At 42.8% G+C, this 71410-nt stretch overlaps 4 protein-coding genes across 7 annotated transcripts; 2 read left to right on the top strand and 2 right to left on the bottom strand.

The window, feature by feature from the left end:
• Window positions 1-27295: 27295 nt before the first annotated feature.
• ARHGDIA (Rho GDP dissociation inhibitor alpha) lies at window positions 27296-47537 on the bottom strand. The gene is made up of 6 exons (XM_063293294.1): window positions 47407-47537; window positions 32712-32922; window positions 30831-30914; window positions 29856-29932; window positions 29660-29723; window positions 27296-28859 (listed from the first exon to the last, which is right to left on the bottom strand). The coding sequence occupies exons 2-6, from the start codon at window positions 32899-32901 to the stop codon at window positions 28660-28662; spliced, it is 615 nt and encodes a 204-aa protein (XP_063149364.1). The 5' UTR covers window positions 32902-32922; window positions 47407-47537; the 3' UTR covers window positions 27296-28659.
• Window positions 47538-50917: 3380 nt separating this feature from the next.
• ALYREF (Aly/REF export factor) lies at window positions 50918-56804 on the bottom strand. Its single transcript, XM_063293288.1, has 6 exons — window positions 56457-56804; window positions 56010-56141; window positions 54745-54892; window positions 54263-54326; window positions 53013-53184; window positions 50918-51696 (listed from the first exon to the last, which is right to left on the bottom strand). The coding sequence occupies exons 1-6, from the start codon at window positions 56685-56687 to the stop codon at window positions 51682-51684; spliced, it is 762 nt and encodes a 253-aa protein (XP_063149358.1). The 5' UTR covers window positions 56688-56804; the 3' UTR covers window positions 50918-51681.
• Window positions 56805-56815: 11 nt separating this feature from the next.
• On the top strand, window positions 56816-59225 carry ANAPC11 (anaphase promoting complex subunit 11). 4 transcript variants are annotated; one of them, XM_063293290.1, is made up of 3 exons: window positions 56816-56923; window positions 58337-58476; window positions 58563-59225. In XM_063293290.1, the coding sequence occupies exons 2-3, from the start codon at window positions 58368-58370 to the stop codon at window positions 58706-58708; spliced, it is 255 nt and encodes an 84-aa protein (XP_063149360.1). In that variant the 5' UTR covers window positions 56816-56923; window positions 58337-58367; the 3' UTR covers window positions 58709-59225. The 4 variants fall into 4 exon arrangements, with proteins under 4 accessions (XP_063149360.1, XP_063149359.1, XP_063149362.1 ...); XM_063293289.1 differs by having other exon boundaries at window positions 56821-56942; XM_063293292.1 differs by having other exon boundaries at window positions 56871-56910.
• A 9048-nt stretch (window positions 59226-68273) lies between these two features.
• NPB (neuropeptide B) lies at window positions 68274-69600 on the top strand. The gene is made up of 2 exons (XM_063296529.1): window positions 68274-68653; window positions 69304-69600. Exons 1-2 carry the CDS (start codon window positions 68390-68392, stop codon window positions 69430-69432), a joined length of 393 nt encoding a protein of 130 aa, XP_063152599.1. The 5' UTR covers window positions 68274-68389; the 3' UTR covers window positions 69433-69600.
• Window positions 69601-71410: the final 1810 nt, after the last annotated feature.

Raw genomic sequence — 71410 nt, 5'->3', positions numbered from 1 at the left:
ACTGACGGATCTACTGAGATCCTCAATGCCACCCTTGAACAATTCCTCCGCTCCTACATCAACTACCACCAGGACGACTGGGTGGATTTGCTTCCTTTCGCGGAGGTTGCATACAATAACGCTGTGCATCAAAGCACGGGACAAACCCCCTTCAGGGTGGTATCAGGTCGGGACTTCGTCCCCATTCTCGAGCTCCCACAGCCCCCGTCTCCAGTAGTGGCGGCCTGTGATTGGGGTTCTAAACTCGCAGACTCCTGGCCCGTCATTAAAGACGCCCTCAATGAGGCACAGACCTCATACAAACTTCAGGCTGACAAGCACAGGCGCCAACAGCCACCTTTTCGAGTAGGGGACCTGGTTTATCTCTCCACTAAATTTATCAAGTCACCTCAGCCTTCCAAGAAACTGGCACAAATTGTGAACACAAATTGTGAACCTGGTCATGGTGTGTTTGGATCTACCTCATAATTTGAAGCGGCTGCACCCTGTGTTCCACTGCAGCTTACTCAAGCCGGCCAGTGACCCCTCCCGGTGGCATCTACGCACTCCCCCCCCTCCACCCATCATGATCAACGGACAGCAGCACTTCGAAGTCAAGGAGGTTCTCGACTCCCGCAAGCTTTGTGGCTCTCTCCAATACTTAGTGCGCTGGAAACACTTTCCCCACCCCGAGTGGGTCACTCCCCGCGACATTCAGGCCCCCGAGCTAGTCCACAACTTCCACGTTGCATATCCCTCCAAGCCCTCGGCTTGATTTTCTTCAGGGGGGCAGTATGTCATGATCACCGTTGCGATGTTTGCGACATCGTAACGGCTCGCATGACAAAGCGCGGATGCGTGTCAATGGCTGGAGAGGTGCAGGCGATAAACCGGACAAAGAAGGTAATGGGGTTGGGAGATCTACTGAACAAACAAGGTCCCATCGCACGGTAATCGGCCATTGACACCCCTGATAAAGAAAGGATCAGGGCGAGGTTCGGAAAGGCGTGTCTGGGCTTTCGAGGAATATCGAGGTCTAATCGCCCGGTAATGGACCATTACCTCGCAGGAAGATAAACAGGGCGATGCCTGGGGCGAATGGGGCTGGACGACCTCTCACCTATCAAGTCTTGATGGCCTGTCACTCTGTGGAACTCGTGGGGCACACCCGGGGAGTGTGGGGGTGGAGCTCTGTTTGGCGCGAGACTATTTATTTCAACTTTTGGCGCGCTTCCCTCATTCTCAGCTTTTTACTGGTGTGCGTTCTATTCTAAATAAAAGCCAGAGCTTAAACTTGATTTAGAGTCTGAATCTTTTATTTGGTCTTAGGCATTCCTTAGATAACCACATCCAATTTGCCCTGGCTCATAGATCTTACATTCCAGGTTCCAATGGTGTGTTGATCCTTAGAACATCGGATTCGCCGTTCACCACCAGCATCGTCGGCCGCTAGCCGTCCTTTCGGCTTTGAGCTAGCTGCGTCATCACGTCTGGGGCTAGTTGAACTCATCCTCTGTTCCTCCCCAATAGCATTTTGACCATCTTCCGACCTGGTGGTCTCACCTTCCGATGGTATACCAACATATCTCTGGTTGTACTGATCCATTTAGTTTTCATGGCAAGAATACTGGGGTGGGTTGCCATTACCTTCCCCAGGGATCACATTTAGTTTGACCTCTCTGTCATGCTCCGCAAAGGATCGTTACCTTGTCGTGGTGCTGGAGCTTGAGCACCTCAATGATGCCATGAGCTAAACCGTGAAGGGCCACCCAAGACGGGAAGGTCATGACAGAGAGGTCAGACTAAATGCGATCCCTGGGGAAGGTAATGGCAACCCACCCCAGTATTCTTGCCGTGAAAACTAAATGGATCAGTACAACCAGAGATATGTCGGTATACCATCGGAAGATGAGACCCCCAGGTCGGAAGATGGTCAAAATGCTACTGGGGAGGAACAGAGGATGAGCTCAACTAGCCCCAGTCGTGATGACGCAGCTAGCTCAAAGCCGAAAGGACGGTTAGCGGCCGACGGTGCTGGTGGTGAACGGCGAATCCGATGTTCTAAGGATCAACACACCATTGGAACCTGGAATGTAAGATCTATGAGCCAGGGCAAATTGGATGTAGTTATTGGTGAGATGTCAAGATTAAAGATAGACATTCTGGGCGTCAGTGAACTGAAATGGACTGGAATGGGCCACTTCACATCAAATGACCACCAGATCTACTACTGTGGACAAGAGGACCACAGAAGAAATGGAGTAGCCTTCATAATTAATAGTAAAGTGGCTAAAGCAGTGCTTGGATACAACCCCCAAAACGACAGAATGATCTCAATTCGAATTCAGGGCAAGCCATCTAACATCACAGTGATCCAAATATACGCCCCAACCACAAATGCTGAAGAAGCTGAAGTAGAGCAGTTCTATGAGGATCTGCAGCACCTACTGGACAACACGCCTAAAAGAGATGTTATTTTCATCACAGGAGACTGGAATGCTAAGGTGGGCAGTCAAATGACACCTCGAATTACAGGTAAGTATGGCCTGGGAGAACAAAACGAAGCAGGACATAGGCTGATAGAATTTTGCCAAGACAATTCACTCTGCATAACAAACACTCTCTTCCAACAACCTAAGAGACGGCTTTACACATGGACTTCACCAGATGGACAACACCGAAATCAGATTGATTACATCCTTTGCAGCCAAAGGTGGCGGACATCTGTACAGTCGGTAAAAACTAGGCCTGGAGCTGACTGTAGTTCAGACCATGAACTTCTTCTTGCACAATTTAGGATCAGACTAAAGAGATTAGGGAAGACCCACAGATCAGCTAGATATGAGCTCACGAATATTCCTCAGGAATATGCAGTGGAGGTGAAGAATAGATTTAAGGAACTGGACTTAGTAGATAGGGTCCCGGAAGAACTCTGGACAGAAGTTGGCAGCATTGTTCAGGAGGCGGCAACAAAATACATCCCAAAGAAAGAGAAAACCAAGAAGGCAAAATGGCTGTCTGCTGAGACACTAGAAGTAGCCCAAGAAAGAAGGAAAGCAAAAGGCAACAGCGATAGGGGGAGATATGCCCAATTAAATGCAAAATTCCAGAGGTTAGCCAGAAGAGATAAGGAATTATTTTTAAACAAGCAATGCGCGGAAGTGGAAGAAGACAATAGAATAGGAAGGACAAGAGACCTCTTCCAGAAAATTAGAAACATTGGAGGTAAATTCCAGGCAAAAATGGGTATGATCAAAAACAAAGATGGCAAGGACCTAACAGAAGAGGAAGAGATCAAGAAAAGGTGGCAAGAATATACAGAAGACCTGTATAGGAAGGATAACAATATCGGGGATAGCTTTGACGGTGTGGTCAGTGAGCTAGAGCCAGACATCCTGAAGAGTGAGGTTGAGTGGGCCTTAAGAAGCATTGCTAATAACAAGGCAGCAGGAGAAGACGGCATCCCAGCTGAACTGTTCAAAATCTTGCAAGATGATGCTGTCAAGGTAATGCATGCTATATGCCAGCAAATTTGGAAAACACAAGAATGGCCATCAGATTGGAAAAAATCAACTTATATCCCCATACCAAAAAAGGGAAACACTAAAGAATGTTCAAACTATCGAACAGTGGCACTCATTTCACATGCCAGTAAGGTAATGCTCAAGATCCTGCAAGGTAGACTTCAGCAGTTCATGGAGCGAGAATTGCCAGATGTACAGGCTGGGTTTAGAAAAGGCAGAGGAACTAGAGACCAAATTGCCAATATCCGCTGGATAATGGAAAAAGCCAGGGAGTTTCAGAAAAACATCTATTTCTGTTTTATTGACTATTCTAAAGCCTTTGACTGTGTGGACCATAACAAATTGTGGCAAGTTCTTAGTGGTATGGGGATACCAAGTCATCTTGTATGCCTCCTGAAGAATCTGTATAACGACCAAGTAGCAACAGTAAGAACAGACCACGGAACAACGGACTGGTTTAAGATTGGGAAAGGAGTACGGCAGGGCTGTATACTCTCACCCTACCTATTCAACTTGTATGCAGAACACATCATGCGACAAGCTGGTCTTGAGGAATCCAAGGCTGGAGTTAAAATCTCTGGAAGAAACATTAACAATCTCAGATATGCAGATGATACCACTTTGATGGCTGAAAGTGAAGAGGAACTGAGGAGCCTTATGATGAAGGTGAAAGAAGAAAGTGCAAAAGCTGGCTTGCAGCTAAACCTCAAAAAAACCAAGATTATGGCAACCAGCTTGATTGATAACTGGCAAATAGAGGGAGAAAATGTAGAAGCAGTGAAAGACTTTGTATTCCTAGGTGCAAAGATTACTGCAGATGCTGACTGCAGTCAGGAAATCAGAAGACGCTTAATCCTTGGGAGAAGAGCAATGACAAATCTCGATAAAATAGTTAAGAGCAGAGACATCACACTGACAACAAAGGCCCGCATAGTTAAAGCAATGGTGTTCCCTGTAGTAACATATGGCTGCGAGAGCTGGACCATAAGGAAGGCTGAGCGAAGGAAGATCGATGCTTTTGAACTGTGGTGTTGGAGGAAAATTCTGAGAGTGCCTTGGACTGCAAGAAGATCAAACCAGTCCATCCTCCAGGAAATAAAGCCAGACTGCTCACTTGAGGGAATGATATTAAAGGCAAAACTGAAATATTTTGGCCACATAATGAGAAGACAGGACACCCTGGAGAAGATGCTGATGCTAGGGAGAGTGGAAGGCAAAAGGAAGAGGGGCCGACCAAGGGCAAGATGGATGGATGATATTCTAGAGGTGACGGACTCGTCCCTGGGGGAGCTGGGGATGTTGACGACCGACAGGAAGCTCTGGCGTGGGCTGGTCCATGAAGTCACGAAGAGTCGGAAGCGACTAAACGAATAAACAACAACAACAACTCTGTCATGACCTTCCTGTCTTGGGTGGCCCTTCACGGTTTAGCTCATGGCATCGTTGAGGTGCTCAAGCTCCAGCACCATGGCAAGGTAACGATCCTTTGCTGAAGCTGATTGGCTGATTGCAAAGTCCAATAAAAGTGCTACAAGTTATGATTGCTGTATAATGTAACTTCTCTGAGTATATTTTATGAAAAATAAAATAATTATTTCCTACTGTTCCAAACATACTGATGAAACATAAAATGGGAATGGCCAAGGTGCCCTAAAAAGGGCCATTTTGTTTGAAAAATAATTTAACTTTATTTTAGCTAAGAGCTCTTGGTTCTGGAAAGAGATCTTTTGCCTAGTCATATGGTCATTTAAGTGTATCAATAAATTAAATCCTAAGGTACGTTCACACAAGCTAGACTAAGTGAAAGGTAAAAGCTCTGTGGTGAATGGTATAGCAAGTCTTGGTATAGAGTGAATTGGAATTAAACTTGCTTGCTTTGAATTGCACAATGTTAAATTCCTCCAGTGTTCTAATGCATTTCTAATATGATCCACAGGTACAGATGTACTCCATGGAACTGAGCTATTCGATTTGATTCCATTCCATTCCTTACGTATGGAACAATGGTGGTGCAAGTGGAAAGAAAACCTGCTAGACTTGGTACCATTAGAACACATCACCACAAACAGTAAAGTTACCAGATGCCCTTTCTGTAGATAACAGCCAAAGGCAATTCAGCTCAAAGTCCTACTTCTCTGTCTAGGGCACCGTGGATCAGCCTAACAAACATGGTGCTTAAGCAACTATCCTTCTGGCTTTGCTTTATACTGAAGTAAAGCTAAAATGTGGGCAAGCCCTGGCTTATGAGTTACTAATTAACGAGAAAAGTGTTGTCTGAGCCTCAAAAAGCCAGCGCAACAATATGAATGAGATTAGGGTCTAATTAAGAATATCATCACAGCTGACATTTAGAAGAGATAGACGCACAACCTGTGACCTGCTAAGCAGCTGCTGGTGCCCTAACCCATTCGACCTTGGCCTCAAGATTCCATGTTTGATTAGGAGCTTGGTTAGAGTGCTGCTCTTGATAAGATAAACGTGCAGATTGTTTTCCTGTACTGTACTTTAATATGGTTCCCCTAATGATGAAGAGTAACCCCAGAGTTAGGAAAATAATTCAGCTTCAACAAATTAATCAGTATTCTTCTTCTCTGGGGCAGACAAATCTACTGATCACCAGGTATTTGCAACAAAAATACATCCTCCTTCCAAGAGGGCCGTCATCACGGCCTCCATTCCTAGCACTTGTTTCCTGATGGTGAAAATCTAAACCAGTTATTCCTCATGCTGCTACTTCCTCCTTTCTGGGTGGGCGTGCTCAAACTTGTCAGGTTAGAGCTTGGAGTCAGCGAAAAAAATCACATGTCAGAAAGTCTGAGCTGGCTCCCTGCAATTGGTTGAAGTGTCCTTGCCTTTTCTCAGGTCTGAGCTGTGGCACAAAAGGAGCAGGAGGGAAAATGTTTTTTCCTGGCTGGATTGCTCCTGGGAGCAAAGCAGATCCCATAAAAGGAAGCTGAGAATAGATAAGATTGGCTCATCAACTTAGCTGGAGGGACATATTTTGCTTAAACAGACAAAACAGTAGCCTTTGCTTGGGTAGGTTCTTCCTCACCACACTGCTATCTGCAAAAAATCTTGTACTCATCCCTTTGGGGTTAATCCCCACCAGCCTAGGTTGTTTTACAAGCTTCCACTGCAGACTCTCTGTGCGCTGCTGTTTCTGCTTCATTCTGAAAAAGGTATCGTACACGCGCGCGTGTACACACGCACACACACAGAGGAAGTGGAAACCAGCTGGCCATCACAAAGCTGTTTAAATACTGTCAGATATGCCTGCAGCCTAGCAAACTGAGGTTTTCTCAATTTTCTCATCCTAGATGTTGGGTAGATAAGTAGAGCATCCATGGTTCATGCCAGACATGGATGAATATGCTGTGTAGGCCTCCTATATCTGGGCTGCAGAAATGTGGGTGACCACAAGTTAGAAAAGAAGGAAGAGTCTTCTGTATCTCTTTGCTGCCATTTAGTTGTCATGCAGATTGTTCCTGTCAAGATATGACAAGCTGAGTGCTGATACACGTAGTTGTGAATCTTAAGACAGAGAACATAGACTATGCTCATATGACATCCATGGTTAGCTGAATCATTGTTTAATAAATTTTCCCCAATTGCCTCAGTTCAAAAAATACATCATACAGATAGTCCTTGCTTAACAACAGTAATTGGGACTGGAATTTCAATCACTAAGTGACGTGGTTGTAAAGCGCAATGTCACATGACTGCATCGCTTAGCAGTGGCAGTCCTGGCAGTCCCTGATGCTGTCATTAAGCGAGAACTTCACATGACTGGGACTTGCAACTTCCTGCTGGGTTCCAACAAGCAAGGTCAGTGGGGAATCCGGCAGGAAGTTGCAAGTCCCAGTCATGACAAGCCATTCCTTAGGCAGCTTGCAAGCAGGCCAGCAGGCAGGTCAGTGCTATGGCATATGACCGGGTGGGGGAAGGGGGTGCTGCAGCAAGGCCAAGGGATGTGTGGCATGAGTGTGGCAAGGATGGGGGGTGGGCAGTGTGGCATGAGTGTGACTGGACAGGCAGCCACCTGCCTGCCCAGGGCCCACACTGGTCCTGCTGCCCAGGGGCTCCTCGGGAGAAAAAGCAGCAGGAGCGACTTACCAGAGCGACTTGTGACCTTCCCTGCTGGCTTCCCCATTGACTTTGCTCGTGGGAAGCCAGCAGGGAAGATTGGAAATGGCAATCATGTGACTGCAGGACGCTGCAACCCTTGTAAGTGCAAGCCGGTTGCCAAGTACCCAAATTGTGATCATGTGATTGCGGAGACACTGCGACGGCTGCAACTTCGAGGACTGGACATAAGGCCCCCTCATTTAGCACCGTCATAATTTTGAATATTGGGTCCTACAGTATGCTAAGTCAAAAACTAGCCAAATACATTAAAGTAACGTTGTATGAAACCAGCCAGTTCCTGACCTAGAAACTTATCTATTTTTCTTAGGCTTGATATATAAAAAGTAACAGGTGAAGTTTTTCCCATCAGTTCAGCTCCAGCCAGGAAAAACATATATGCTATTTCTAAATGCACAGAAGCAACATCATCTGAGATTTGCTTGTGAAAATGCAAATAAATTAACATTTAATTAAAAAATGTGGATAATTGATGACGAAAATAAAACTTTAGCTGATCTGGAAAAGCTATACAGGGTCAGACCTGGTTCGTACTTGGATGGCAGACCATCAAGAAATGGAAAAAAAATATTCTGGAAGAAAGCAAATGCTGTTTCTGTCCTATTGCCACGACAGCCACATTGATGTGTTCCTGAAGTCGTAAGAAATCAAGGCTGACTTAGAAGTGATCTTATTTTCTCATTTAAATTTTTATGCTGTGTTTGTAGAACACACCCATAATTAACTGAACTCTAGGTTACTGAATTAACCTAGTTTCTGTGTTCACGCAACTCACTGAAAATAAACTACAGTAACCACAGGGGCTGGATTTGTATAGTGTAGTAATCTATCATGCAGTTGGTTAGTTCGTGGTTCAGTCTGTCAGGCAAACCCAGCTACACTGTGTTTTTCTGAGCTGTAATGGTGCACTCCTCACTTGTACATACTCCAAAGTCAGCACTCTGAAGTTTAATGGAACTTATTCTCAGCTAATTGTGAACAACTGCTTGATGTAGCTTGATGCAGCTTTCTGCTTTAATCCAAAAAACACCAAGCACAGGCAGTCTTACTGCTTTGGTAAACCTTCTCTGCCATCTCTTGGTTAGACCAGGAAATTGTACCAACTCGATCATTGCAGGGAAGCACAAAGAAACCATAGCCACAGCAGCTGAATCAAATCTGAGGTGTCAGCTGCAGAGCAGCTTGTTTCTTATTTTCTACACTACCAACCATATTTACTTTGCAGTATTCTCTGAACTCCGGGGGCCACATGCCGTACATCAGTGCACCTTTCAAAAATAAATAATAAAAATAAATAAATGAAATATAATAAAAAGTAGCCTCACCTGGTTTTAGAGGATGAAACCACAGCAACCCAATGTAGCTGTTGAGCCAAAACAAACTTCACACTAGGAAGTGCACTTTGACCTGCGCAGCTCGTTCACCGCCGTACCAGTACATTTCTTTTGTATTATCACCACCCTGAGATACCCAGTACCAATATTTCCCCCTCTGTATATGCGAGTATTAGACTAGGCATAGCAATAGGGCTGCAGCTGGGCAAGATTCATGCCTGACTCCATTTTAGAGCCACGGGGGTTATTTTATTTTCATAACGGTTGCAGTACTAGCTATATATCCAATGCTTTTAAAACTGCATATAGCAAGTCAGAAGAGAAGAGAAAAACAGATGGGGCAAGCAATAACGAAAAGAAACAGTTGCCTCAGCCACAATAACACATTGTACTAGCCAATTTGCAGGGTTTTATTGCTACCTAAAGTGAAAGTAGAGAATTTTGCCTCTTTGGATTAGTAAGGTATCATCCCTGCCAATCCCACATTACTGAGGGTTCTAGTATCCATAATATTGGTCAGAGCGGCACTAAAGATACTGCAAAGTGGCACTTAAAACAATTTATACCAGCTACCCAAAGTAGTTTAGTGTAACCTCAAATCACACTGTTCTTTTTGCTTCCATGGCAAAATTCAACATACTACCACTATCCTTATTTTCCCAGATTCTCTTTCTTGGCTTTTCCTGGTGAACTGTTTCCAGTAGTTTGTATTCCAGGGCTAAAATGAATGTTGCCTTCATTAGTGTCGCTGTTCTTCACACGTCAGCTCCCTGGATTTCTTCAAAGCTATACGAACCGTAATCGCATCAGCACCCTTACAGATGCACATAAAAGCCATCACCCGTGGACTCAGAATGTGCTGTACTGGATCAGCCATTTCTTTTTCTCTGACGTGACTTGTCTAAATAGTAAATGCTGCTGAACATTCTTAAATGACACCATGGTACTTCTATGAAATGCACAACCCATGCTAAGCATTCATAAGGGGGGGGGGAGGAATCACGGGGTTGGAAGGGACCTTAAAAGTCTTCTAGCTGGACTTTCTGCCCAGGGCAGGAATCCTCAGACCATCCTAGACAAATGGCTGTCCAACTTTTGTTTGAAAACCTGAAGTGATTGAGCATCCACAACTCCAGGAGGCAGGCTGTTTCCACTGCTCTCATGGTCAGGAAATTCCTCATTTTGAGTTTAAATCTCTCTCTGTGAAGCTTCCACCTATTAGTTCTTGTCCTACCCTTGGGCACTGTGGAGAATATATCCACATCCTCTTCCCTGTGGAACAGCCCTTCAAGGATCAGAAGACCACTGCCATGTCTCCCCTTAGCCTTCTCTTCTTTAGGTTAAGCCTACCCAATTCTTGCAACCATTCCTCATAGGATTTAGCCTCTAAGCTTCTCACTACCTTTGTTGCTGTCCCCTGCATTTTCTCCAGTTCCTTGGTATTTCCTCGTATGGTGGTAACCAGTACTGGACAGAGTATTCCAGATGCAAACTGACCAGTGCAGCTAGAGCAGAACTGTCTCTTCTTATGTGCCTGTATTGTGCATCGTGTCTTTATTAATGCAACCCAAGAATGCACTGACTCTTTCGGAGCTGCAGCACATTGTTAGCTGATGCTCTTTTTATGATCTACCAGGACACCCAGATCCTTCTCACAAGTACTGCTGCCGAGCCAGGTATGACCTATTTTGTACCAGTGTATCTGTTTTTTCCTAACTAAGTGCAGAACCTTACTTACCTTGCCCCTGAACAGCATTTTGTGGGATGGGGCCCAGTTGTCAAGTCTAACAAGATCATTTTGAAGCTTGACCCTGTCTTCTGAGGGGTTAGCAATTTCCCCCTCCCCCCCCGAAACAATCACCTTTTTATTTTCTTTAGTGCTTGCAAATTATATTTTCTAGGATTTTCCCAGGTATGGATGTCCCGCTGATTAGTCTGTAGTTTCCTGGATCCACTTTTCCCTCTTACTTAAAGATTGGAACAACAATAACTCTTCCCCAATCTTCTGGTACTCAGAGCTCTCAAAGATTACAGTCAGTGGTTCTGAGATCGCATCCGCCAGTTCTTTTGACAGACCCAGCAACTTGAATTCATTCAAAGCAGGTAAGTGTCTCTCACCGCCTCCTTGCCTATTTTGATCTATGTTTCTCTTCTGCGACCCACACTCCCAGCACACCTTCTAGCAGGGTCGACCACTTTTTCCTTTGGTAAAAAGAAAGATGCAAAATGGGAATTAAGCAGTTCAGCCTTTTCCCTATTGTCCAGCCCCATCTTGCCATCTTCTCCAACCCATGGATTGATCATTTGCTTGACTTTTCTCTTCTTCTGCACATACCCAAATAATTTTTTTTGTTATTTTTGGTGTTCACTGCAAGTCTCAGCTCATTCAGTCCAGCCTTCCTGTCCCCATCCTTGCAAATTCAGGCTTTTTCCTGATATTCTGCTTTTGTTACTATTTTCCATCTTTTAAATGTGTCCCTTTTGTTATCAGTTTATCAGAGAGCTCTTTATGCAACCACACTGGTCTCGTCAGTTGTCTTCCATTTCTTTCTGTTTGGTTTGGTATTGTTAGCATTTGGGCCTTAATGTTATCATTTTTCAGAATTTTCAAACTCTTCTGAACTGTTTTTCCCTTCAGGATTTCCATCCATGGAATCCTTCCTACTTTGTTCCTTAGGTAATTGCACTTGCCTCTCTTGAAATTCAGAACACTAATCTGACTTCCTTCCCTTCTGTATATGGTGAATTCTGGAATCACCACTTCCACTTCCTCAACCATTCCTTCCTTGTCAGTAACTCCAGTGCAACTGGTTGCTAGTTCCTTCCTCCACCTTTTAGATGATTAAGTTTTCTGCAAGGCATGCCAAGAGTTGGATCTCCCACTTGCCCCAGGGCTTGATTCCCAGTTGATGTCAGGACAGTTGAAATCCTCAGTATCACAGAGATGTTTTTCCTGGTTTGTTTCTGATTTGTGAAGATTTTGTTTATAGATTTCATCTATTTCTATATCTAATGCAAGGCTGGGTGGCCTGTAGTACAGACCCACAGTAGTGTCATTATAGTTTCTTTTTTACTTAATATTCACCCAGAGGCTTTCAGCAGGGTTTTCACCCATGGTGTCATGAATCACCATTGAAGAGTAGTCATTTTTAATGTAAAATGCAATCCCCCCTCCCCTTCTGTTGAGTCTATTTCTTTTGAACAAATTATATCCTTCCAGTGCTATATTCCAATAATGAGTTCCATCCCATCAGATTACAATAATAGCAATAAGATCAAATTTGCCCTCCCCCCATACTAGGACTTCAAGTGCTCCCTGCTTGTTCCCCATACTCTGTGCATGGGGGTACAAGAATCTGAGCCCTTTAGTGGTGGTGTTCTTAAGTTTCCCTGCTACATCTCCTAGAGTACTCCTGATCATCCCTTCCTTTTTACCACTTCCTTTCTTGTTGTAATGTTTATTGCCTTCAGGCTTATGCCTGAAATGTGGTTCTGGGTATTGGTCTCCCTCCGCCTCCAGATGACCTGAGTAAGATGTCTTCTAAAGACATTCTTCATGGGCTTTATGAAATGCAGCCTATCTCTTGCCAGAAGCCCTTCCTGTAGATGGTGCAGACCATTGTTCAGGAATCCAAAATTTCTTGATAACACCAACCTTTGAGCCAGCAGTTCACCTCCAGAATCCTCAGTTCCTTTGGGCCACAAGTTTCAGTTTGAAGCATGGAGAAAAATACCACCTGTACTTCAAATCTTTTGCCTTCCTGCCTAGCCCCTCATGATAGAATATTATCTCAATATTCTTTCCAGGGTCTCTCTGGCAGTGAAACAAAAGAAAGGGACAATGGTCAGTAGGTTTGATTAGTCAGGTTGGCCTCTCTGTCACATCCTGGATCTTTGCATCTGGAAGACAGCACACTTCCTTTAAAGTAGCGGGAGGAAGGGAATTTGTTATTAACATTCCATAGTGCATAATCTAGCACAAGACCAGCTGTTGTTACACTCTTTATCTTTTTGTAGTGAGAACAGGAACAGTAGTAATACAGGAAAATGGGTTAGAAAGTTCAGAAGCTACAGCAGGAATGCAAACTAGACAGGTGCACTCCTGCAGCAGTGGGAGAAGCAACCTACTGCTTCCTCAACAGGCCTAAGACTAAAAAGGTTAGCTTATATATCTTTCTACTGGTTGTTTCCTTGGAGATCATGTTTATAGTTTGGAGATGCGAGAAACTGTCCACACAGGTGTCTCTATGTCCTGTAGGAAACATAAGGCTGCTTATTACCCTGAAAAACTTTGCCTGTGCTACTGATTGGGGTGGAATGAAGGGTTAGGCAGACAAGTCATGAGGGTATCTTGTATACACAATTTCTCTACAGATTAGCAACAAGGAGGGGCAGCTGGCACACCTTGTGGCTTTTCTTAACCCTTTTAAGTCTATGTCTTTGAGCCAAGCAATGAAGGCAACTTCAGTTAGAAGTTATTTGTATTTGACCTAGTGTAATACTCCTGATGGTCCTCCAACTCTCTTGAGTAAATTTAGAAGGTGTATGGGAATCTGGAAAAAAAAACCCTCCCACTTTTACAATATTAAATTTTTACCCTTTAGAACCAGAACCAAACACACAGAGAGGAATGGACAAATGTTATCGATGTACCCAAGTTGTAGCGAAATGAAACTGGAAAAGATTATGCTGCGACCTGACTATCCATAATTTAATATATCTTATTTCTTCTTAAGAGCCAGTTTGGTGTAGTGGTTAAAGCACCAGGCTAGATACTGGGAGTGAGTTCTAGTCCTGCCTTAGGCACAAAGCCACCTGGATGACCTTGGGCCAGCCCCTCTTTCTCAACCCTAGGAAGCAGGCAATAGCAAACCACTTCCAAAATCTTGCCAAGAAAACTGTAGGGACTTGTCCAGGCAGTCGCCAGGAGTCAAGACTGACTTTTGAAGGTGTGCGCGCACACACACACACACACACACACAAATCTTAAATTTGGGTTTCAACCGAAAAAGCCATACTCCTTGAGTTCTCACCTGCAAAGGAAGTTGCTCTAACTCAATGCACTTTTTTCTTCTTTCTGTCCATGATCTGTCCTTAACCCCAGTCAATCACATCAAACTTCTATATAGGCTGCAGTGCATAGTTCTTGAGAAGGTATCTGTGAGTGCGGGGAGGCTGGGGAGTAGTAGAAGGAATGGTCAGCATAAACAACCAAGAGATGGGAGGGAAGTCCACGGGTAGCTTCTCTCATAAACTGCCAGTTAGTCTAGAGTGGCAAGAAACTTGGGGAGAAAATGATTCAAAGGCCATGTCATAATGAATTTGCTAATAAATGCGGGTTGGAAATTCCTAGTTTCCAATATGCTGTGTTTGCCCCTAATGCATTAAATACTCCTTACTGAAATCTGTGTAATCCTTGCTTCCTTGGTCTTGCCCAGGTATGGGGCTTGACGTTTTCTTAGGTACTTTAGGATAGTTCAGGTTACGCTTCCAAGGCTGAAAATGGAGCTCAAAACTTATAGGGATAAATCTGTTACCCAAAAACTCTTCTTTCCTCCATTGACAGCTTCCAAAGCTGTTTACCTTTGGGAAACTTCAAAGTCAGAAAAATAGTTTGGAAACATAAAAATAGAAAACAAGAAATAAAAGAAAAAGCTAAGATACAACAATAATTACAGATATATAGAAGTTAATACAACTCAGTTTTTAACAACAGTTTCAACCTTGATCAGACGGATTCAGGAAGCCTTGAAGACCACTTGGAAATTACAACTGCTCCAGAATGCAGTGACATGTGCAATTCAGGGCATCCTGCAGTTTGCCCATTTTACACTGCTGTTGTGCAAGTTGTACTAGCTCCCTGTCTCTTTCTGGTGCAATTCAAGATGCTGGTTTTCGCCTTTGAAGCCCTGAATGGCATGGGCCCAGGTTATCTGCAGTATCGCCTCTCCCTGAGGGTATCTGCCTGTCCCACCAATCTGAATCGAGTGGGTGTACTCCAGGTCCCTTTCCCTTTCCTTAAACAGAGTCATCTGGTGGGACTTGGAGTTATGCCTTCTGTATAACTGCCCTGGCCCTTTGGAACAGCCTCCCACCTGAGACCTGGAGAACTGTTACTTAGCCTTCCGGAAGGCTGAGATGACCTGACTCTTCCCCCAAGCATTGTGCTAGGACAGAGATGAGCCCTTGTATGTAGAGTTGATAGGATGTTATGGGGCTATGATGGGAAGTATGACACTCCTTTGTAAGAGTGGTATGATAGTTTATGGGTTTTGTTGTGACCCACCTAGGATTATTGTGTATGGAACAGGTCGCTATATAAGACAATAAAGAGAGAGAGAGAGAAGGAGAGAGAGATGTCTGGTCTTTCCTCTTTGGGGATGCAGCTTCCTGAAATGGTCCATTGTTAGAGACTGTAACTACATAACAAACTCTGTCTGAGCTGTAGAGCTACTGTTTCAAAAGTCTCCCAACTTACTTAAAGATGGAGTTCACACAATATACTAAGGAGAGCCTAGGAGGATAGAGTCCCATGCAGGGAGAACCAAGCACCAGTATTCAGGCAGCTGATATTGAGCTTGCTTTTGCTCTACTGTTGCTTGACTACCCAACAAGTGTAGAGGTGAAGGTCCATTCCAGAGAGTACATACAGACAGGGCCGCAACTGTGGGGGGGCAAGCGGGGCATGTGCCCTGGGCGCCGCACTGGGGGGGGCAAAATGAGCACTGGGGGGTGCAAAAATGGGTGCAGAATCCATGTTTGTCCCGGGTGACACAGACCCTAGTTGCGGCCCTGCATACAGAGCAGGCAGACAGGAAGGTTGCAGATTGTGCAAAAACCTGTGGCATACAGGGCATGCCTGAACACTGGGCCTTAGCACTCAGGAAACTGAAATAGCAGCCACCCATATTTGACCCTGATTATTAAGGAACTGCATGGGTTGATATCAGGCCCAGCCCAAGAACAACAAAGAATCAGTCCAGCCAAACTTCAGTTCTTTATTTGCTCACACCGTATAGACAGAATCTTGCCAAACTAAAGCAACTCTACCTAATCTAAGGGGAAATAACCTGGGAAAGCACTAGGGCAGGGCTACTCTGAGCCTCTTAGTCTTCCCGCAATTGCCTCCCGGATTATGTTTCCTCTTATCCTGTCCCTCGTCTTAGAATGTGTTCCCTCCTTCCTGAGAACCAGCAGCATTACTGAAATCCACCACAGTGGCCATGAGTGAGTTGGCAATGTGAGCGTTGTCCTTACCCATTCTGTGGCTGTTCTCACACCACACAGAATTACCCTCACTAACTCATCTTATGATTTATTCCATTAACTCAATTCTCTGGCTTCACACAATCCACTGAATTATAAATTGAACACAGTGACTTGGTTCACACAATACTAACTAAAATGTAGTTATCCAGGTCATAGTTCAGTTTATTACACAAACACAGGCTGTGTGGCTTAGCATGTGATGTGACTGCAAAAATCTATCTGGGTCTGCGTCTCTTTCCTGTCTTCTAGCAATTGCCCAGGTTTCTGCAGTCCTTCACTGGTAGCCCTCCTGCTGAGACAGTAATAGATGACTTGCCCACAGGATGCAGAAGGGTAGGTAGCATCTACACGAGGTCTCAGAATGAGTCTGAGCTGCTCAAATACAACTCAAAGGTTCTTCCTCACAACTTACTAACTGCAGGCTGGTGATGCTTCAGTAAATGGATTCTCGGGACCTAAACAGACAATGTGGTCTTCAGCTCACCCCTGGCCCACAAAGAAGGCAGGCTGAAGTTATATTTCACTGTTCTAGTTTTAAAGTGGCTTCCCATTTCTTCTGCCATCCAGTCTGCCCGAAGCCCATCACCCTGAGGTAAAGCCGGCTCCACACCTCTTGGCTGCAAGTATGCCTCCCCCCAGTTAGTTCCTGGCCACTGATTTTCAGGCCGTTTCACCCCTCCCAATGCCATCTCTTCCACTCCTCTTGCCAACTCACAGGTGACAGAAGAAATGGGGAGAGAAAGAGAAGATGCAGGTCCTTCCATAGAAAACATGGGGAGAAGATCTATCGCTTTTCTCCCTCGGTGGGGTCACAGAACTGGCAGCACAGGATTCGTCCCCAGCTTGTCCCCATCCCTCTTCTCCTGCCACCCACCAGTGGCAGAAAAGGAGAAACAGGGGAAGCAGTTTTCGTGGTGCCAGTTCTACCAGCCCCACCAGGTGGCTGAAGAGCTGCTCCCCTCGGCTCTCCCCCCCCCTGCTTTTGGGAAGCTGTCATTCCTGTAGAAATTGGCTTACTTTTGAATAATGGATTTCTCCTGCACAATGTGGCTGCAATTTGAAGACCTCCATGTCACTGACAGCAGGGTGTCTGTAAATGAACAAAGGGAGGCAGCTATGTGATATACGAAAAAATGGTTGTTGTCAGCTAAAGAATAAAGCTCTACATATTATTCCTCAGATCTGCTTTTTTAAATATTTGCTAAGAACCAGCTTAATAGTTCCCATGCTGACCCATTCTTTGGCAAAAGGCAACGTGTTCTGGCACAAATTCCAGTGCTGCTCTTCAGCAGCCTCTGCTGGTCGTCTTGAATGCCAAGGCTCTTCTTGGTCCCAGAGAAGCCTTTATAGAAGGAAAAAAGACACAAGTTGCTTCTTTTTAAAAATATTAAAATATAATGATGAACGATCTTAACGCTTGACTGCTGCCTACAACCCCTCGTTACAAACAGCCGTGTTTGAGTGTAATTCAAAATCTCCCTGGCAGATCCTCCTTCCAAGGATCCCCCAATGAAGGGTCCTCACCACAGGCTGCCAGCAGCCAGGCTGGATCTCCAGACACCCTTCCGTCTTTCAGCTGAAGAGGCCTTAGCTCTTCTATCCAAGGCTCCTCTCTCCAGCCCAGGCCTAGGCAAATACAAAGGAAGGGGCTTTGGATCTTCCTGCCCAAAGCCCAGAGATACAGAACTTAACCACATGCCAATCCTAAAACACAAGGAATGGCTATGTGACTGTGTATAGCTTCTGTACAGAAAGTTTTAAGGAGAAGTTCCCATATGAAACCAATGAAGCCCAATCTCTAAATATAAAAAATGAATTTATTGTGAAAGGGAAAACATGGTAAAGCAAAAATTAAACATGCAGAATTCTAAATTAAATCAGTACAGCTAGCCTAGCTATATTAGATACTTACCTCATTTGAATAAACTGGAATTCAGTGCATAAGTCAATGGCAGAGAGAATAGTTAGTGAGAGATCATCTGGCCCTCATGCTTGGATTTTTGATAGGCAGTCTGTTACAGCTACTGCTACCTCCTTTTTGGAGCACGACGCCTAATTTTATAGAATACGGAAGACAATTGAAAACCGGCCTCTTGGGGGAGGCTGATCGTTGCATTGCAACACTGAAGACAATGTTCCATTGCTGTTGTCCTATGTCTTGCTGAAAAATTAGAAATTATCTAAGACCTAAATCCACCTTCCTCATAACCGTTGGTGGGAGGCAATCCAGCATTCATCAGTTGAATTGCACTTACGTCTCTCAGCATTGTCAGCTGATCAGATGCTGCACAGGGCACTGTCATGTCATACCAAAACTAGAGAGTTGTCACAGCCAACTGTCAATTGTTTATTACATTGAAAATCACTATAAATGATTGCGTGACCCTGAATCACAAAGTAGTTGACCACATTTTAGCTTAATTCGACCATATTGGGCAAATTAAGCCTGTGTGGTTAGTTTAGGATTCCGTATATTATGCAAATCTAGGAAACTAGGTTGACAAGTTAACTGTGATAGGCACATCATGTGAACACATCCCCAGGATGGCTAGTGAGAACGTATGCATTACTAATTTACTTGCAGCGCTATGATGGCTCCTTAACCAGAAACATTCATGGAATTACTGACATTATCTGAATCCAGAATGGCAAGCACAGCCTTTGTCACTACTCAGTTAATTTTATATTTTAATGTTTTTCACTTTATTTTTATGCTGAATGGGACTAGACACTTTTCTTCTGTCCCTAATCCTGGTATCTCTTATTGTTAACAGCAGGTATTATTCCCCCCACCGGCACAAACCACAAATCCCAAAGCATCAGCTTTGCTTCTGCCACAACAAATTGAGAAGCTTGGTCAATGAGATCTAAGGACATTCCAGTGGTATCTGGTTGTCTGAAGTGGAATAGTGAATGGTGATGGTCCATGCATTAAGCCTATGGCCACGGTCTGCCCAAGTTATTTGGGCAGCTAAGACAGAAAATTAGAAAATTCCTCTTCCTGAAAAAGAGCAGTAGCAGCAGCAGTAGTAGTGATACTACATAATAATAATTTGCTGCCCTTTCATGATAAGCAAAATCAGTATCTTCACCACTGGCTGGCTTGCCTGGGAAGGTTATATATGCAGCTCAGGGTACCCTTTCAGTCTCCTGACTGAACAGCACACCTGGTTTCCAGTGCCATCTTTGTTGTTTTATGTGAACAAGGATGTCAATTGGATAATGCAGCTCAAAACCCACTTTGACCTTAACGTGATTGTTTTTGGCCAAGTGACTGGTGAAATAATTCATTTATCTTCTGTGAAATGGGGATTAGTGCAAAAATATATACCTTCAAGAACTATTAATTTTGCAGCTCTGATGTCACCTATGCCTAGGACTTACTGATTTTTTTAATTAATTCCCTTTTAACGTCCATTTTATGCCCTTCTAAGCACAGTTCTAGGGACGCGGTGGCGCTGCGGGTTAAACCGCTGAGCTGTCGATCGGAAGGTCGGCGGTTCGAAACCGCGCGGCGGGGTGAGCTCCCGTTGCTCGTCCCAGCTTCTGCACACCAAGCAGTTCGAAAACATGCAAATGTGAGTAGATTAATTGGTACCGCTTCGGCGGGAAGGTAACGGCGTTCCGTGAGTCATGCTGGCCACATGACCCGGAAGTGTCCTATGGACAACGCCGGCTCCAAGGCTTTGAAACGGAGATGAGCACCGCCCCCTAGAGTCGGACACGACTGGACTTTACGTCAAGGGAAACCCTTACCCTTACCTTAAGCACAGTTCTAGAATTTGCATTCTATTATTTTTAAATCAAACAGCCTTAACATAATGTTCACAAAGGCCTGAACTGAAAAATCTACTGAAATCTTTCCCATACTGCCTGAAATCTTTTTTTTTTGCACTAAAGGTGACTTTTCCTTCTCCCTCAAACAAAAATTTAAGCCTCTTTCTTCTGTTATTCTACTCTTCACCTTTTCCTGCAAATCCTTTCTTCAACTTTTTCTTGAGCTTAACACTGCCTCAGAAGGCTGGGAGACCAAATAACCTTAGAAAGTTCTAGAACCAAAACCTGCAGTTTGGCAACATCGTATACCTGCTCCTGCCACCTGGATGCTTCACTGAGAGCTTCTTGAACCTTTCTTGCCAGCAAAGTAGTGCATGTGGCTTTACCTATGTGCAGTTCAGAACAGGAATAGACTTTGCACCGTGGGTTTGCAAACTGAAGACTGCTTTGCATAACTGTCTCCAAAGAATAAATCATTACCAAGGCTTTATTACAAAACATTATGGGCCAATTCAGCATCTAGCCAGGATTCTGTTCTCAGAAATAACACATGAAAGGAATTATCCTCTCCCAGGCTATTTCCTTAGCATCCTGGTACTCATAGATGACACCACTATCAATGGACCTTCAATATTAATGCTAATGGGAATAATCAGATGCTGCATTACACTTCCTAGAGAGGAGGCTCTGGCAAATAGCAGGCCAAGCCCAATGCCTCTTAAGGTCATAGGCCAAGCGTCGGGATAGGCAAATGTCTCACTTTCCACAAAATGAGAATAAGGCTGTTAGGAACTGTGGAGTCAACGAAGTTCAGAGAGCACCAAGGACTCCACAGTTCAACCCTGAGCTACAGATATTCTCTTCTATTGGAGTCATTTAAAAAACTCAGAGGCAATGTGGTGTGTTGGCACACGCTAAAATTGCTGAGCCTCCCATCCTCTCATCAAGAATTTAATGTTGTTTCCATGCAATAACCAAAGATATGGTTTCTACTGAATGGAAAAAATTCTACTTTAACAGCATTCCTGGGAACAAATGGTGATGATTTCGAAGCTTGCCACACCAGTCTCTGTATGCTAATTATAAACACCACAACTGGCTAACCTCTGCCTCATGCACTGTACTAAGCTACAGCCTTCATCAGGCCCAGTCACCAAATAGCAAATTGCTCATTATGGATTGGAGTCTAAAAATCTGGAGGTATCTAGGTTTCCCAACCCCACAAATGGCTAAGCAAGCCTTTCTTCCTCCATTAACCCCGCTGTTCCCTTTGCCAACAATACCACATTGGAAAACTAAACGTGGGGAATATGCAGCAATTGCAAAATTCACAGTATAAATTCAGAACAGAAGTTTGACTAAATTTAAGCAAGAATGGCTTCCGTATATATTTTATGTCACACAACAAGGCAAACTCAAATACTTTAAAGTACAGTTTTTATCTTGACATAAAGATAGTAACTAAAAGCAATTCTAATATTTATAAATAGATATAATCACCAGTTGGGTACAATGAAAGGGAAACTAGAACTTTTTTTTTTATTGATTGCTTTTAGCACTTATTTCTTGTTTAAATAAGATCATGTGTATTTGTTTTATATAATGACAAATAGTGGTGATATCAATATAAATAATGTTTACAGTTTTGCAGTGATTTACAACTGTTTCTCAATATATGTTTATTTTTTATTTTTTATTTTTATTTATCATATTTTTATCACCGCCCATCTCCCTCATACAGGGGACTCTGGGCGGTTCACAATAAAACAGTTTAAAATTTAATAAAATCATAATAATATCATTAATCTATCAATATCAATATCAATAAATAAATATAAAATGTAATGAGATCCAAGTAATGGCAGATCTAATTCCACCCAGCGGGGAGCAAGACCAGCCTCGGCAGGACTAGGGAGCCGACCAACCCCAAGCATGGCTCTTCCTCTCCCCACTCCAGGCATGGTGACAAAGCCAGGTCTTCAATCGTTTCCTGAAGTCCAAAAGAGAGGAGGCTAGCCTCACTTCCGGGGGAAGGGTGTTCCAAAGGATGGGAGCTGTTGCAGAGAAGGACTGCCTCCTGGACCCTGCCAGATGGAATTCTTGTGCAGACGGGGTCTGCAGCATGCCCTCTGCATGAGCAGGTGAGACAGGTTGATGTGACAGGGATGAGACAGTCCCTTAGGTAACCTGGACCCATGCCATGTAGGGCTTTAAAGGTGATAACCAACACCTTGAATTGGACCCGGAAGCAAACTGGCACCCAGTGCAGCTCGCGCAGCAACGGGGTAGTATGTGCTGATCTTGGAGCACCCAAGATCGCCCCTGCAGCTGCATTTTGGACCTGCTGTAGCTTTTGGATACTCTTCAAAGGTGGCCCCATGTAGAGTGCATTACAGTAGTCTATATGGGAGATGACCGGGGCTTGAGTGATGGTTCAAAGGGCCTCTCGCTCCAGGAAGGGGTGTAACTGGCGCACAACACAAAGTTGCACAAAGGCCCTTCTGGCCACGACTCCACATGCTCTTCGAGCAGGAGTTGTGAGTACAAGAAGACCCCCAAGTTACGCACCGGGTCTGTCTGGGGCAGTGCAACCCCATCCAAGACTAAAGATGGCAAGTTCCTTGGAGCAGAGGGGCTGTTAACCCACAGCCACTCTGTCTTACCAGGGTTCAGCTGAAGCCTGTTCCCCATCCAGGCCCCCACAGCCCCCAGGCACCTGGAGAGGGCAGTCACAGCATCACTTACTTCCCCCAGGATGAAGATGTATAACTGAGTATCATCAGCATATTGATGATACCTCATCCCATGGAGATGGATGATCTCCCCCATGTAGATGGGGTTTCATGTAGATGTTAAAAAGGAGAGGAGAGAGTACCTACCCCTGCAGCACCCTACAAAGGAGGGGCCGTGAGCCTGATCTCTCCTCCCCTATTAACACCGACTGGGACTGGCCCTGGAGGAAGGAGGTGAAACAGCGTAAGTCTACACCATCCACCCCCAACTCCCTGAGCCGACCCAAAAGGATACCATGGTCGATGGTATCGAAAGCCGCTGAGAGGTCAAGGAGAGCCAGGTTGGATGCACTGCCTCCATCCCGTTCCCGCCAGAGATCATTCATAAGTGCAACCAATACTGTTTCTGTCCCATATCCAGGCCTGAAACATGACTGAAAGGGGTCTAGATAATCCGCTTCCTCCGGGATCCTCTGGAGCTGCAGTGCTACCACCTTCTCAACCACCTTCCCCATAAAGGGGAGGTGGGAGACTGGACGAAAATTATCCAGCACAGTAGGGTCCAGCGATGGTTTCTTGAGGAGGGGGCATACCAACGCCTCCTTAAAGGCCATCGGAAACACCCCCTCCTGAACGGATGTATTTACCATTGACTGGGCCCAACCACACGTCACCTCCCAAGCTGCCTTCACCAGCCAGGAGGGACACGGGTCTGACTGACAGGTGGTGGCATTTACAGAGGATCTTGTCCACTTCCTCAGGTCCAGCAGGATCAAACTTTTCCCAGATAACTGGGTAAGTATGCTCCCCAGGCATCTCCCCAGACTCCATCCCACGCTTGGAGTCCAACTTAGAGCGAATCCGAGCGATTTTATCCTGCAGATGCCCCGAAAATTCCTCATCACGGCCCTGTAGATGATTTTCCGGATCCCCGTTCCCCAACAGGGATCAGGTGACCCTAAACAGGGCCGCTGGGTGGCATTCTGCAGATGCAATAAGAGCGGAGAAATACTGGCATTTCACCACTCTTACCGCCACAAGGTAGGCCTTAATCGCAGCTCTAGTTTGTGTCTGGTCAGGTTCAGTCTTTGTCTTTCTCCAGCAGCACTTTAGGCGTGTCTTAATCCTCTTCAGAACCCTCAGCTCCTCCATGAACCATGGGAAGTGTCGGGTTCGATAGGATAAGAGAGGCCGCACAGGCATGATCCTATCCAAGGCCCCGGCTGTCTCCCTGTTCCAGGCATCAGCCAGGGCCTCTGCTGGACCGTGCAACAGATCCTTGGGTATAACCCCCAACTCCCTCTGAAACCACATTGGGTCCATCAGTCACTGGGGACGGACCGATCGAGTAGGTCCTACCTCCCTGCCGAGGGGGGTGGCATATGAGAATCCCAAGGTCACCAGGGCGTGATCTGACCACGACAACGGGGAAAGATGTAACTCTCCCCTCAGATCACATTGCCACTGCTCTGACAAGAAAACTAAGTCTGGTGTGAGGCCACTGTCTCAAGTCGGGTCCCAAATAATCTGAGTCAGGCCCATGGCTGCCATGGTGGCCATGAACTCCCGAGCTGCCTCTGAGGCCCGCCCCAGGGAAGGCAAATTTATTTTTTATTTATTTATAATTTATTCACTGCCCATCTCCCCCTCATGGGGGACTCTGGGCAGTTTACAAGAAAATGCAGTTAAAATTTAAAACCATTTCAGTACAACAATACAATAAAATAAGAATATAGTAAAATCTAAGTGGCAAGAGATTTTAATCAGAGTGTAGCAAGCCCCTCAAAATCACTTCGGGCGCTAGCCATCCCCAGGTATAACTATTCCCCCTCCCATTCCAAGCCTGCTGACAAAACCAGGTCTTTAGTCTTTTTCAGAAGTCCAGGAGCGAAGGGGCCTGTCGGACCTCTGGGGGAAGGGCAGGAGCTACAGCAGAGAAGGCACACTTCTGAGACCCCGTTAGATGAAATTCTTTTATAGATAGGGTCCGTAACATGCCCTCCCTGCATGACCAGGTGGGGCGGGTCGATGTAATAGGGTTGAGACGGTCCCTCGGATATCCTGGTCCCATGCCATGTAGGGCTTTAAAGGTGATAACCAACACCTTGCATTGGATCCAGAAGCAAACTGGGACCCAGTGCAGCTCACGCAACAAAGGTGTTACGTGTGCAAATCTTGGAACACCCAAGATTGTCTGTGCGGCTGCATTCTGAATCAGCTGAAGCTTCTGAATACTCTTCAAGGGTAGCCCCATGTAGAGTGCATTACAGTAGTCTATCTGGGAGATGCCCAGGGCATGAGTGACTGTTCGAAGGGCCTCTAGGTCCAGGAAAGGGCATAACTGGCACACAACACAGAGTTGAGCAAAGGCCCTCCTGGCCACGACTGCCATCTGCTCTTCGAACAGGAGTCGTGAGTCCAAGAGGACCCCCAAGTTATGCACCGGGTCTGTCTGTGGCAGTGCAACCCCATCCAGCACTAAAGATGACAAATTCCTGGCACGTGAGGTGCCATTAATCCACAGCCACTCCATCTTACTTGGGTTCAGTCGAAGCCTGTTGCTCCCCATCCAGGCCCCCACAGCCCCCAGGCACTCAGAAAGGGTGGTCACAGCATCACTTACTTCACCAGGGATGGAGATATACAATTGAGTATCATCAGCATACTGATGATACCTCATCCCATGGTGACGGATGATCTCACCCAGCTGTTTCATGTAGATGTTAAAAAGGAGAGGGGAGAGTACTGATCCCTGCGGCACCCCACAGAGAAGGGGCCGTGGGGCCGATCTCTCCTCCCCTATTACCACCAACTGGGACCAGCCCTGGAGGAAGGGGTAAACCAGTGCAGAACTATGCCGCCCACCCCCAACTCCCTGAGCCGACCCAAAAGGATACCATGGTCGATGGTATCGAAAGCCACTGAGAGGTCAAGAAGAGCCAGGATGGATGCACTGCCTCCATCCCGCTCCTGCCAGAGATCATCCATAAGTGCGACCAATGCCGTTTCCATCCCATAACCGGGCCTGAAACCTGACTGGAAGGGGTCTAGATAATCCATTTCATCCAGGATCCTCTGGAGCTGCAGCGCCACCACTTTCTCAACCACTTTCCCCAAAAAGGGGAGGTGGGAGACGGGGAGAAAGTTGTCCAATACGCTAGGGTCCAGCGATGGTTTCTTGAGGAGGGGACACACCAGTGCCTCTTTGAAGGCTGCCGGGAATACCCCCTTTCTCAAGGAAGTATTTACCACCGCTTGGACCCAACTACACATCCCCTCCCGAGCTGCCTTCACCAGCCAGGAGGGGCATGGGTCTAGTTGACAAGTGGTGGAGTTTACTGTCTGGAGGATCCTGTCCACTTCCTCGGGCTCAACAGGCTCAAACTGTTCCCAGATGACAGAGTAGGAAAGTCCCCCGGGCATCTCCCCAGACACTGCCTTGAGCTCAGAGTCCAACTTGGAATGGATCTGAGCAATTTTACCCTGCAGATGCTCAACTCCTCAGCTCGGCCCTGTAGATGGATCTCTGGATTCCCTTTCCCCAGAAGGGAACGGGTAATCTTAAACAGGGCCGCTGGGTGGCATTCTGCGGATGCAATAAGGGCAGAGAAATACTGACATTTCGCCGCTCTTACCGCCACAGGGTAGGCCTTAATAGCGGCTCTAGCTTATTAGGTTCGGTCTTTGTCTTCCTCCAGCAGCGCTCTAGGCGTCTCTTAATCCTCTTCAGAACACTGAGCTCCTCCGTAAACCAAAACCCACAGGCCTGGGGAACTCCACTGCCAACCCTGAGATCACCTCCAGCAGCTCAGGCAGAGAGGTTGCTACACAACAGGAAGGCTGGTACAGGAGCAACACTCCCAACTGCTCTCAGGCACCCAACTTGAAAAACAGGGTCTCACAACCAGCTACTTGTGGAGCAGTGCCCCTGAAGGCCACTAGGGACTCTCCGATAACTGCCACCCCTCCTCCCCTGCCCTGGCATCTCAGCTGGTGCCACACTCGAAACCCGACCAGGCACATCTCTGACAAAGCCACTCCCCCTTCCAGGCCCAGCCAGGTTTCAGTAATACATGCCAGGCCTGCCCCCTCCTCTGTGATCAAGTCACATACGAGGGGGGCCTTGTTGTTCACTGACCTGGCGTTAAGCAGAAGCAGCAGATTTACAACTGTTTCTCAAGGTATGTTTAGTTTTATATATTCAATTAATTCTTAGTGTTTTTCCTGCACTATGGTAGGGTCCGCTTATCGGCATATCCATCTCCATTTGGCTCAATCCAAGGCATCTTCGGGGTGACATTCACACATTCCGTGTCCTCCTTCAATTAATCAATCAATGAAATAATAAATTTTAAATTTTCTGTCAATTGTAAATGTTTATTTGCTGTTTTTATTTCCCATCCACTATGTCTTTTCTTATTTTCTTCTTTTGTGCAATTATTTATCTTATTCTCTAAATGTTTTGAAATAAATTTATAAACCCACTTTTCCATAGCAGGACTTCAAGAAATCGAAAAAGGAGACAGCAAAACACCAATCAGTTTCATGATTTTATTTGATGGTCAGAAAAGGGGAAGCCAATGATTTCGAATCTGTTAATCCAGATATAAGATTTATAGACAAATCAATTTAACAAAAATCTTCTCTAAGGAAGGACTAGGGGAGAAGAGAGAGCAGTGAAGGGGAGAGACAGAGCAGTGAAGGAACCACACAAACGCTTGGTCCCAGTTCTAGCACAACTCTGGGACTCACAATAGCCTGCTGAGCAAGGTTGTTGACCTGGAACACACCCAACTGACAAGCAGAGGAGGAGCTCTGCAGACTTTCTGACTGCCAGATTAATGGGATTTTGCTGGGGACAGTTGGATTGCTTGGGCACCATGAAGGAAAAGAATCTAATCAAGGCAATAATAAATACTGACAGGCCAGGGACATGATTTCAAAGGCAGACCAGACACATAAGGCATTCTGTGTTCTTGAATGTCTGTCCATAACAAGCTCTTCGTTCAGATCAGGTGAGAAGCAGCTCAGCTAGCAAAATGCCCTAAAAACCAGATGCTACCCTGGGACTTCAGTGCTCTGCACCCAGTTGGGGAGTGACAGAACAGAGAAATGGCAATGGCACCAGTAGCTTCTATACCTATTAACAGGCCACTGTTCCTTAATCAGAAGCAAGGGCTTCTCTGGTTACAGGGAGCCCACAAGGGTGGTAGTCTGAGCCATGCTTAAGCTCTTGGGAGACCTCAGCTCAGCAGGATTATCTGCCCAGAAGATGCAAACTGGAAGAAGACAGGAGGGGTATGCATGAATGGGACTGGGAAGCATATCAAAAAAAGGGAAAGGAGGTTGGGCCACCCTGGAGGATGTATGTTATGTTACAAACATTAAGGCATCATGGTTACAGGAAACGTATCACAAATGGAAAGGCAACCCACATCCCCCAAAGAGAACGTGTAGGCCATGAACATGACTAAGCCTGGCAAGGGCCTGCCGTCCCAACTGTTTCCAGCCTGCACGGAATGATGACTTCTCAGCACCTCACCCCTTGCTCAGAGATGGCAAGGTCTCCAAATCCTCTCCCCTACAGACAGAAATGTTGCTTGCTTCCCCTTTACCACCCGCCTGAAATGTACTGAAATGGGACAGAAGCAGCAGACCTCTTACTCAAGGCCAGAGAGGGACAAGAAACACTTCTGCCTCTGCACTTGGGAGACACAGGGCAGGTTTGGTCACTGTTACTGATTCTTGGGAGGAAATACATACAGGGCATTGAGCCAAAAGGTCTTCCTGGTGAGCTAAAAATGAGAAGGGAAGGTTGTCCAATGCCAGCACTTTGGTACAGGGAGGGGTTTCTACTGTAGCCACTGTCTGAACAACTCTTGGGGCTGGGCTATGAAAGGGCTAATCTTTCCATTCCTTCTTGATAGTCAGGTTCCACTCCCAGGAAAGGTGGTCCGTCTTATCATCATCTGTAAATTTAGATCGGATGTTGTAAGTGCCCCGGGCCAGCATGCCCTTAGGGGCTTCCTCCAGGGGGGTCAGGAACTCATATTCCTCAGCACGTGGCCCGTAGCTTCCAACCATATAGTCAGTCTTGTCAACTGGAAAGAGAAAAACAGCTGTAAGGCATGAATGGCAAGAAAAAAGTGTTACTGGAAGTCGCGCAGTGCAAGTTGTAGATATCTGAGATCACAAATGCACTGACAACTATCATATAAACAAATCCCTGCTACCTAAAACAAGAGTGGCACTGGAATTTTATTTTGTATGTGCTCAAGCACCCCAATTTCTTTCAAAGCCAGCTTTACTCTGAGGTCTAATATCTATTTTTGGATGGGCCTATCCATTGTTCACACTTCCTCTTCTGAAACCTGATTATCCTTAAGCCTATACACACTGCTGTTTTGCTCTGCTGTTTTAATAAACTCTAAATACCTTAAGCAGGTATTTTTGGTGCCAAACTTTCTTCGGGGTTGTAATATGGTGACATGCCTCCGAAGGCCTAGCCATATCCAGACTGACTACCAAGTACTGGACTTAAGGGGCTTTTATGTTTGTCAATCTGCAGAAAGAGAAAAGTGTTTTCCTTCTTTTGGCAGTAACTATGCCACGATCTTGTTCTGATTGGGTGTAACAGACTCAGCAGAGAGAGAACTGCAGCATCAATGCATCTTCACACTGAAGAAAAACCAAAAGCCACCCAAAGCAATTGATGGTTGTGTGTCCTTTTGCTATTCCACCTCTTTTCTGGCTGCCATTCAAACACAAATTAATTTTCTCTCCGTTAGGTGAGTACCAAGTTTCAACTCTACTCTGCAGCTCTTATTTCAATCTAAGTTAGACACTACTCTTGGGAACACACCAGGCTACTTCTCCCCAGAAGAACAGAACTGGTACTCACTTTTTACTCCTTTCCTGAATGTGTGTTGAATGTACTTCAACCCTGAAACAATCTCCCTCTTTACCTATAGTGAGAAAGAATATATCAAATCAATACACACCTTTTGGCCAAATGCCTTTCCTCAAAATTATATGCTGAATTATTCACAGACTGACCCTTCTGACAGGCACTACAAGAACTCAGAAGGAGATCTTACCTGAAAAGAGATTTTTATCTGGTACTCTACACCTTCCTTCAGCACAAACGCCTGCTTCTTGAAACTCTCCAAGTCAGCTGAAAGGAGAAGACGGGAATTAGGCAAATTTCTCCCAGAAGATTCAGAACTGGCAAGCAACCTGTGGAGTTACTTCTATGTGAGGTATTAGCTTTAAAGCCTGGCTGCAATAACCATGGAAGTGAAGCTTTAATTCAGAGGTAAGAATGGTGTCCACGGGCACCAATACAAACCAGACAGGAAACTAAATAGGAAGCTGCATGCAACAAAGCAAAACATTGTACCTATTTGCAGGAAAGCTTTTGGTTCCCCCAAAGCTGCCATTGGAAAGTTAGAGCACACCCTGGTAGGCTCCTCTGCTAAATGGGTGTTCTGCAACTGAACAGGTCCGCCAAGGCCGCCTTTTTGTGAACAGGCAAGTTTCCCTTGACAGCTGCTCTGAATGCACCCAACTAACGTTCTCAAAATTCTAGCCCCCAAAGATTGCCTACTCATCCTTTGAACTTACACCACCAACTTGGCTGATAATGTTCATCCACAGAACTTTTAAACCAGTGAAAAAGTAGTAAACTAGTAGCATAATGCATAGCGCCAATCCGGGATCTTCTAACATTAATGCCTGCAATGCCTTTCAAACATCCCACCAGAACGTATGTAGCAGCTAGCTAGCTGAGTACAACATACTGAGGTTAAAATATGAGCCAGCTGAGGCTTTATAGAACAGATAAAATGTTGTGATTTCCAGAAGGATAACCATGCTTGGTGTTTTTTTTGGCTGCAACCTAAGCACTCTGAGGCATCCTCATGACTTACCAATTCATTGTGACATAAGATTTCATAGACTACACTTTGTTTTATGCACCTGATGAAATTATCCAGAAAACTGTTCACCGTAAATGTAGTTGTCTTTAAGGTGCCATAAAGTGTGTGCTGTATTTTTTGATCCACCCCATTTACCTGTCAGATCCAACTCCAAGGGACCAGGAGCTGTTGCACAAATCAAAGTCAGTTTTGTTACCACCACATTTGGACTAGTCGGGTCTGCAAGAGGAGAGAGAATATGCCTCAGAGCAGAACATCAAACCTGGCCCCCTATTCCCACAGGGCAGCAGAACCCAAGTGCATGCCTAGAAATGGTGGCCTTCCTTTTAAGAGCTTTCTAGCCCTCCACACTGCAACCATGAATGCTTATGCAAATCTCCCCCAATCTGGTGCCCTCCAGATGTTTGAAAGCTTATTAATGTCCTTTGTTTTCATGTTCTCCTTATGTGTGTATTTCTTTTCCCTTCTGTGCTTTTCCCATCTTTGAAGAAGGACAAATTGCAAAAAAAACCCATACACAAAAACTCAATTTCTCATTATTACTTCTGATTTAATTCTATCTGGAAATATGTTTTATTTGTAGAGTTCACGCAAACTCTAAACTTTTGGTTTGTTGATAAACAGCACAAAAGCTCACTTCAGGGCACAGTGGGCATGTTCACATAACATACTAATTCCAGGGGTCTTGTGAAGAGTTCAAGGGCCCAAACTCTGAAGCCTCATATAGTGATAGAAAAGCACATCACAGTACTCAGACATAAACACATTGAATAAACATCCTGAAACAGAGTTACATTTTTGCCATTTCACTTCGGCCTCTTAAGGTATGGGGATGGCAGCACTGTGACAGTAGGGGCTGCTTCTGCCATTGGCTCTTGGTTAGGAGCAATGGAGCTGCTGGTTCTGCAAGAGAGATCCCAGGACCCCCACTGTAATGCAGAGGAACTGAAATTCCAGCAAGAAGGGACCTCACCCTTCTTGCTTCTACCAGAGCTGGCCCCAGGGTATCACTCTGAACTGGGCTTGCAAATCTTGTCAAGGCAGGTCCTCTCCTCTGCCTGAGATGCTCTAGATAGCAAGCCAGGCTGACATGGCCATACACCTGAAACACGCCCTTGACAGGATCCACTGGCAGCAAGGAGCAGCTGCGGGGCTGGGAAAAGCAGGCCCCAAACCTGGTGATGATGATGCCAACCACCCCATGGACTATCCTGCCAGGCACAGAGCCATGCTTTCTTCTTAGCCTGGAACTGCTGGCCTCAGGATCTGCAATGAAACTGGTGAATGCCAGCCTTTCACATCTCTTCCAGTCATCTGGCAAGAGCAAACTAGGAATGTGGACAGAGATAAAGAGGATGGGAAAACAAGGGTGCCAACTTGCCCAGAGCAACAGAAAGTGCTTCACTCACTTCATACTGCAGCAGAGTGGCAGCCCAAGGTAGGAGAACAGCTTGCTGATCTTAGCCAGGCCCTATGAATCCTCCCTGGAGTCGTAAGTGACCTCCTCAACTTGCTACACCCACTGAAATGGGCAGGGCTCTCTCAGCCAGCAGAAAGACATGACCCACAGGGCCAAATCTTTCTTCTAAGTACTGTTGCAAGATCACATAAAAAGAGGACTTCATGCAGCCCACAAGTTTGAGACCACTATGCTAAGCCAATGTTTCCTTAACTGTGGCTTACTATACAAACCTCAATTTGCTGAGTTCACCACAGCATATAAATTATGGTTTCTAAACCACATTTTCTATGTTCACATAATTTGGTGAGCTACACACAATGAAACCATACTGCAGTTAAGGGTAGCACATGAATCCAAGAATAGCCAGGAATTCAAAAGCATCCAATACTTGGCACAGGCCAGCTGGATTCCATACCCTCATTCAGATGATGAGGGTAGGAAAACAGCTTTTATGGAACGCTCCAGTTTGCGAGGCTAAGTCAGGCTTCCGAAGCTGTCACTTCTACCACTCATGCACACTCCTCAATGAAAGAATGGGTCTTCCAGGAACCCACCAGCAGTAATGGCAACGTTTCCCAGTAGGGCTTCCTTATACTTGCGTAGACTCTCGTCATCTTTGTCCAGCTCCTGGATCTCCTGGATGCTCTTTTGGGCAGGGGGCTTGTAGTTGACGGAGTGCTCATCCTCTTCGTTTTCAGCTGCAATCTGGGCCAGCTGCTCATGGGTAGGCTCTTGCTCAGCCATCTCTGCAGCTATGTCCTATATCTGAGGGACATACACAAGGACATTAGTTAGTACCTTGGGGACCGCAATAGTTTTATCTGCTTTTTACCTGGAAAGTCATTGGCTTAAAGGTTTAAAAAGCTGACCACATTCTTTGGCTTTTTAAATAGTCAAGTCCAGATTAAGACTCCTCTTTGGGAAGCAGGAGATAGTAGATTCCTAGTTGAAGTACTGCCATCCTCAAGAGAAAAAGCTTAGAATTTGCCCTTTGCCCTCTAGGAGTAAGTCAGGTTTTCATGTGGGATATAGATTCTGCTCTTCCCACATCAAAAGAAGATTGATTAAACAAAGTCTATGCTGTTTTCTAGCCTCCAGTGCAATAACATTAGTTTATATCCAGCAAGTAGTACCCCATATAAACTGATCACCCCACAAGTGACAAAACTGCCTTTTTGGGGAGGTGGGCATGTCCAATGCAGTCAACTGCAGAGTGCCACGACTCAACAAGGCTGGCTAAATTAGCTATTTCATTTGGCAGGGGGAGCAGTAAATAAACTTCAAAGCACTCACAGGACAATTAATAAAAAACAATGAAGCAGGGTGGCAAAGGTAACCATCGGCAGTGTTTATAATCTGAGCAAATTATTTCACATACTCTCAAGTTTCCTGCAAGCTACATAAAGCGTGTAAGAGTAGCTTTCACTACTTCCTTTGTGTCTCTTTCTCAGACTCAATTTGCATAAATATGCAGAGATCAGAAAAAAAGCTTAAGCTGTGCTGTCAGACACTTAGCAGATGCTGGAACCCAGTCAAAGAGTAATTTACACTTGGGACACACTAAACTGCCCAGATGTGAACATGCTGCTTCTAAAGTACATGCTTATTTGCACTGCATAGTAAAGAGAGCAAGATCAGGCAGGGCGACCCGTAAGTTTAAATAATGCCAAATACTTTGCCTCAGAATGCTACAAACAGGAAAGTAATGAAGGGATGCTAAATTAATTCCTCTAAGCCAAGGAGAAGCAACTTCTCTACTCTTGTGAGCACAGGTAAGATTGTGAGAGCTAGTTATGGGTGATTCCACAAAATGGACACTATGAGGAATTCGCCTGTTCACCATATGGCTGCCAGAGCATGTATGGAAGTCCACGAATACCAAATCACCAGACAGCTACTAGTGAGGATACACCTCATTATCCTCCCTCTCCCCAAAAAATGTTCTTTACCATCTCCACTTATCTGAATCCTTTTTTTCAAGCAGGTAGGCATACTTTGAAACAAAGCGCCGTTTTTATCATTCAAGAATACTTAGGGGGCTTGTGTGGGACCCAGAAGCTTTCTTGTAAGTAAAGCAGCATTACATTAAAACTTACATTAAAATTAAAAAAAAAAAAAAGGACACCATGGACACCATGTTCCTACCTCTAACAAAGCTTCACTTCCATGGTGATTGCAACCAGGCTTTAAAGCTAATACTGCACATAGAAGTAACTCCACCGATTGCTTGCCAGTTCTGCATCTTCTGGGAGAAATTTGCCTAATTCCTGTCTTCTCCCTTCAGTGTCAAAGCAGAAGGGCTCAATTCATTATTCATAGGAACAAGGACAGTGGACTTCTGCAAACTCAACCTACTGATGCATTTAGCTCTCAATATGCATTAATTGCCATTCCCAGCCAAAAATGGTCACATTGAGAGGTATGGAGACGATAGGAACTGAAGTTGAACATGGCCGAGGACACCATCCTCAGGAATGCAGTTGCAAACTGTCTAGGAGCAGCTCTCCAGGGTTTCAGGTGTAAAACTGGAGATGCTGGGGATTGAATTTAGGACTTCCAGTACAAAAGGATGTGCTGTATCAGAGCTACAGTCCATGGCTGTGCTCCTGTGTGTAAAGCTCTGATGTCCGGCAAATATCCCATCCTGGGAGCACCAGAAAGCCAGACAGCCAGTCACAGATCAATGTTTCACAGCAAATACCAATCCTGAACACAGCATGGAATATAATTTTTAGTGAAAAGAAGGAATATACATAGTCAAGCATGAAGCACTGCATCATCTGTAAATGGGAAAATACAATTAGCCACATGGAACAGATCTGTAATTTCCACTGACAAGCACACGAGCCGCCTGACAGGTGAGACAGGCAAGCAACATGGAAGCCAATTGTCTCATCCACCCAAGATGGGGCCTTGAGACTAAGAGCAGCACCCGCCCTCTCCTCGCATCAGATATGCTTATCTACTCTGGCAATTTGACAACAGTCTCCACATCTTTTACACCTGCCAGTTTTTCACTAATGTAAGCCCCTTCCAAGTTTATTTCAGCCATTTATTCTTGCCAGTGTTCTTTTATAGGATTAGTTATGACACCGTGCAAACCCACGTGCTGGCCACCTCTTACGAGCATCAGGCATACATATACCACTGTGAAGAGATAACTTTTAAAACAAGTTTTCTACTACAATTTAGTGCTGATTAATGCTGGAATATGTCAGGCCCTCTCACCTTTTACTTAAAGAAGGAGGATGGGGAGAATGGGGGAGAATGGGGAGAATCAAGAAAGGGAGTGCTTTCTCAGACAATGCAAAGGAACAGCTTCTTTCCCGTGGGAAAGGAAGCTGGTAGATTTAAAATCCCTCTGGAGATACATTTCTGTAGAGTAACAAATCATCTCAGCCAGTCAAAGTATGCGTCCATTCCAAGGAAACCAGGTGCATCCTACTCCTGACTGCTTTTTGTACCCAAGCCCAGGAAATCCATCTTAGAGGACTGCTACCTGTAAAGAGAGCAATATGTGCAGCATCTGCTCATTACTGTACAGCAAATTCTCTCTGGAACAGCTACAGGCAAGTCTATATGAAGAACTACAGAAACTATCATTTTGCAGACAGAAAGTTTGATGCAATATCAAGGAAGCTGTGACCCAAAAGTCGATTCAGAATAAGCAGCCACTCAGTCCTCATCAAGTCTTCACCAGCGTGCAAGGTGGTATCTATTTCCAGTCCACAGAGCCGAGAGAAAAATTCCAGACAGTAGCATTCATAAGGCAGAGCAGCCGGCTGTCATGACTGGAAGCGTAAAATGATGTAGCTGAGCCTTACGTCACTGGAAGCAGTGCACCCTCCCTCCAAGTCAGGAAACTGGCTCCTATCCCAAGGGTGTGTCCACATGCCTTTCACATTACTGAAGACTTGCTACTAGTGGTACAACTCAGCTGCTTCCCTATCTAAGCTAGGCTGAAAGGCTTCTGTTCCTATTCCATTTTCCTCTCAGTTAAAGGGGAGAAGAAGCATTTCACTGGCCAAAAGAAAAAGTTCTTACTCCACATATACTATTCTGTGATACCCAAACTTATACTGCAAAGTTCACCATCATCTCTTCTAAAAGTTACCAAGGATGTCCATACATTATGCAGACCCACAGCTTTGTGAAGATTTCATATATGTGTGCATTCATACAGGAGTATATATAAAGAAAAACATTTATTTATTTATTTATCACATTTTCCCACCGCTCATCTCAACAATGACTCTGGGCAGTTTACAAGCAAATTTAAAACAGTAAAAAATTAAATGTCGATTAGAAGAAATACATTATAAAATATACATATACAAATATACTAATTGCAAGTACAATAATCACCTACCTCTGACCCCTATCCTTGGCTCCATATGTGGATTATGCTTAAAAAAAAAACGATTTCAGGATGAGAATCTCACTACTTTTGGGGCACCCTAGAAACTTAGTATGTCCCTAACAACAGAAGGAGCAACTGTAAGAGACATGGGCTGCATGCAGTAAAGGGTCAACACAGTAGGTGGACTATAAGAGGAACTAATCATAAGTATGCAATGGTGTCCTAGCAGCACTGCCACAAATTGAGAATATTTTCTTCTGACATTCCTTGGACCAAAAAGCTAATCCTCTAAAGACTGCTGAAATTTTAGTGTTACAAAGTGTTTTGATGGCTAAACTTCCTAGGGAAAGTCTGACTCCACAACGTAGGAGGAAGAACATCCTATGGTTTTACAGCTGCCTTTCTTCCAGAAGCACATGGACAGTTGCAATATTCTTTAATAGCAACAGGAATAGACAAAGAGGCTGTGCACAGTAGGTAAAGCAAGTCTGACTCCAGAGGTCAGGTGCTGCCTCTTGTATCATCAGATCACAGATACCATGCCCACATTAAGAGAGGAAGGCCTTGCTAGAAATAGCTTGCCAGAAGTTCTAAGCCTCCTACACCTTCACTTAATGTTTACTAAGGGTCACTGGAATAAAGATGCCTAGAAGGAACAAAACCCTTTTATCTGTCATTTCCAGGTGTAGCTAAATACCAGCAGATTCATTTAAACTACATTCTCAGGTGCCTGGCCCAGGAAACTCACAACGAGGGAAGTGCTGTGTGCAGTGAGAAACAATTTGGAAAGGACTCCACAATCCCATTTTAACTTTTCGACTCTTTAAAATTAGTAAGGTAAATAGAGAATAAAGCTGCCAACTCTTGCAAGATGGAAGTCCCAATATCTTTAAAGTAGTACAAAGTAGATATTATGGCAAGAGAAAAAAACTCAGAAGTTATATCCCCATTGTTCAAGGCTTCCAAGAAGCCCTAAAATCAATCTAACTAGTATGTTTACATAGAAAAAAGGCTCAGATTGGAACACCCAGTAGTTTGGAATATTCCAAAATATAATTTGTTAGCCTGTTCAGTAAGGGAAGTCACAGTAGTGAAGTACTGAAAGGACTAAAGTATCGTGACACACACATGCAGCCGAACCCACATGCAGCACAGTTTGCAGATATGTATCTATGGGAAGTATAAATCATAAAAGGATATAACAGTATTCTTCATACATCTGATTTCTGCATATGAGAACTTGTGCTACAATAAAATTGGCAAAAAGAATGACATGTTTTATATAGACATATGGCCATACCTTTATTAAGCCAACCTAAGTTACCCAATATAATCTGCAAGTCTCTGAATTTCTAAGAATTTACTCTCAGGCAACAAAGTAAAAAGCAAATTTTAAAGTGGGGGAAGGGAAAAAATAAATCTGGTTGGCATTAAGACAATAGGTGCATCAAGATACCATCTTAAATAAGCTAACAGACATATCAAATACAGAAGTAGTGTTAGGTTGCACAAAGGACGCTCCCAAAACCAATGTTTGCTAAAAAAACCAAAGTATTTTAAAGAGAAAACTTACACTTTCAAATCTATGGAGTTATCTTGAATTTACTTGTTAAAACAGTGCCACTGCTAAATACCTATACAGTAGTTTCCTGATACTCCAAGCACTACTACTACTAGATACACTACTACTTGATACTTTCCTGAATTTTCTCAGTTAACCAGTTTATTGTTTTCAACCACAAGCCATAACAAATAGTATAAAGTTTACGTAGGGTAGTAACCAAGTAAAATATATTTAAATCTATTAAGCCTGAAAGAACATAATAAACATGTAAATAATTACCAGAACTTTTGTTAAAATAACTTCTGTTTAGCAGCCACTAGTGAAACTTGCAGCCTGAATTTTATATGTTGATTACCTACTAATGCGATTACCAGGTGTTTACTGATTACAGGTAATCCTCATCTGATGAAAACGTAACTTTGCGACCAATCCTCACATTTACAACCTTCACAGGTCTGAAAAGCAAAGGAAAGCTGAAGATTATAAGCACAGTTGTGGTTTCACTTAGTGACCACTTCAGTTAACACCCGAGTTGCTGGTCACTAAACAAGGACTACCTGTAGCATTCTATTCCATTTTTCATTCAGGAACTCAAAGCAGCATATATAACATTCCTTTTCCCTACTTCTTTTCCACAACACCCCTTTGAGGTTAATTCTCTCATGTTCATCCTCAGGTATCACTTTGCTTTAATTACCTCAGCATATTAAGATGTTTAAAACATTACCATGTAGAATACACAGCAAAACTAGTAGAGATCTACATGCATAGCAAGTACCCAAATATACAGTATTAATTTGATTTCTCTGGTACTTATAAATATATCATTTATGAATTGATGCAAGTTTCACAGGAACTGCAATTATTGCCAAGTAACTTCATTATTACCCAGAAGGAATATTAGACTAAAAATGAAGAAAGCACAAGCCAAGTTGTCTGATACTGTGTTTCTTTCCTGATTTGATTGGTAAGTGTTCCTTAGAATATCAAAGGCGACGGCAAGAAGGATAAAGGTCAGAAAATGATGACTGTGATAGCTTCTAGGAGTACTAAGAATGCTTTGAGTACCAATATAGGAACAGGAACACATCTAGTCCTAAATATAGCTACAGAAGAGCAACTTGGAAATGTGCACCCTTAAACATCTAAAATGAAGAGCGGTTTTAACATTAATACAGCTATTAAAGATATAAACCCCAAAGAAGAGGAAGGAATCTCACAGCTAAAGTTGAAGATTTAAGGCATCTCCAAGTGTAGATTAAGAAGTGCAAAACACATAGGAAAGTTGGCCTGCACACAAGTAGACAATGCATCCCTGAAAACTGGTGACTCAGTTTTAAATGAGCAGCTCTTCATATTCTGGGCAGCAATAAATGATTTTCTTGTTCACTGGAAACACGTTTACAGAGCAAAAAGATAGTGTAAAATAGTTCTGTAGCCCTTGTCGTCTACTAATGCCCAGGATCCACTGTGTGACACTGTAGAAAGGGAGAAAACCTGAGCAGCTTGTTTGCAACCTGCCCTAATCAATCTTGTTTAAATCTTCATTTCTACTCATTAAATTCCTGCAACATACATCAATTCTTTGGAGACATCTAAAAGAAAGGAGAAACTAAATGGAAACAAACTCTCAAGAACTTTCTCTTCTAAGAAAATAGAAATGGGCTTAATCAGATTATAACCCTGAGAGGGAAACATTCAGCAATGTAAGACAGGGGGCTTTGCTACTAGGAAAATCTGCAGCAGAGAAGCCAGAAGTCTCTTATACAAATGGTCCTCAAGGTTGACCATTAGTTCACTTGGGTTCCAGCTCAATGAACTGAAGATATCTTTAGCTTCAGATATAATGCATTATGCTAAAATGAGGGACAATGAAATTAGTGAAAAGTAGGGAAATATTAATCTTATATGAACAATCTACTTGCACAGAGTCTATATAATTGGGATAGTATATAAGTATCATAATAAATAATTAACAGCTACAGGGCTCAAGGAATCATTGATTGTAAATATTTTTTTGCAAGGAAGTTCCTGGCCTTTAAAGTCGAAGAAAAGACCACTTTCACAAAGGCTCAAAATGTTTCCACTAAACACTGGATCTTCTTTGCTTGAATATTCTGTTGTCTTCTAGTGGCCAGTGAATCATACCACCCAGAAATTCTGATCTACAGCCTGCATTCACCCTTCAGTTAACATTTACAGCCTTTCTGCATTAGCTGATAGTACAAGCTTACCAAGCTGCAGTATATAAAACTTTTCACCAAGGAAACACTGCAGTAAATATTGATGAGGGTGAAAACAAGTCATTTCAGGAGCTTTTTCTTTTATGGGAAATACTATATTGCTAACTGCAAATATCAGGAAGTTCTCAGTCAGCAAATATTGGGCTAACAGTTGTGAGCCACCCAGAGTTGCTTAGGTGAGCTGGGCAGCCATACAAATCAAATGTATAATAACAGTAGCAGCAAGAATTCTGTGCTTGCAGTGTTCTGAATGCTGGAAGAAATACTTCCAGAAGAACAAGTATCCTTACAAAAGGGTGCCACAAGACTAGCAGATGAAGAAACTCACAATCAGGCAATTAGGTAAACTGACTAACCTTTTGGCACAGTGGTAGTTATTACTGCTGTTAGCAGTACGGTTAACATATATTACTGCTGTTAGTATCTACTGTACTGGACCTACATGCAATCCTTTATCTCAAAGTACCTAAACCATTATTATCTGCAATCCACTAAATTATACTAGGCTGCAGGCACTGTAATTCGCATCTCACTCAACTGCAGCTAGTGTATTTCCACAACATATGACAAAATAGTAACACTGTCTCTTCATTAGCATTTTTTTCTTTCCAAGAAGTTTTTCAACAGAGTGGTTAAGTCAAGAACCAGGCTTCAGCCCCATCACATTTATCTCTGCAGTGTTTCACCAAGCATCAAGACTGGCCAGCTTCCAGTTCCTCTAAAGCAGTGCTTCCCAAACTTTTTCTTTCATTACCCAAAACTGCCTATCAGAAAGCCCTTTTTACCCAATGTAGGTAAAACACTTTAAGTCAATTTAAATGTACCAATCAAAGCGAATATTTGTAGCTCAGGGCTGAACTGTGGAGTCCTTGGTGCTCTCTGAGCCGCCTTGTTTCTTTGCAGACATTTCCTTGCCAGACTAGGCAACATCTTCAGTGCCCCTGAAGACATTGCCTAGTCTGGCAATGAAATGTCTGCAAGAAAACAACAAGGCTCAGAGAGCACCAAGGACTCCACAATTTAAATGTTCCTGTTGTGATTAGGTAATGGGTTCGTGTCATTACCCAAAGAAAAATCACTTTTACCCAATTTTGTGTAATTTACTCAGGTTTGGGAAGCACTGCTCTAAAGGAAGCACAGGATGAACAGCTCTGCTGGAAAGGCCCAAAGAGCACCCAAATTAACTGAGAAGGGATGGATATGGTTACTGTGTGCCTAGAAGAATGGCACATAGAGTTCTATCCTCACGACTGCCACAGAATGAGGATGAGGCAACAAAACTCCTTCAGATGCTTTGTATTCAGGCCAGGACCAACGTTCTATACAGGCAAGTTTTTAAACCTGTTTTCAGACCTAAAAAGTTGTCAAAGGATTCATTTATGCTAGTAACCTGTACAAACAGCTTGTTGGGACAGGATCTCACCCACATTCATCATCTCTGCTACTAGTGGATGTAACAATAGAGTATCACCACCATTGTAGGTAATGTGTAGAAGTACCCACTTGCCACCTTAGGTCAACACAGAAACCAGAACAGACTGCATGTTCCTTATAGTGATTTGATTTTTATCTGTGCCATTAAATTTGATGCCAAAAGATGACAGAGTTCTCATGGCAAAAACAAAACAAAACAAAACCATGTCAATAGTTTTAAATAAATTAAATTAAATTTAGCTATAATGATCATACTGCTAATACTAAGAACAGCTATTATTCTGTTTTTCTCTTTAACGAATTTTAGTAATTTTAAATATTATTTTTGATAAACTTCATGGACAGTAATAGATGGTCAGCATACTACTAGTTCCTTTGTTATGCGTAATATCCCAGCCTTAACTTGAAACAGTCAACTCTAACATTACAACCAGTTTTCTGTAAAGGTTCCTCCTTAATCTATAAACTATGCCAAAATATAGATGCCTAGCAAAGAAAAACAAGCAAACATAGGCTTCCAAGCTTGCCAGAAGAATTAATTAAATCTACTCATGATGCTAGATAAAAAGCTCAATAAGATCCACATAAAGTTATGGAACAGGCAGCAGCATAGCTATTACTGCTCTGAATCCAGATAAAACTAATGATTAAAATCTGTTAGTCTTTAAACTGCAACAAGCCTTTGTTCTCCCTCCAAAAGGCCGGAAAATTATAACTATCCCTGATAATAAAACCATTTAATTATTACCCAATTGTTCATCCCACTTCCAGCAATGTAAGTCTATTTCCTCTGACAAACAGAATACGTAAAAATAGTGATTGCATTTCAATGTTTCTGTAATAATATGAATCATCACACACACCACTGCTTTTTTTTAAAGGTGTTTATTTGTCTGTTTGGCAATCACTCTGAAATGTATTTATTTTAACTCTAGAAACAATGATATATTGGCTATGAAGAGGATATATTCTGTTCATGCTAAAGTTCCCCTTCCTTCACCTGATATTTAGATACCACGTGCTGGCTCTAACTAAGCTTGATTCATGTAGCTTACCCTATTTTCAGACAACAGTTTTCTTTCAAGAGGCACTAAGAAAACTGTTAATTCAAACACAATCAACCTCCTCATAGCAAGGCATTCACAAAGTAAGACAAAATAGTTGCTGCATGCTTTACAGAAGCTGTTCAAGAATAAAACAAATGTGAAAGTGAATCCAGAAAGTTATGATGTCTAACAATATATATTGAATCCTTTATTTAAATGTGTTTTTATCTACTTTGAGCTGCTTATAATTGTAGCAGATGGCAGCATATAAATTATATAAATAATGCATACATACCCTAAATATATTCAAATCATCCATTGTAACACTGTTGTCCTAACACTAGCAGTTTTCCTAACCCAGCATCTCTTCCAGATGTATTTATGTAGAATTCTCATCATTTCCCGTGATTAGATGGGATGGAAAATACAGTGCAGGACACTTAGAATGGTACAGGTAGTCCTTGTTTAGTGACCATTCACAGTTATGATGGTGATGAAAAAGTAATTTTGCGACCAACTCTTTCATTTATGACCTTCACAGGTCTGTAGGGGAAAGGAAAGCTGAAGTAAAATATAAGCACAGTCAGTTTCACTTAGCACCTGCTTTGCTTAATGACCAAATTGTTGGTCCCAATTGTGATTGTTAAACAAGGACTACCTGTAGTAGGTTCAGGGAATGAAACACTATGTTTATAGTGAGCTATGTATCCTATGGTTACTAGATACTTAAGATAAAGAAAGTGTTCACAAGATACCCTGAACTACAAATTAACCAACTACATTTAAGGCCAGCACGCTGTGAAATTCCCACCCATGTGCTTAAGTGACAGTTCTGTACAAACCCAGAAAACGGAACTGCTTGAATAAACCACAATTAGATTAATCATGGTAAGCACACTGACTTCAGCAAAGGATCGTTACCTTGTCGTGGTGCTGGAGCTTGAGCACCTCAATGATGCCATGAGCTAAACCGTGAAGGGCCACCCAAGACGGGAAGGTCATGACAGAGAGGTCAGACTAAATGCGATCCCTGAGGAAGGTAATGGCAACCCACCTCAGTATTCTTGCCGTGAAAACTAAATGGATCAGTACAACCAGAGATATGTCGGTATACCATCGGAAGATGAGACCCCCAGGTCGGAAGATGGTCAAAATGCTACTGGGGAGGAACAGAGGATGAGCTCAACTAGCCCCAGACGTGATGACGCAGCTAGCTCAAAGCCGAAAGGACGGCTAGCGGCCGACGGTGCTGGTGGTGAACGGCGAATCCGATGTTCTAAGGATCAACACACCATCGGAACCTGGAATGTAAGATCTATGAGCCAGGGCAAATTGGATGTGGTTATTGGTGAGATGTCAAGATTAAAGATAGACATTCTGGGCGTCAGTGAACTGAAATGGACTGGAATGGGCCACTTCACATCAAATGACCACCAGATCTACTACTGCGGACAAGAGGACCACAGAAGAAATGGAGTAGCCTTCATAATTAATAGTAAAGTGGCTAAAGCAGTGCTTGGATACAACCCAAAAAACGACAGAATGATCTCAATTCGAATTCAGGGCAAGCCATCTAACATCACAGTGATCCAAATATACGCCCCAACAACAAATGCTGAAGAAGCTGAAGTAGAGCAGTTCTATGAGGATCTGCAGCACCTACTGGACAACACGCCTAAAAGAGATGTTATTTTCATCACAGGAGACTGGAATGCTAAGGTGGGCAGTCAAATGACACCTCGAATTACAGGTAAGTATGGCCTGGGAGAACAAAACGAAGCAGGACACAGGCTGATAGAATTTTGCCAAGACAATTCACTCTGCATAACAAACACTCTCTTCCAACAACCTAAGAGACGGCTTTATACATGGACTTCACCAGATGGACAACACCGAAATCAGATTGATTACATCCTTTGCAGCCAAAGGTGGCGGACATCTGTACAGTCAGTAAAAACAAGGCCTGGAGCTGACTGTAGTTCAGATCACGAACTTCTTCTTGCACAATTTAGGATCAGACTAAAGAGATTAGGGAAGACCCACAGATCAGCTAGATATGAGCTCACTAATATTCCTAAGGAATATGCAGTGGAGGTGAAGAATAGATTTAAGGGACTGGACTTAGTAGATAGGGTCCCGGAAGAACTCTGGACAGAAGTTGGCAGCATTGTTCAGGAGGCGGCAACAAAATACATCCCAAAGAAAGAGAAAACCAAGAAGGCAAAATGGCTGTCTGCTGAGACACTAGAAGTAGCCCAAGAAAGAAGGAGAGCAAAAGGCAACAGTGATAGGGGGAGATATGCCCAATTAAATGCAAAATTCCAGAGGTTAGCCAGAAGAGATAAGGAATTATTTTTAAACAAGCAATGCGCGGAAGTGGAAGAAGACAATAGAATAGGAAGGACAAGAGACCTCTTCCAGAAAATTAGAAACATTGGAGGTAAATTCCAGGCCAAAATGGGCATGATCAAAAACAAAGATGGCAAGGACCTAACAGAAGAAGAAGAGATCAAGAAAAGGTGGCAAGAATATACAGAAAACCTGTATAGGAAGGATAACAATATCGGGGATAGCTTTGACGGTGTGGTCAGTGAGCTAGAGCCAGACATCCTGAAGAGTGAGGTTGAGTGGGCCTTAAGAAGCATTGCTAATAACAAGGCAACAGGAGACGACGGCATCCCAGCTGAACTGTTCAAAATCTTGCAAGATGATGCTGTCAAGGTAATGCATGCTATATGCCAGCAAATTTGGAAAACACAAGAATGGCCATCAGACTGGAAAAAATCAACTTATATCCCCATACCAAAAAAGGGAAACACTAAAGAATGTTCAAACTATCGAACAGTGGCACTCATTTCACATGCCAGTAAGGTAATGCTCAAGATCCTGCAAGGTAGACTTCAGCAGTTCATGGAGCGAGAATTGCCAGATGTACAAGCTGGGTTTAGAAAAGGCAGAGGAACTAGAGACCAAATTGCCAATATCCGCTGGATAATGGAAAAAGCCAGGGAGTTTCAGAAAAACATCTATTTCTGTTTTATTGACTATTCTAAAGCCTTTGACTGTGTGGACCATAACAAATTGTGGCAAGTTCTTAGTGGTATGGGGATACCAAGTCATCTTGTATGCCTCCTGAAGAATCTGTATAACGACCAAGTAGCAACAGTAAGAACAGACCACGGAACAACAGACTGGTTTAAGATTGGGAAAGGAGTACGGCAGGGCTGTATACTCTCACCCTACCTATTCAACTTGTATGCAGAACACATCATGCGACAAGCTGGGCTTGAGGAATCCAAGGCTGGAGTTAAAATCGCTGGAAGAAACATTAACAATCTCAGATATGCAGATGATACCACTTTGATGGCTGAAAGTGAAGAGGAACTGAGGAGCCTTATGATGAAGGTGAAAGAAGAAAGTGCAAAAGCTGGCTTGCAGCTAAACCTCAAAAAAACCAAGATTATGGCAACCAGCTTGATTGATAACTGGCAAATAGAGGGAGAAAATGTAGAAGCAGTGAAAGACTTTGTATTCCTAGGTGCAAAGATTACTGCAGATGCTGACTGCAGTCAGGAAATCAGAAGACGCTTAATCCTTGGAAGAAGAGCAATGACAAATCTCGATAAAATAGTTAAGAGCAGAGACATCACACTGACAACAAAGGCCCGCATAGTTAAAGCAATGGTGTTCCCTGTAGTAACATATGGCTGCGAGAGCTGGACCATAAGGAAGGCTGAGCGAAGGAAGATCGATGCTTTTGAACTGTGGTGTTGGAGGAAAATTCTGAGAGTGCCTTGGACTGCAAGAAGATCAAACCAGTCCATCCTCCAGGAAATAAAGCCAGACTGCTCACTTGAGGGAATGATATTCAAGGCCAAACTGAAATACTTTGGCCACATAATGAGAAGACAGGACACCCTGGAGAAGATGCTGATGCTAGGGAGAGTGGAAGGCAAAAGGAAGAGGGGTCGACCAAGGGCAAGATGGATGGATGATATTCTAGAGGTGACGGACTCGTCCCTGGGGGAGCTGGGGGTGTTGACGACCGACAGGAAGCTCTGGCGTGGGCTGGTCCATGAAGTCACGAAGAGTCGGAAGCGACTAAACGAATAAACAACAACAAACAACAACAAGCACACTGAACAAATACAGCCATAGGGATTATCCAACGGCAACAAGAAATTCAGGGAAAATTATTTTTAAGAAAAGATAAAACGGTATTCCCTCATTTCTCCGCCCTCAGTATTGATAGTGACCTACACTGAGCATGTAACAACACATGGAGGACTGCGACAGAAGTTATGGGTCTAAGGTCTACAGCGGAAGGAGAGGCGTGCCAGCTATTCACGGCGCTCTACAAACCGAAAGCAAGGGATGTTTCTCACGGCTACTGAGTGCTACCAGATAACGGCGCTTGCAGACACTGATCGTCTACAGCGCAAGCCTACGGCTAGCGTGCGAATCCCCTGCAGGGAAAATCGAACAGACAGAAGCAACTGCGGAGGCGACAAACAGGACGGTCGATGGGACACGACCGGGGGGAAAAAAAACCACCGGACACAGGCATCGGCTCAGCCTTCCACCGAAGCAAATGCAACCTACCCAGCACGTGCGTCCTCTGCGCGTTCCTACTGCTCTGCCGCCACCGGTGACGAACGCCGCCCGCCACCGCCCAGATCTACCCCGCGCGCGCACCCCCCGCACTTCCGTGTTACTGATCAAACGTCACTTCCTTTCGTGAGCAAGCAGCAGACTTTCTTTCCACTACTATTCTCCGCCTTCCTCCCGAGACATCACTTCCTTCAAGTGCGCCCTCATTGGCTCACTAAGCAAAGACGGGGAAAGGGAACCGAACGTGTGAGGAGAGACCATAGAGAATGCGTGCTGCGGCTAGAGCATCCTTGTGACGCCTTCTTTTGGGTAGAGAAAGTGGGGGAAATGAGGAAGAGTCAGTCTCTCCTCGCTTGGCAGCCATCTTGGGGTGGTATTGGCGGACTTTCGGTTCCTAATACGCGGGGCGATCACGTGCTCCCATTGTGTGGGAAGGGAGCTGGGGGGTCTCCAGGTAGAGCTTGAGGAGTACGCCTGCTATGGGTTGATTGCAGCTTTGCTGCCGGACGTTTTCGCAGTAGCGGGGAAGCTTTGCGCAACGATTCCTCCAGGGACCTCGAAGCTAATGCTGTCGATAGCTAACTGCTCTTCCTTTGGCACATTAAATTGAACAAAACTGGTTACCTTCCACGGGGCGGGTGGTGCGGGGACTATTAACCCAAAGCTGCAGTTAATTTCCTCTCAGGCTTTACTTCCTAAATTTAAGTAAAGACTACAGCAGCTCCCTCAAATTCCAATATAAGTGGATCACTCAATGAGGCCATAATCCTGTGCATTTGATTTAGGCATTAAAGGAGAGGGAGGGGCCACAACCACTGTGTAATCCTGTATAGGACCAGAGCCAGCCTTTCTCAACTTTTTGACCCTGGAGGAAGCCTTGAAATATTTTTCAGGCCTTGGGGAACCCCTGCACATTCAGGCTCAAAGTTACAAAATTATAACTCGTTTCATGTGTAGGCGCATATATCTATATCTATATATATACACACCTACACATGAAACGAGTTATAATTATGCCTACACACACACATATATATATATATATATATATGGGCCTACACACGTGTGTGTGTGTAGGCATATATATAGAGAACACTGTTGCGCTTGCGCCAGTGTTCTTAAAATAATGCAACTTACCTCTTTAATGTGAAGTTGCCCAAATTTGAAATAATTTTATCTCCCAGGGAACCCCTAGTGACTTCTCACAGAACCCTAGGGCTCCACAGAATGCTGATTGAGAAACCCTAGACCAGACTGTGATGTTTTATTTCTTGTGTAGTCAGGTGGTCTATTTTGCTTTAACTCATCATCTTGCTATCATTTTTAGCTTGATATGAAACAAGACCAATTATAATGCAATAGCAACTGAACAGAAAGATACTATGGCAAACTACCCTGAAAACCCCCAAACCATCTTGTTGATAGTTACAGCGTTTGGGTGGTTGTCTTGATTTACTTCAGGCGTGTCCAACCCATGGGTTGCATGCGGCCCTGAACAGCTAGTAATGCGGCCCCAAGGATGAAGCACACAAAGAGTAAAATTAGAATTGAAATTTCTGACAAGCACCTTGAGAACTCACTGAGAATTGCAACCACTTTCATCGAACCAGACACTGATGCATTAGTTTCACAAAAACAAGGTCAAATATCCCACTAGTTTTATGTTGCCCTTTTTAAAAATTTTGTAATAAAAATATTTTTAAAATGAAGTTTTATTACTTATATACATTAACTGTATTATATATCTTATGTGTGGCCCAAGAATTCCTCTTCACTCAGTGTGGCCCAGGGAAGCCAAAAGATTGGACACCCATGATTTACTTCGACATATAGCTGACTAAACATCAACCAATTTGGTAACAAAGTAGCAAAATTTCTAGTACACTATACTTGCATTGTAATTGTGGGTTTTATACTCTTCACAAAATTCTCCACCAACATAGTTTCTGCATGTTACATGTTCTATCATAGAACATATTCTATAATCTGGTCATCCAAGGGCAGCTTTTTCAGTTTTTTTGAATATGTGCATATGCCCTATTACAAATTCCTGAAGTAGTACGCCTTTTTCATTGCCCTAGCAAAATACCTGCAGATCGATCAATAGAATTAAACACAATGGTTAAGAAATGTAAAAATCCCAGTAGTATTTCAAAACAGGAACTAGGACTCTCATATTAGTTGTTTTGTTTACAAAGGTGGGTAACTTGTGGGCTTCCAGATGTTGCTGCTATAACTCATCATTAGCTAAGCTGCTAGGAACTGTAGTTCAATAATATCCAGAGAATTACATGTTCCTCTCTGCATTATAACATAGTAGTTATCTAAGTTTCAAGTCCATAATTTCAATAGCTTTTGATATACATTAGAAGAGCTCTCATTTAGAACACTGAGCATTTCCTACTAGTGTATCTGCTCAATTAAGTATACAACGTTGCCTCAATATACAAACCTATGAACGTATTTCATATTACATGGACATTAAGTTGAAATTAAGTACAAATGGCAGTGCTACTTCTATTTTATATGGATGTATTTTGCCACTAACTCATCTATACCAACTCATCTTTCAAGCATATGAAGTTACGCTTTCTATCATTACATGCCTTAATTAGAGCTAATGTGAGGTGTTTACATCTGACCATTTTTTCCAAACATTTACTGTTACATTTATTAAGATTAATTATAGAAAATGGATTATCATGCATCACTTTTCCCCTAATAACATCTAGCAGCTACATATACTTGTTTGATTGCTGTGTAAGAGTAATTTTTGTTAAGTATCTTAAATAAACATCAGGGATCTTCCAGACTGGCTGTTGCTCCTGTATAACCTTGGCATCCCGCTATATCCACTTCTTCAAATTATTGATTCAATCTAATTTCAGCATTAGGATGTTGCAGTGTTGAAGGGACAATGCACTAATAACCAGACAAACATTAATGCTTTTTAGTCTGAACAGAGAAAGTGCTGAGGATGCTAGATGAGAGTGGTCTCTTGGGTGCCACTACTACAATGGTGAAAGGTCCCTGTGCAAGCACCAAGTCATGTCTGACCCTTTGGGGGGACGCCACTTTTGTGACAATTTCTTGGTAGACTATAGTGGGGTGGTTTGCCATTGCCTTTCCCAGTCGTCACCTTCCCCAGCAAGCTGGGTACTCATTTTACCGACCTTGTAAGGATGGAAGGCTGAGTCGACCTGAGCCAGTTACCCGAGAATCCAGCTTCCGCTGGGATCGGACTCGGGTCGTGGGGAGTTTTGACTGCAATACTGCAACCTACCACTCTACGCCACATGAGGCTCTCACTACTACAATATCCCCTTAGATATCCCACCCACCAAAGATGGTAGTTTTCACCTGACACATTAGTCTGATATTTACTCCATTCCACACCAGTTCACAAGATCTAGAAAAAGCCTTAATCCGTTATACAGTAAGTTTGAGCACAGACCATTACAAATGCCTTTAGATTTACTTGAAATAAGAATTCAATAGGGAATTACAAGTTGAAAGACTAAATCTTTACTTGGCATGTTGGTGTCACTGAATTTTCACAGCAACTATTTTACAGTAAAAATACTGAGGTGGGACCAGCACTGAACTTTGGAATCAAGTGTTAAATACAAAACGACTTTAACAAGAAATTTACTCCCTCCCCATGACCTCCAAGGTCAAACTACTTCGCCAGAGACCGTCACCTCCCTGCAAAAGTAGTCACAATGGTGGCTTTAGCACAGACCAAAAGAGGAGAGTCAGCACATAGAAGATGGTGGGATGCACAGTTTACAAACCGCTTCTGGAGCAGAGTGGAGGAGGGAGACCTGAGAGAACAGAATCCCTCCTCATGGGAAGGGCAATCAGCACCAACTATTTAGTTAGGGGCGAGCAGGCAGTCTGCTCCCCTGATTCATCTTTGCTTTTGCAGCCCCAAGGCTAGGCTCCAGCTGCAACACGAAGCAGACATTTACAGCTCTAGACACATTTCTATTTTATTACTGCCAAAGTGAAAAAGCCACCTTGGCCCAACAGGCAACCAGTAAAATTTTTCCCAAAAATAACTCAGTACAAAACAGATCTGTTTCAGAATTAAAAAAAAAAAGAAAGAAACCTTTACATGAGTTTAAAACCTATTCCAAAACATAAAAGTAAAACAAATTCCATTCTTGATATTAGTAGCCGCCGCCATACACCCTTTCCCTCCCGCTAGGGAGCATGGAATGAGATGTCTGCAGTCCTTCCCATGCACGTGATGCACTATCAGATTTAACTGGTGTCCATCTAGAAAAAAGGAAAAGACAATTACTTGGCTGCCAGCAATTAAGTAAAAAACTTAAGCAAGCAACAGGCTAGGCATGATGAGTCTCCAGTGGCAAAGACTAAACTGATATTACTGTAGGTAAAGGTAAAGGTTTCCCTTGACATTAAGTCCAGTCATGTCCAACTCTAGGGGGCGGTGCTCATCTCCGTTTCAAAGCCGAAGAGCCGGCGTTTGTCCATAGACAGTTCCATGGTCATGTGGTCGGCATGACTACACGGAATGCCGTTACCTGCCCGCCGAAGCGGTACTTATTAATCTACTCACATTTGCATGTTTTCGAACTGCTAGGTTGGCAGGAGCTGGGACTAGCAACGGGAGCTCAGCCCGTCATGCGGATTCGAACCACCGACCTTCCGATCAGCAAGCTCAGCAGCTCAGCGGTTTAACCCGCAGCGCCACCGCATCCCTAATATTACTGTATTCAGCATTAATAAACACTGTTACATACTTTGCCTTGAAATATTTCAAGGTAAGTTCAGGTCCAGGCAAGAATTTTTTTCACAATAATTTTCCATTTCAGCGCGCAGTATTTGGAGAAGCGCAATCCCCAAGTTCTAGGTATTCACCAGAGAAGTCATTAAAAAAAGATGCAGTTTTCCCCCTATATATGTATGCATAAATATCTGATCTGAACCTACTTCCATTTAAATACAGGTTTGCTGAGCATTTCATACATGCTAATTTTCAGGGATCATCATTGGAGGTAACTTATTGAAGCTACTTATTTTTAGTAGTTCATGACTTTGATTCTATACTGTATTTCACAAGTGCCATGGCCTTGCAGATAAGAATGTAAAAATTACACATTCATGCATGTGTACACGTGTGCATACACACACCAGTAAAATTCTAGTTCCAAATAATGTTTGAAGGTAGCATAAAATGCAGCAGTTTACTCAATCTGATCCAATCAGAATAGCAGTTTAAAAGGGCAAAGTATGTCTGGCCATATACATGAAAAGTGTATAGAGTTTAGAATTGCTATTACATTATAGAACTTGATTTCTTTCATAGTTCAACACATGTTCTACTGTAAGTGTTTATTTCAATGGGCCTAAACATTATCAGATCATCATACAACTAGAATCATAATTAACTTAATTAAACTTAGTGTGGTTTTCATACCTAGGAGTGTACAAGCAACTGAAAGCATATGTGCCAATCAACTATTCAACATAAACACTGCTGCAAAGTTATGTGAATTGTACAAGTACATGCCAACTCAGCCATCAGAGCAATATTCTGCCTCAACCTTCTTTACACTACCATCACTTACCCTAGCGTTATAAGCATCCAATTGTGCATCCAATTCTTCTGCAGAGAGCTGCTGTTTGGAATTCCTACCAGCACCTCTGCCTCTGCCCCTACTGCCACGACTGCCTCGTCTATTGCCACCGCCAAAGCCACCTGAGCCACCACGGCTTCTTGTCATACCTCCTCTGTTTACACTAAAATAATAATAATAATAATAATAGTAATAATAATACTGAATTAGAGGCACTTAGTTATCCACAATAGAAAATGGAAGGTACATCACAGTCTAGAGGCTAATGTAAGAGTATGCTCTACTACAGACCATGATTAACAAATCATAAAAGTGAATCAGCCTATCTAATGCATAATAAAGATAAAGCCTATCTATTTCATTGTAAACCGCCCAGAGTCCCTCTTCTGGGGGAGATGGGCGGTGGCTAAATTTGAGTAATAAATAAAAATAAATAAATAATGCCTCTTATAAATTGGAGGGCCTTCAAGTACAATTACTTTAGAAAATATGGAATTTCTCTACCCTCTATTTTAGGTACCAGAGAGATGTAATACACAGCAATAGGCCTACTTTGGTTTGACCCTTATGATCTTGATCAGCTAACAGTATGAGGGAATCTAAACTTGGAAATAGAAAGATCTTTTTGTTGAAGAGCAGGGCTGCAATATGAAATATATAAGACCATATATCAATTTTTGCTATTTGAAGAGTTGCAATGTAACTATTATTTGGGAAAAGGTACAAAGTGGCACTATCCCCATTTTAAATTCTTTCTGAAATCTATGTATGATCTGCAAACCTGAGTGTTTCTGAACCGCCCTCTACTTACAGAGGATTTAATAGACTATAAAATAATAAGTCTATAACTCTTAATTATAAACAGCTTTAGATTATGAAGTTAAACATTCAAAGATATAGAAGCAGTAAATATTTGTATATTACCAATGGTGTGGAAAATAACATCAGTTATTACATGCTCCTACAACTACAAAATGGCCAGTGCTACAGAATGGAATTTATTCTCTGCAAATATACAGTGAGCTGAAAAACTTGACCCCTTTCTATATTTGAACAAAGCATTAATATTGAGTCATGACTAGACAGTTACCCATAAACAAACCAAATTTCTAAGTAATACAGCAGAGACTCATCACTCTGTAGTAATATACAGGTGCAGCCACACACAAAGTCCTGAAAACTGTACACTACAGCATAGTCAATCTTAACTAAACAAATGAAAATCAAGGTAGGTTTCCTACCTCTGTATTGGTCTCCTCTGTGTATCTATCTGTGATGTAACCAGCTGAATGTTCATGGGACGTCCTAAGAATAACAAAAAGAATTAATGTCCACATTATCTTGAAAACAACTAAAAAAAAAAGGATGCCTAGCAGCAAAAATTGCTAATAGGGAATGGTTAGTGAAAGAGCCATGCAGAGAAGGAGAACACTCTTTCCTCAAGCACATCACATTTCTGTGCTAAATAGAGAGGAAGGGTCTCCCTCTTCTAGCAGCCATCCTGATTTCTATGCTGGGCACATGGAAGGGGAATGAAGCACTGAACACTCCTCTATCAGCTCACTACTCCCTTATATGGTGCTCCATGTACTTGCCCTAAATGTAGTTCCTTGTCATTTAAGAAGAATGCTTACATGCAAGCAGCTGGCTTATCACCCAAACCATGTCAGATCACCCCTCATCCGTGTGCAACAACCCATGTGATTAGCAAGTACATACGTACCATCCAGGGGAACGCCATTGTATTGTTTCATAGCTTTCAGAGCATCTGCTTTCCTCTCAAAATGAACATCTGCAGTACCTAGACTACGTCCAGAGCGATCATAGTGTACTGCTGCCTTCTTCAGTGTCCCAAATTCTGCAAAAAGCTCCTGAAACAGTGGAAAGGCAAGACTAATAATATATCTGAGGATGGTTAGAGGATCTTAAAGTTATGCAGAGCAGTCTAGAAATGTATCTATAAATCAGATTAAAATAGAGGATGGTATACCCCCCTGCACCATGTCATTTTGCTTTTATTATGTCTTTAAAACAGTCCTCATATTAAAGTTGCCTTTTTCCTGCTTCAATTTATATTTAGATTAAAAAATAATTCATCATCTCCCAATCAATATAAAAGTCTTCCAATAAATTAGTGAATGTTTAGCCAGCGAGGCTAGTAATTTTAAGACATTAAAAATTGTCCATGGTATTCATGTCAAACTATTTATTTACTGATTTCTTCCATTTATATCAATTTTTCTCAAAAGGAGATACAGGCAACTTATATAGAAGGTCTGTTTTGTAGATGTTTCAACTCTATGAGGATGGGCTGAGATACCGTGACTGTTGACCTCATAAAGGGACTTTGGTCAGTCTAATGTGGATTTGAACCTGAACCTTCCCATCCAATATTTTAATCACTACAATACACCAGTCTCTTAGCATTCTCTCTGTCCTATGATTTGGTCTAGAAAGGAAGCAGTAAGCACACATCCATAGTTTCTCAATGAAGAACTGTTGCTGCATTTGAATTAGATACAAGTTACATTTTATTCTTTCCAGTTTCAAGAACAAACCAACATATCTGTTCAACAATATGAACGGGCCACCCAAAATAAAGGTCCGCTTAAAAGATGAAACATTTATACCAGCTGAAATTAAACCATGAAGTTCAAATGTACATGAAAGTTGCTTTACAATAAAACAGTACTGCACAGGTATTTTATAACAAAGCAGCATTTTAAAAAAATCATATGCTATTACTTTCCAAACATGTCATATCTGTGTTGGATATTATGGCTAATCTGGCTAATCAGGCTAATGCTGGAATCAGATTCTCTGCCATTTAAATAAAAGCCTTTCAGGAAGGTCTACAGAACTGAAATTCACAAGACTAAAATGAATGTAGTATTGTTAAAAAATAAATGAGAACCATAGCAAGTGACATGGTTAATTCCATTTATATGCGATCCTGAATCCTTTATTATGAACAAACATAAAACATACCTGTATGTCTGCATCTGAAACACCAAAATCCAGATTAGAGACAAGGAGCTTTCCACCCGTTTCCACGCCAGCACCAGGACCAAAGCCACTCTCGAACAGATCGTGTTGCCATTTTTCAGGGAGTTGCTTTGGCTGTAAAGAGTGTGAGTTCCAATCAGTATAACCCAACCTCTCCAAAGACTACCCCCGGTCTTTTCTATTCAGTCAACATCATAATTTCCGTTTCTTTTCCAAATATGTGGTCTAAACTAAACCTACGTACACTCGGATAACGAACCACCCCGCAAATCCCAACCGAGAGCGTCCCTCTGTAAAGACGCCGGAGAATCAGTCCATACTGCTCCTCCGTTAAAGTTTAAAACGCCGCTATTACGTCTTGATCATGCCCATTATCCAACGTAAGGACCTCATAAGAGGGTTCTGCGGCCCACATGCTCAGTCTCCTACCCGGCAGTAAGGCGCGGGCCTGTTCCTGCCGCCTCCCCGGGACAGAGCGGCTCTGTTCCGGACGGGGCCGCCTCCACCTGCGCGTCCAGCTCCACCTCGCCCAGCTCCGCCACCTCGACCCGTAGCTCCTCTTCCCCGGCCTCGACCACCGCCGGCCCGGCCGCCTCCACCTCGCTGACTCCTGTTCAGCTTGATAATATCGTCCAAAGACATATCCATTTTGTCGCCCATGATGGCGGCTCCCTCCGGCTCCTGGGCCTACACTTCCGGCCGCGCTATACCGGGGACCGGAAACGGATAAGGCAGGGTGAAGGGACGAGGAGTGGAAAGAACGGACACATACAAGCTAGGTTTCGTGAAAGAAAGCAGAGGCTGCCTTTACTCGGCAAGGCTTTATAGGAGGTGAACGTGCAAGGAAGTGGGCGTGGTTCGAGAGGGCGGGACCTCCGATGTGGTGGTTGGGAACAGTTGAGTTTGGGCGCGAAGGTTGGTGCGGGGGGAACGGTTAAGGGCTTGGGCGGCGGTGGCTGTTTGGTGAGAGGCGGGGTGGTGGAGTGCTCTCTTAGCTGGAGGCTTAGTTTCGGGGGGAGAGAGAAATGTGGGTGGCACTCACAGGGGCCTTGAACAATTTACTCCCTAGTCACGTGTTGGCCTTATGTTTGCGAATTTACAACTTAATTGGATAAACCAGGGATGAGCATGTCGTGCGAACTCAGCTAGTGTGACGTGTTTTCACTTTACGACTCTTCTCTCAGTGAACTCAACCCGCCGGCCTTCAACCTGCTTGCAGAACTGCGTTTTCCTGTCCATCTGTTGCCTCCGTTTTTTTCCCCCCTAGTGCCGAAATAAAGTGTTATAAACAATCCAAATGTAATAGGAAGGCAGTGCCACGGAAATGTTACCCAACTTTGAATTTCCCAGAATGTTTCATCTGTCTAAATAATAGGAGAAAAAGGGAAAAATGAATTCCACCCTTCCTGTGAAGGTGTGGTTTATTTACTAAAATTATACACTGCCCATCTTACTATGGAAGTGACACTGAGCAGCTTACAAATAAAAGGTCATAAAAACTATTATAAAAATGCAAGAAATGCAATATAGTGAAAAACTGTAATCTCCATTACATTTTAGATTCCATGAATACTTATACTTTACTTTTATGTCTTTCATGTTTCATGGCTTATTGTCTTTTCTAAATGCTTAATAAAATTTTAAAGAATTTAAATAATAGCTAAAGCAACTTCATTTTCTATTCTACACAAAGAAAATGTTGGTTACTTTTCAACTAATAAATAGCATCTCCTAGTTAGATATACTCAGATGCCAATAGAATCCAACGCATAGCAATACATAAAAATAAAACTCAGTAGTTTGGGGCTTTATGGTAAAGAAGTGGTTACTGTTAGCATGTAAACAGTTACATCAGCTGTACATGTGGTTTTTTAAATCATACATATCAGTCTAGCATGAATTTTGCAAGACAGATTTCCTATTTTAATTCTTCCCCCAATATAATCATAGAAGGCATGTTGGGATCAGGTCTCACTTCTTTCTTAGCAACTTTTTAAGATATTTAAGATAGCTTTTTTTTCTCCCATATTTCTAAAAGGTTGGTCTTCCTTATAAGAGATGTTGGAGTTTTATGGAATCTAAGAATTGTCCCAGGCACTTACGCCAAGTGAGAACTTATGCCACCTTTTAATCTGTATGTATAGTGGCTAACTGTTACTAACAGTGATGGCACAGAACCTTTTAAGAACTATAAAGCTGTGTGGAGAATATTCAGTTCTGAATAACACATTTGCATACTTGAAGGAACTGTAGAAAGAGCAGCAAAAAGAAGTTGCATTTAACCTCTTATTTTTTTTCTTCCCCCTCAGATAATATTCTGACCTTAGCAATCTAGATACAATGAAGGTGAAAATCAAGAGCTGGCATGGAGTTGCCTCCTGGCTATGGGTTGCTAATGATGAGAACTGTGGCATTTGTCGAATGGCTTTTAACGGATGCTGCCCAGACTGTAAGTATTTATCTTTTTGTCCTCTGGTATTCTTCTTGAGCTGTGTATTCCTCTGACTTTGCCCTATTAACACTTGCGTTTTGCAGGTAAAGTGCCTGGAGATGATTGTCCTCTTGTGTGGGGACAGTGTTCACACTGTTTCCACATGCACTGCATACTGAAGTGGCTTAATTCTCAACAAGTTCAACAGCACTGTCCAATGTGCCGACAGGAGTGGAAGTTCAAAGAGTGACCATGGCAAGATTTATCTCCCTCTTCTCCACCAGCTTGCTTTGGAACTAATGAACTCATAAAGCTTTTTGAGATTTCATCATCTTCCATCCCCTGAATATTATACATACCTTCTGAGTTCCCAGAATTGCTAGTATCAAGGTAGAATCAAGGGAAAGAAAACTGTTATTGAATATTACTATGTTTTTTCAGTACCATTATCTTATATACAGGTGTCCCAATGTATGGTACAGTACCAGCTGAGCTTTCAAAGTCTATAAAATGTGAACAAAGTGATGGCTATGTTGGTATGAAGGCTACAAGCAAATAAAGCTCCAGTTTTAGTAGTTGACTGAAATGTAATAAGTTTAATTCGTGCAAGATATGTGTCTCAGCTGTATTAGTGACTAAGAGTATTGTTTTAAATACTGTTAAATGTATATTTTCAACTGCAACACAGAACAACTAAATCTCACTTTTCTTGTGATGTGTACTGATGCTTTATTTCAGTGTACAAATAAAAATCCTTGGTTTCTTGACCCTTTGTAGCTTTAGCCCTCAATTTTAACCTACAATATGGGAGTGACTTGTTCAGAACAGATAAAACAGTAATTCTGCTAATAAATGTGAACTTTTGATTTAAATCTTACTCAGGCTTGTGTCACCATTTTGCTGCACACTTGGCCTGCAGTACAATATGTTTGTTCTGAAAATGCTGTAATATCAGATAGTATTTATTGCCAAGTACTTGCCCACAATATAAATGAGACCACTTGTACATGGGGTGGTTCCAATAAATTATCTGATTTGTTCCTTTAATGTTCCTTGCCTGCCTCCATCCAGATTGTGATTTTTCAAGTTTGGTTATGGCCAGGAGTGCAGCTATCTATTGCCAATGTTCTTGACAGTTACACAGTGAGATGATAGCATGTGACTATGGAGAAAGAAGCCATATTCATTATCATTTTTCAATCAAACTGATAATTATTTTTTATGGCAAAAGATTCCCACACTAGCTTAGCTTTGTAGCCATGCAGCCTAGACTGACTGTTGACTGTTTTTGATGTTTCATCCTGACTTGGGTGCCCAACCATTGCTGTGTTTATCACCCCTGCCTTCTGTGTGTGAGCCTCTTTATGGTATCCAAATGAAAAAGTGATATTAACTAAATAGTACATGTAGCCATCAAGGAGAAATTCTCCATCTGCAAGAACAACTTCCATCTTTGATGATCTCCAGAGTCTTCCCTAGACTGGAGAATTCTATCTGTTTGCCACAAAGCATGACACCAGAGTCTTGTAAGACACAACAGATCACTACAATAGACGAGGGTCAAAATACGCTCTTCCTCAGGGTTCCCTACACTTCTAAACAAATCTTAATTAAAACAAACTACTCTTGTGCGTGCCCCAGTTATATTTCTAGCTGTAAGAGATAATCTCCACTTTTAGCTTAGCTGTTCTTCTGCTCTCCAAAGGAGTTACTGCTTGACTCCATATATTTCTATCAAGCTATGTTTTGCTTAATCATTGTTAAATAAGCTTTAATTGGCTTGGTTCACACAACACTACGTTTAAGGAAGATTTTTTTCTTTTCAGGGACTACAGTTTTGGGGAGGGGGGTCTAAGGGCATGCTTCCTGTTGTAGGAGAAAATTTTAAAGTGTTGGGTTAAGAGAAGAGTAAGGTGTGAAGTTTCGCTGAGGCTTAGCATTGTTATGCTATACCCTTTGATGGCTAAATATGTCCAAAAAAATCATGTTTATAAGTTGATGGTTTTGTTTACCAAATTGTGAAGACAGGATTTGCACTTTCGTGGGGTCTTGAGATACCCATCTCTGCTAAGCCACAAATTATAATGGCTGTTCACACATTTTCAGTCTTTAGGTTTGCTTTGTGGCTTTCAAAATCCTCTGCAAAATTTAGCATTACAATAGCTGAAAACTGCCAGCGTGATTTTATCTCCTTTGGAGAATGAAATACAATGTAACTTCATAAAATTCCCTTTATATAGTTTTTCATTTCTTTTCCAAATTATTTTGGGCTGGTGTTGAGGCTTTGCTTTGCTTTATAAATTATATAAAGCAAAGCAAAGCCCCAAACTAAGTCCAAACTAAGTCCATATATTCTGACTGAAAAAAGACTGGCCATCCCAGATGTGTGTAGAAAAAAACTTCCTTTAATTCAATCTTGAGGCCACCTAACTCCTCAACAACTCTGGGTGGCTTACAATTAAAAACAATATTTTACAGCCAATAGGCTGGGGAAAAAGTTACAAATATAGTCTAAACTTCACATTAAATAAAACAATTTAACAGATAAAATATTTAATAAATATTACATGATACACTTAAAAGCCCAACTCATTGATTTGTTACTAAAAACCTTGTTTTTATAGCCATAGTTAAAATCTGGCTGTTGCTGCTGTGATCACAGGATTTTCATCTGCAAGTAAAATTTTTACATACTCAGAAGTATCCCTTCCTGGTTTAGATTTTAAAACAGGCCAGATAACTTCCTGCCAAAGACTCTTATAAAATTCACAATACAATAAAATATGATCCACTGTTTCAGGATCAGTATCATTACAGGGACAAAGTCTTTGAGAGATGGGAATTTTTTGAAATCTACCATATAGCATATTTGATGGCAATACATTTAATGGCTTTTGAGAAAGATATTCTGTATTAACTTAAGTATAAATATAAGCTATCCAAATATTTAGGGAGTTGAATCTGTAGTTAATGCCAAAAGTTACAGGTGAACACAATACTTGGGCTTTGGCCATTAATTCCTGTACTGAATTATCCCATCATCTTTGTTTGATACAATGAAATGCTGATGACACACCCCTGGAAAATAAATAATCAGGATCAATGCCAATCTGACTTATCTTTTGAGTCATGTGTTTAAACCACATATCTACAAAAGATCTATTTGGAATTTCCTGAAGCAATCCTTCCTTGTTTTTACAAACATATACTGTATTTGGCAACCGAAACTTAATAGTGCTTAACCAGGCCTTTGTTTTCAAAGGGCATTGCCCAGTTTGCAAGAAGGTAACAGAATTTGGAACATAGCTTGGTACACTTAAAAGAGATCTTTAAAATTTTGCCTGCAATTGTGCTATGTTAATATTAGCAAATATGATCCAGATGGGAGCTCCATATAGAATTTATGATGCAATTTTGGCATTGAAAGCTGTTATTGCTATGGGAACAAATCTTCCTCCTTTTGAGTAAAAATATCAAAGCAAGGCTGTCATAGTGGATTTCCCTTTCAGAAGTATTGCCATACAATGATGTTGCCAGGTCAGAGCATGGTTAAATAAAATGCCCAGAAAATTAAAATTTTCTACTTGTGTTATTGTATGATCTTGAATTTTCCAGATACACTTTTTAATTTTTTTTTCAAAAACCAAAATTTTAGTTTCATCATAGTTAATTTGTAATTGATTTTCTTGGCAATACTTAACTAGTGCTCTAAGTAAGTGTTTCAGGCCCACTCTAGTACGTGAAAGAAGAACAGCGACATCTGCATATAACAAAGCACAAATTTTCCTTTTGGGTAATGATGGGCAATGGCTCACGACCTGAAGTAACCTTGTCTCACTGCCTTCTTCATTGTGTTGGCAGATGCTGGGAAAGCCTTTAGCCCAGGAGAGGTCAAAAAAGTCACACACCAAGCATTTCTATAAAAATAATTTATTTACAGAAAACAAAAACAAAAGCAAAACATTTAAAGGACTTAGCTCCCTTTGGAGCAAGCCTTGCTTGCCTACATTGCCGGCAGAGAAAAAAAAAGAGGAAGTGAGAACAAGTCCGAGCAGGTTTCCTCCCCCCCCAGGTGATTTGCATGAAGCACGTGAGAGGAGACAATCTAATACAACCTTTTAACCCGGCCAAAATGATTAGGCACATATAGCAGTCTTAATCTGTTAGTAAGAAAACCTCAACACATTGTAATATTGTCTGTAAGTGAGCCTTTTCTGTTGTATCTAACCTGCATTATACTATCTTGATACAGTGCCTGTATTAAGTATGTAAGACTCCTGTCAGGAACCAAATTTTCTAATTTAGCCCAAAGTTTGATTCTCTTAACAGAGTCAAAAGCAGCTTTAAAATCTACAGAAGCAGCAAAGAGTTTACCTTTCAGGTAAATGGATTATTATCTTGCCAAATAGGCTAATAGGAAACATCAATTGTTGACCTACCTTTTCTAAAAGCAGATTGAGCATTTGTTAAAACAGAATGCTCAAGGTAAGAAGTTAATTTTTCATTTAAATGTCTTACATAAAGTTTTCCCAGGACTGATAGCAAACTGATGGGCCTATAATTGGCAGGGTTTTCTGTATCTCCCTTCTTACACAGGGGGATTACTATAGCCCTGTTCCAGCCTGAGGGGATTAAACCAGACCTATCTGTTGCAGTGAATAGGGCTGCTAGATTTTGTTTTGAGGAGCTCAATGGGTATCTTATCCTAGCCAGGAGTCTTGCCAGATTTTACTTTTGATATAAGGTCAGTAATCTCTTCCTCTAGCACTGTGGAAGGGTAAATAACTTTGATCTAATGTTATTTGCTACATTTCTGACAGGTTACTCCTGCTCCATATACACTGATCAAAAATATTTTTCCCAGGTTTTGGATGGTATATAACAATATGGAAGAGAGGGAACAGTGAAAGCCCTGGAAATTAATTTCCAAAAGGTTTTGGAGTCTTTATACAGAGAAGCATTTATTAATAATGACCAAGAATCTCTGCATTCTGTTTCTTCTGATGTAATAGTATTTTATAATTTTTCTTCAACTCATAATATATTAAAGGGGGCTGCTGTAAATTAGACTTTCTGTATGCTAAATATAGAGCTCTTAATTTTTTCTTAGCTGTAACGCAGTCTGCATCAAACCAACTAGGAGTGCTACTCAGTCGAGTATTTCTTTGATTTGATGTAGTGGATGCTCCAGATACTAGAGTTATACTGATTAGGTTTGTTAGAATATTAAAAAAAATCATTTTTTCTGTAGAACTCCCATCTTTTATTATACATGATCTAAAATCTAAAGCTTGAGTAGAATTTAAAACAGTAACTAAATAATTGTTTAGATGTTCTTCCCAAGAAATCCTGCAGTATAAATTGCCTTCCTGAAGAACCTCCAGGGAATAATATTGGGTTAGACAAATATCTTTATCATTAGTTAACAAACTTAAAACTATAGATTGATGATCACTATCTGATCTGAAACCAACATTAAATAATCTGACCAAGGGAAATAAATTGGTTGATGTTAAAGAATAATCTATCATGCTTGCTCCCCACCCACAAGTAAATGTGAATTCTCCAGGATAATCATGTGTTATTGAACCATTTAAGTTTATTGAATTTAACTTATTACAGAGGCTGGCTAAACAAGATGCCACACAGTTAATGTTCTGATCTTTAGACTGTCTGTCATACAATCCACTTTCCCAAGATTTAACAGATAAACAAGGAAACTTTAACAGATAAATAATAAGCATTGAAATAAGGCTACCAATGCTTCATTATTAGGGCCAATTCTGGCATTTAAATCACCGAGAATCACAAAATGTGTATGGGGAAATTTTAAAAGCAAATTGTATATATATTGTTCCAATTCTGTCCAAATAAGTTTAGTTCAGAATTGTGTTTTAGCTGGTGGAAGATAAGTATTTATGATTATTAAATCAAAATGTTTTAATTTTAATTGTATTGTAATAGCATATTGTTCATAATGCCTTACTAAGGTTGTCTCTGCCTTTAAAGCACTTGAGACAAGGATTGCTAAGCCTGCATTGTTATGCCCTTTCTTGGAAGTTCTAGAAGCCTTTACAATAAATGGAGTAAAGCCCTGAAGATAAAGATAATTGTGCTCCCAAGTTTCCTGTAATAGAATAATATCAAAATTGCTTAAATATTGAGTAAAAGGAATATCATTACATTTGTTGAACCAACCAGCAATATTCCAGGAAATTGTCAGAGTGGAGTGCTTAATTACAATTAAAAGAACATACTTAAAAAGGAGTATCTGGAGGTCTTCAGGACAGCCTATTCCCATTGGTTTCTGCCCATCCAATAAATCTGGAAGAGTGATTTTTTCAGATTCCTTCTGTAAGAGAATGTCATCTGCAGGGATCCCAGAGAAGGACCTTCTCAGGTAGTCCTCTATTTTGGAGTAGCAACACACACACAATGGTTAGCTCCTTCCCTGTTAGCATCCCAGGAACCCTTAAAACCTGGCTGTTCCAAAAGGCTACTGGGTCTTTTGATTTCCTTACGATGTTGATGTTTTGGAGCACTTGGTTGGTTTGTGCACTATGGTGATGGTGTGTGGTTGTAATGTTGGTAGTTTCTGAGATGTTTCTGATGTATGGCAGTGTAGAACAACAGCATACAACAGTGTTCTTCTTGGTAGCCCAAAAAGAAAAAACAGGAATTATCTATAACATATAGTGTAAGGACTGTAGCAGCCACTACATAGGACAGACTGGCAGAAGACTAGCAGAGCGCATCCATGAACACCAACTAGCAGTCAGAAGACATGATAGCAGTCAGAAGACACAATAATCTCACAACACATGGACAGACTCAACCACAGTTTCAACTGGGAAACTGAGCATCCTAAACCAAGCCAAATCCAAAAATGCCAGAGAATTCCTGGAAGCCTGACACTCAGACAAAGCAGCCATCAACAGACACATAGAGGTAAACAACATTTACATACCATTCAGAAGAGACAATAGAAAAGCCAAAAGACCAGCACACCTCCTCGCCAGCAATCACCACACAGATATTTGTTGTTTGCCGCTTGGTTGATTAAGTTAATAGTTCTTTGATTAACTTATAATGTACTATTTGATTGTTCATCTGGTGTTAATACTGGTGCTAATCTTTGCATATCAAGCTATGAAAACGATAACACTGCCATACATCAGAAACATCTCAGAAACTACCAACAGACTGCTACAACCACACGGCATCACTGTAGCACACAAACGAACCAAAACCCTTCAGAACCCTTCACCTTAAGTAACCCAAAAGACCTGGTAGCCCAAGAAGAAAAAACAGGAGTCATCTACAACATACAGTGTAAGGACTGTAGCAGCCACTATGTAGGGCAGGCAAGCAGAAGACTAGCAGAGCACATCCACGAACACCAATTAGCAGTCAGAAGACACGATGAAAACTCCTTCATCTCACAACACATGGACAGACTCAACCATAGTTTCAACTGGGAAACTGAGCATGTTGTTGTTGTTGTTTAATCGTTTAGTCGCTTCCGACTCTTCGTGACTTCATGGACCAGCCCATGCCAGAGCTTCCTGTTGGTCGTCAACACCGCCAGCTCCCCCAGGGACAAGTCCGTCACCTCTAGAATATCATCCATCCACCTTGCCCTTGGTCGGCCCCTCTTCCTTTTGCCCTCCACTCTCCCTAGCATCAGCATCTTCTCCAGGGTGTCCTGTCTTCTCCTTATGTGGCCAAAGTATTTCAGTCTTGCCTTTAATACCATTCCCTCAAGTGAGCAGTCTGGCTTTATTTCCTGGAGGATGGACTGGTTTGATCTTCATGCAGTCCAAGGCACTCTCAGAATTTTCCTCCAACACCACAGTTCAAAAGCATCTATCTTCCTTCGCTCACCCTTCCTTATGGTCCAGCTCTCACAGCCATATGTTACTACGGGGAACACCATTGCTTTAACTATGCGGACCTTTGTTGTCAGTGTGATGTCTCTGCTCTTAACTATTTTATCGAGATTTGTCATTGCTCTTCTCCCAAGGATTAAGCGTCTTCTGATTTCCTGACTGCAGTCAGCATCTGCAGTAATCTTAAACCAAGCCAAATCCAAAAACACTAGAGAATTCCTGGAAGCTTGGCACTCAGACAAGTCAGCCATCAACAGGCACTGTAGAGGTAAACAACATTTACATACCATTCAAAAGAGACAATAGAAAAGCTAAAAAGGAAACAAAAAGACCATTGCCTTGCCAGCAATCAACACCCAGATAAACAAAGATTAACACCAGGATTAACACCAGAGGAACAATCAAGTAGTATACAATACCCTAATCATGGAACTACCAAGGAGAGATGACACCCCCAACACAAGCAAGGCAAGCCACTGTCTATAAACAGAGAGCAAGGCCCACTCCATTTTCACACTGAAGATGTTGCCTAGTCTGGCAATGAAATGTCTGCAAGAAAACAAGGCTCAGAGAGCACCAAGGACTCCACAGTTCAAACCTGAGCTACAGACATTCTCTTTGATAGGCACCCAATTATATGTATGTATATGTGTGTGTGTATATGTATGTATGTCTGCTATTTTTTTCAGAAAATAAATGAATTACATACTCCTGTATGAGATATTGTTCCAGGTAAGTTTCCTCATGATAGGAATTACAGCCCAGCATATCTGAAGGGCTTGAATTTCTGGTTTAGACCATAACATCATAAAAGTACCCATACTGTATACTATACCGTTGATACATGTGTTATTACATTCAAAGTAAACTGGATTAGGAATCTTTTAGATGATCCAGATACCATAAGAGGGCCGCAGCAAACACTATTTTATAGTGCATGTATGGCAACAAAAAAATCAGGAATCTGATTTCCCAATTAAATTTTTTTTTTAAGAAGGCATAAATGTTCATGTGCTGAAATGAAGTGAGCTGCAGCGGATGGAAGATTATGCCTTTTAATAAAATTTGTAGAGAAGTTGCTACCAGGACTTCTGATTTATATTCTTCGTAATTGATCAGCGTTTTACTATAGCTGTGAAGCCATCTACTTTAAAAAAAAAAAAACCTTTTTTCTGCTCAAATTGAAAGATAACACCATTCTCACCACCCAGTTTTAGCAAGGAACAATTGCCCAGCCCAGACTCAGGGGATTACAGTATAATAGGCAGCAGATAATTGTAGATATGGCAGATAAATACAATGCTGGAAGGGGCTTGACAGCAGCCCAGTTAGCCCCTCCTAACTACAAAACCTCTTGTAAACATATCTGAAGATTTTAAAAGTGTGAATTTCTTACACGTGGGAATATGAGAAATAAATAAAACGCACACATACCAACCCAGACCACTGAGCTTCTCTGTAGATTAATGTCCCAAAGTCAGATTGCAATGCTGCTAAAGCTGTATTAGGGAAGGGTGTGACAGCAATATTGACTGTATTCCGACGACCAGCTGAGCCACAAACTAGTCAGCTACAGCTTTTCTTGATATGTTTCCGTGTGTCTGCAAGTCAAGGGGTTCAGTTAGCCACGGGTGTTTGCTGCGATTTCAGTCACTGAGGGGGCTCCCTCGCGCTTCTTCCCCCCACGAGGGAACCTTAACCTTGTCCGACGGAGGAGCGAGCCGAGCGCGTCGTTGCTTGAGTCTGTTTCTCCCGGGCGAGGAGAAGGCGGGCGTGTGGAGTCCCACAACGCGTTGAGCTTCAACTGGCGAGACAAGTCCCAATAGGGAAGCCCAACTTGGAGCCGAACCCCTGCTCGGGACTGAAGAAGCCTCCCGCGCTCCCCGGTGAAGAGACCGCCGGGTCACGTGCGTGGCGCGCGTCTCCCCCGCCCGCTCCGGGGGCTCCGAGCCAGCCGGCTGTCCCCGCTCCTGCCTCCCTGGTCTTATAAAAGGCGCTACCGATGGCGACTACCAGTCCAGCTGCTGCCAGCTTCTCGCAACATGCGCGGACCGCCCACCCTGGCGCTGCTCTGCCTCGCGCTGCTGCTCAGCCCGCCCGCCGAGGCGTGGTACAAGCAGACGGCCGGCCCCAGCTACTACTCAGTGGGCAGAGCGTCTGGGCTTCTCTCCGGCATCCGCCGTTCGCCTTACATGCGCCGCTCCGACGACAACAGCGTCGCTGACAGTAGTGCCGAGGGCGGCCCCGCAGCCTCCTCTCTCGCGCTGTCCGAGTCGCGGCAGAGCCCCGGCGGGCTGCGCAACATGGTAAGAAGTTGCAGGGCTACAAGAACGGGATGGAAAGTTCCTCGTGGAAGAAGGGAGAGGCGGGAGGATGCTCAGGGGCGCCCGACGGTGAGGAGAGGACCGTCGAGTTGGATCTTGTCTCGCGCAGTGAATCTTCTAGTGCACTTATCGTATTGGGTATTGCATTAGTTATAATAAACGTGCTTCATGCGTCGTATTTTTTGTTAACTGTGCTATGTTAGCCCTGTATTGCATTTTATTATATTGTAATAAATTACTATAGTCGGTCCATTTCTTATTCTCCGAGAGCCATCCAAAAATGGAAACAGCATAGGAAATCAATACCAATGGAAATTATGCATAAGAAAAATGTAGCAAGCATATGTACTATTATTCATATTGCACCACAATGCAATGTGTATTCTCCAGAAGTAAATTCAGTTCAGTGGGGCTTACATTCAGCCGAAGTGCCTCTCAGAGCATCAGTAGAATTGCTAAAAGCCCAGGGAGACCTTCAGCCCCATCTTACACAAGCTGATTCCCTCCCCAAGAAGCTTATTACACAAGAGGCCCATAGGGCATACTCCCAAGTAAGTACATTGGGAGGCTCAGGCAGGTACCTGCCCTGATGCACTTATCTTTCATTTCTGTCTCTTTTGTCTTTTCTTCAGGCTGTGTGTGTGAAGGAGGTGGCTCCAGAGCTGCAAAGCTGCCAGCTACTGCCTGGTGTGCCGAGCATCATTCAGTGCAAGGCGGATGTCACCGTCTCTTTGGACCCCACTGACTGTACTAGTCCATGATCCTTGAGCAGGTGGCCTTCCCTATAACTTTTATGGAGGCACCTGGAGGGGGGGGACAGGCAGGCAAGAGATGGATTTACTCTGTGTCAAAAGTGGTTGGATTTGGGGTTGGGTAAGGAACGTTATTTTATTTTTTCTGCATCTGTTAATAAATGTGCTTTAAAAGGCTCCAGTGCTGATCCATGTCTTTAAAAAAAAAAAAAACTCAACACAACAGCTCCAGGAACCCAGAGCATCTGCAGGTAGAGTGGGTCTCAGAAAACAGAGAGGAGTTAAAGTTCACTTTGAGGCTAAAATCCTTATGCACATTTGCCCAATTGCAGTCTGTGGAGCTCACTTCTTAGCAAACAAATTCACAATGGTCCAGCTGTAGGGCACCATGCTGTATTCTACTGGCAATCCCCCCTCCCCTGCCACACACACATACACACACTTGCATGCAGGCAATGGTATAATCAGAGTTTTTCCCCTAGTTTGTTTACCCACTCCTTCATTCTTTGAAAGATGGAGAACTGTTTGATGGAATTTGACCAGAGCAGAAACCCTTTCCCCTCCCTCTAAATAAGCCTGTGAAATTTAAGAACAAGCCCAGTAACTCCTTGCACGGATGCAGATGTATCCTTGATTTTAAAGGAAGCACTTCCTTCTGTGAAACACTTATTTCCAGATATTTTCCATTGGCTTCAGTAGCCTGATGTGGGAACCCAGTCTACGTTAGTAGTGCCCACAAACCGGCAGCCGTTCTCCAGGCTCTCTGACAGGGAGGGGCCTTTTCCACAGTACTTGTGAGCTGATTCTTTTTTGTGACAGAAGCAAATCAAATGGGGCAGCCTGCAGGCAAAATAACTATTCTGCAATGAGCTTTGATTCCCCTTCTTGCTCTCCTAACTGGAGAAGGGGATGGGGTTCACCATCTCTATCCCACTGGCACCATGGCGTCTGCCTTCTCTTTGGGAGCACAATGACTGAGCTGATTGCTAAAAGCTCTGAAAATAATGCCTTATATCAACTATGAAGATTTTCTGGACTACTAGAGCGATCCCTTTGACTTCACAGCTCTTTCCTAATACAGGAAGCTTACCATGGGCAAAACTTGCTACTTTTTGACACTGTTATGATGTTATAGTGCAAACCTGGGGGACTAGAGTACATCACAAAAAGAGGGGTGTTGAATTTTCTCACTGTTTCACTGGTTCAATTGGTTCCAAAGGTTCTCCCAGAATGTGAAGGCACTTTAGGCTGAAATCTTGGGCATACAGTATATTAATTTAGGAGTAAGCCTTACTAGAAAGAACACAGTGAAATATACTTCCTAGATAAACAAAACTTAGCACAGTACTGTACAAACGTAGTGTAAAATGTATTTACACAGTAGTACATTTAACTGAAAATTACAATTGATTGATTGATGATATACCATCAAGCTGGTATTGACTCTTAGCAATCATATAGATTTTCTCCATGGCAATCTGTCCCTAACCTGGTCTTTCAGGTCTTCCAATGGTGCACTCGTCATTACTGTAACTGAGTCCATCTACATTGCTGCTGGTTGTCTTCTTCTCTTTCCTTCCATCTTTCCCAACATTAGAGTCTTCTCTAGAGTCTTCGCATGGAAAATTATAATAGTAATGATCCTGGATAGACTGTAACCTTTATTACTGTTTGTCGGTACGTTGATTCAGAAATAGGAACTGAATCTTTTATAGCATTTGGTCTTTTAAGGATTTGGTTCCTCAGAAAGGTTTCAGTCAGAGGATATAGACCTTTTATACTAGGAATGCCTGGTGCCACACTGTTTCATAGCATAATGGGAAAACACTACTGCTGTTAAAAAGAATTTTCCACATTCTCATGATGGAAAAAGCTGATTATTCAAAGAAATAAACGCAAAGTTAAAAATAAATTGAAGAATACATCCTGTTTTCATCCTACCATTCTGAAGTGAAAGAAAACTGCTCATATCTCCCCTCTGCACGAC

Source organism: Candoia aspera, chromosome 2 (assembly GCF_035149785.1).
Source record: "Candoia aspera isolate rCanAsp1 chromosome 2, rCanAsp1.hap2, whole genome shotgun sequence".
In the NCBI taxonomy this organism is placed as follows: domain Eukaryota; kingdom Metazoa; phylum Chordata; class Lepidosauria; order Squamata; family Boidae; genus Candoia; species Candoia aspera.
This window is presented reverse-complemented; position numbering and strand designations above follow the sequence as displayed.

Excerpts from the sequence above, each read along its gene's own strand:
- ARHGDIA (XM_063293294.1), bottom strand. The coding sequence starts at position 32,901 with ATGGCTGAGCAAGAGCCTACCCATGAGCAGCTGGCCCAGATTGCAGCT. Across the intron at positions 29,933-30,830 it reads CTTGGAGTTGGATCTGACAG|CTGACTTGGAGAGTTTCAAG; the intron begins GTAAATGGGGTG and ends TTCTCCTTTCAG. Across the intron at positions 28,860-29,659 it reads ATTCAGGAAAGGAGTAAAAA|TTGACAAGACTGACTATATG; the intron begins GTGAGTACCAGT and ends TTCTCTTTCCAG.
- ALYREF (XM_063293288.1), bottom strand. The coding sequence starts at position 56,687 with ATGGGCGACAAAATGGATATGTCTTTGGACGATATTATCAAGCTGAAC. Across the intron at positions 56,142-56,456 it reads GGCCCGCGCCTTACTGCCGG|CCAAAGCAACTCCCTGAAAA; the intron begins GTAGGAGACTGA and ends CACTCTTTACAG. Across the intron at positions 54,893-56,009 it reads TTTCAGATGCAGACATACAG|GAGCTTTTTGCAGAATTTGG; the intron begins GTATGTTTTATG and ends CCACTGTTTCAG.
- ANAPC11 (XM_063293290.1), top strand. The coding sequence starts at position 58,368 with ATGAAGGTGAAAATCAAGAGCTGGCATGGAGTTGCCTCCTGGCTATGG. Across the intron at positions 58,477-58,562 it reads TAACGGATGCTGCCCAGACT|GTAAAGTGCCTGGAGATGAT; the intron begins GTAAGTATTTAT and ends TGCGTTTTGCAG.
- NPB (XM_063296529.1), top strand. The coding sequence starts at position 68,390 with ATGCGCGGACCGCCCACCCTGGCGCTGCTCTGCCTCGCGCTGCTGCTC. Across the intron at positions 68,654-69,303 it reads CCGGCGGGCTGCGCAACATG|GCTGTGTGTGTGAAGGAGGT; the intron begins GTAAGAAGTTGC and ends TCTTTTCTTCAG.